General features: G+C 47.3%; 7 protein-coding genes across 25 annotated transcripts in view; 6 read left to right on the top strand and 1 right to left on the bottom strand.

The window, feature by feature from the left end:
• The window catches only part of LOC124462865 (deleted in malignant brain tumors 1 protein-like), a 67420-nt gene extending 64066 nt beyond the window's left edge, over positions 1–3354 (top strand). For all 17 annotated transcript variants that reach the window (XM_047014543.1, XM_047014555.1, XM_047014547.1 and 14 more), the window contains 7 exons: positions 1380–1427; positions 1672–1862; positions 1963–2111; positions 2210–2455; positions 2531–2690; positions 2810–2885; positions 2980–3354. In XM_047014543.1, the coding sequence (XP_046870499.1) occupies positions 1380–1427; positions 1672–1862; positions 1963–2111; positions 2210–2455; positions 2531–2690; positions 2810–2885; positions 2980–2999 (890 nt within the window). In that variant the 3' untranslated portion in view covers positions 3000–3354. The remainder of the gene's footprint in view (positions 1–1379; positions 1428–1671; positions 1863–1962; positions 2112–2209; positions 2456–2530; positions 2691–2809; positions 2886–2979) is intronic.
• Positions 3355–16358: 13004 nt separating this feature from the next.
• LOC124462876 (pancreatic secretory granule membrane major glycoprotein GP2-like) lies at positions 16359–18026 on the top strand. The gene is made up of 3 exons (XM_047014574.1): positions 16359–16416; positions 16521–17042; positions 17488–18026. The coding sequence occupies exons 1-3, from the start codon at positions 16359–16361 to the stop codon at positions 18024–18026; spliced, it is 1119 nt and encodes a 372-aa protein (XP_046870530.1).
• A 2632-nt stretch (positions 18027–20658) lies between these two features.
• LOC124462873 lies at positions 20659–23698 on the top strand. Its single transcript, XM_047014569.1, has 6 exons — positions 20659–21102; positions 21302–21850; positions 22234–22719; positions 22929–23015; positions 23256–23446; positions 23546–23698. Exons 1-6 carry the CDS (start codon positions 20772–20774, stop codon positions 23696–23698), a joined length of 1797 nt encoding a protein of 598 aa, XP_046870525.1. The 5' UTR covers positions 20659–20771.
• An 81-nt stretch (positions 23699–23779) lies between these two features.
• Positions 23780–24729, top strand: LOC124462872 (pancreatic secretory granule membrane major glycoprotein GP2-like). The gene is made up of 4 exons (XM_047014567.1): positions 23780–24038; positions 24108–24267; positions 24492–24567; positions 24662–24729. Exons 1-4 carry the CDS (start codon positions 23839–23841, stop codon positions 24679–24681), a joined length of 456 nt encoding a protein of 151 aa, XP_046870523.1. The 5' UTR covers positions 23780–23838; the 3' UTR covers positions 24682–24729.
• Positions 24730–38438: 13709 nt separating this feature from the next.
• On the top strand, positions 38439–53029 carry LOC124462868 (lysyl oxidase homolog 4-like). The gene is given in 15 exon segments (XM_047014563.1): positions 38439–38659; positions 40420–40733; positions 40939–41513; positions 42626–42837; positions 46020–46254; positions 46257–46274; positions 46922–47102; positions 47900–48054; positions 48164–48331; positions 48905–49067; positions 49280–49523; positions 49787–49902; positions 50289–50425; positions 51615–51726; positions 52213–53029. Coding segments are annotated over 14 exon segments (2694 nt in total). The 5' UTR covers positions 38439–38659; positions 40420–40426; the 3' UTR covers positions 52284–53029.
• A 3989-nt stretch (positions 53030–57018) lies between these two features.
• r3hcc1l (R3H domain and coiled-coil containing 1-like) lies at positions 57019–62152 on the bottom strand. Of its 3 annotated transcripts, none has more exons than XM_047014573.1 (7): positions 62086–62152; positions 61218–61715; positions 60168–60352; positions 59990–60060; positions 59745–59840; positions 59107–59247; positions 57019–58149 (listed from the first exon to the last, which is right to left on the bottom strand). In XM_047014573.1, the coding sequence occupies exons 2-7, from the start codon at positions 61695–61697 to the stop codon at positions 58097–58099; spliced, it is 1026 nt and encodes a 341-aa protein (XP_046870529.1). In that variant the 5' UTR covers positions 61698–61715; positions 62086–62152; the 3' UTR covers positions 57019–58096. The 3 variants fall into 3 exon arrangements, with proteins under 3 accessions (XP_046870529.1, XP_046870527.1, XP_046870528.1); XM_047014571.1 differs by having other exon boundaries at positions 62036–62141; XM_047014572.1 differs by having other exon boundaries at positions 61218–61712; positions 62036–62130.
• Positions 62153–62241: 89 nt separating this feature from the next.
• On the top strand, positions 62242–67719 carry LOC124462874 (cartilage acidic protein 1-like). The gene is given in 15 exon segments (XM_047014570.1): positions 62242–62446; positions 62821–63027; positions 63180–63300; positions 63302–63377; positions 63451–63581; positions 64293–64449; positions 64656–64790; positions 64885–65021; positions 65171–65307; positions 65385–65467; positions 65901–66001; positions 66089–66257; positions 66349–66494; positions 66716–66755; positions 67127–67719. Coding segments are annotated over 14 exon segments (1638 nt in total). The 5' UTR covers positions 62242–62446; positions 62821–62830; the 3' UTR covers positions 67135–67719.
• The last annotated feature ends 1449 nt before the right edge of the window (positions 67720–69168 follow it).

Below are 69168 nucleotides of genomic sequence, written 5' to 3'. Positions count from 1 at the left end.
TGTTTCAATTTCAGTACCATATTTTACGGTAAAAAAAGCCGCTGTTTGTACTGCTATTTTACAGTTTTCGTGTGCTTGTGCGTCTTATATTTCGAAGCGGCTTATAGCCCGGTTTTAGAACAAAAAAGTGTCTTTGTCTCAAGATCTCTACAGACCTTGCAGCTAATGTTATGCTCAACACTTGACTTATTAAATGAAAGAGGAATTATTTACTGTGTCATCTCAGTTACACTACCAGGGCTTGGAAATACAGTGACTTGCTAAAGTAGGCAAATGGCTAGTAGAACGCAACATTTCATAATCATTTCAGTTAATCAAACGGCTGCAAGACCCACGGAAATGTTATAGGCTAGGCTAGCTAGCAAAATAACGTTAGCATTGCTAACAGCAATACTAATTCAACTTTGGTAGTGTAACCAAGCTCTTTGTAAGTTTGTTTTAGATATGATCGTGTGAACAATAAGACACGGACGCTGTCTCTTTTCATAACTTGTATTTTACCACTGCTCTTCTTGACATGCCATTGGAACAGCCCTCACTGTGACTACTGTCACATAGAACGGTCTGCCTAGGCCAGCTCCAGCACACCTGATTCAAATGAACGATCATTCTCAGGCTTGGATAACGACCATTCATTTGAATCAGGTGTGCTGGAGCAGGGAAACATCTAAAACATGCAGGACTGAGGCTCTCGAGGACCAGGGTTGGCCACCCCTGGCCTAGGCTATGCTTGGGATTTGCAAGCTAGCTAAACTTATAAAATATCTAAAATTATTTTGTAGACATAAGAATGGATTCTGCCACTAAATGAGCGACTTGGCTTTATTTCTGGACATAGCATCCACAACCGAAGTGTGTAACATTTACACAATGTTACGTACTCGTGCATTGCTCTTGGTACCCAGATGCCCCGCGGGAAGCTGAAAAGCGACTAAATTAACTTTATTATTATTAGCATTAGCTTAGTTAAATAAGCATTGTTTGGAGTTCTATTGTTGTGTTCGTTCTGTTTTGATATGTGTAATGCTATGGTCTATAGTTTAGATAACATGAGTGTTCACCCTGATTGGGAATGTTGTCTAGTTAGATGGCTGTCCAAGCTGTGTGTATCTTTGTTAAAGAATGTATTGATCCACGCAATAACATCAACGTGCGTGCAAAATTACGACTGAATTTTCTGGTGCGGATTGTATTTAAATTTACCAACACAATTTGCTTGTTCTGGGGGTGTGTGGGTTGTACATGTTGTGAAGTGTTTTCTGTTGAACACGCCTTAACATTACATTTGTCATTCTCTTAAAATGTATCTTTCAGAATTAATTTACAGATCAATTTCTAGACAGCTTCTTAGCGTTGTTGTTGTTTACCTCTCTTCCAAGTTTTTCGAGTGATCACCACCACCACCCTTCCTCCAACCACCACCACCAGTAAGTGTAAACACGGCGATTAATGTCACCTGGACTTATGAGTGGACAGAATTAAGTGTTCTAAACTAGACAAAAGGAGCACAGTGCAACTGCCAAATGAACTTTGACATGTATGCAGGAGAAATCATATTTGTGTACTGTATGTCTCGACAGTATCTGTGAAAGGAGGATTTAACTTTTTTTTGAGTGTGATGTTAATTATTTTACTTGACTTTCTTTCTCACGTCCCCTCTTTTTTTTTAAGTCACCCCAGAGTTGGTTTGTGGGAGGAGCTACCTGGATGTGGGTCTCCTCAAGTCTCAGCTAGCAGCCAAACGTTTGGACTCCTCCTCTGCTCACCTGGCCAACGCCCGCTGCTCCGCCCATCAGGAGATTAACGGGACGGTGTGGTTCCAGATGGAGCGCTGGGAGGGCAGCTGTGGAACCACTCTGACGGTGAGGACACGGTGACTCTACCAGTCTGCCTGTTTCTGCCTGATTGATCAACCCTGCACAGGCTGGGTAAATCCTATTGTCCTCTTCCTTCTCTCTCCAGACCAACGGCAGCCACGCCATCTACTCCAACAGTCTGTTTGTCTACCCGGTCAGTGAGACCATGGTTCAACCCCTGAGGATCCCTTTCTCCTGCTCCTATCCTCTGGAGACAGAGGCCAGCCTGGATGTGGCCATCAAACCATACCTGGAGTAGGTGGACCCTCACAAACTCAAACATTGACACACTTAGTTTCCACTTTAACTTGTGTGTTCTGACTTTGTTGCTTACTTGTTCCATATCTTGTCAGTCTTGAAGGTGCGGAGAAAGATGAGGGTTCCCAGGCCAGGGCCTCCATGTCTCTGTTCCGTGATGCCAACTACACAGCTCCTTACTCTGCAGGCCCAGTCACTCTGCCCCTGGGCTCCATCCTGCATGTGGGCGTGTCTGTTGAAGAGACGGACGCTGAGGCTTTTGTGGTCGTTCTGGAGGACTGCTACGCCACCCACTCCCCTGATCCTGATGACCTCCTGAAATACTTCCTCATCCAGCACAAGTACGTGACCCTGGAGAGGGGAACAGAAGTGTGTGTGTGTGTGTGTGTGTTTGTCTAACTCCCCTGTTCCTCCAGGTGTTCTACCGACCGTCACCAGGTGACCGTGGAGGAGAGTGGCTTGTCCCTCCAGGCTCGCTTCTCTGCGCTGCTGTTCCTGTTCCAGGGGGACTACAGGGACGTCTACCTGCACTGCAGCCTCAACCTGTGTGACCAGAGGACCTCCTCCTGCTCTCCTGTGAGTCCTCCCACCCTCCTTCCTGGTCTCTCTGACTCTCTGGTCTCTCTGACTGTCTCTCTGGTCTCTCTGACTCTCAGACTCTCTGAATCTCTACTCTCTCTGGTGTCTCTCCACAGATGTGTTCAGGAAGGTCTGTCCGCTCTGTTGACGAACTCATACCCCTCAAGCCCGTCACCATCGGACCAATCACCTGTGAGTATAAACCACAACCATGATGAGTCATAATGTCATCATAGTAACGGTCTCCCTGGTAACACTATGTTTGTCCCTGACCTCTGACCTCCAGGGGTCCAGAGTCTGGAGTGAGCTGATGAAGTCACACCTCCCTCAGAACGGCTTCATGACCATCCCTATGGCAACCAGCTCAGGCTCTCTCCTGTCTCCTGTCTTTTTAAAATGTTAACCCTAGAAAGTATGACAGAACACCCTGCAAATTATTAACTTTAAACATTAAATTGTGGGTTACGGTTTATAGAGGTTTGCATTCTATAGTCATTTTTACTATAGGGAATAGTGGGAACACTGGGTAATAAGTATACTCAATTAACGTACTACTTTTCTTTAACTTAATCATGTATCTGGAACCGAAGCAGGGATTGTTTATGTAATAATCAAGGCTTTATGAATTCTGTCTCTAATAAAGAAATAACCATTATTATCAGATTTTTACTGTCATTCATCATCAGATTCATTTTGTGCATGTCTGTAAACATTTTAATGTACAACAGTAGAACATGCTGAGTACTGTTAGCATTAGTTGTGTGCATTGTGTTGCTGAATTGCCCTGTGCTTCCATGGCATCTAGGAAACTCTGGTGAAAAGATTCAAGCTATATAGTGTGACTGGCAGGTCCTCAGGCTGTTTTGATGGGAAGCTGTTGGATAACTTGGTTATCTGGTTATCCAAGCTAGTTACAGTTATAAGAAACAATAGCATTGCTTATCTTGTTGGATTTGATTGATGTGCTGTTTCATCGTTCAAGTGTGTGGAATGTTGGACTGGAGCTCATGGGTGCAGGAGCCTGACACACATGTCTCCAACTGAGAGACATGACAGAAATGCAGCGTACATTTCGCACAGAAACCTGCTTGACTAGCTTTGTTGTACTGTTTGCTGTGGCACGGGATTAGAGTCTAACCTTCATTTCTCATCAAAGTTAGGGGTTGATTCACTGCTGTCTACTTTGTTGAACTGGAAATGGACACACATGTTCTATTAATGCTAATTGGCCACCTGCAATAAAGTAGCACGGCGCTCTATTTTCTTGTTTTTATCTTCCCTCCTGTTTTCCTCGTCAGGGATCCCTGTGCACATGTTGACTTGTGACGGGTTAGTGCTCCAAATTCAATGTGCCGCTTTACAACATTTACATTTACATTTATTCATTTAGCAGACGCTTTTATCCAAAGCGACTTCCAAGAGAGAGCTTCACAAAGTGCATAGGTCACTGATAATAACAACAAGATAGCCCCACAGCATTGCGGGTAGTCAAAAACAAGAAGTACATATTGTGAACAACCAAAAAATAGTGCTAAAGGGAAGAAACCATAAGAGCATGTAGTTAAACAAGTTAAAATTACACAACATTAATCTCTAAGTGCAGGTGTACCTGTAGGAAAGCAATAAAAATAGGATTAACTAAAAAAGAAGAATACAACAGTTTAAATCAGCTACCACTAACCAACAAGAGCAACAGTCTAAGCAAGAGTCATTGTGAACCTTGAGGAAACTAGCGTTGGATTCAGCAAACCATTCCTAAGTACCATTGTACTCCCGGAACAAGTGCGACTTACAAAAGTGCTTGCGCCAAATAACCCATCGTCTCACGGATGTCTGTAAAGCAGAACATGTTACACTGCTTAATTGTATATATGTCATACTGTCTGTCATGCCCCTGTGCTTCCATCCCCTCTAGAAAATACCCCACAGGAACGTTGTAACCTAATCTAAAAAGTTCCACTGGGTGGCTGTACATGCTCACAGTAAAATGCTAATTACTGCTAGCATTATTAGCATTAGCATTAGCTGCATTAGCATGATCTGCATTAGCATTATCTGCATTAGCATTATCTTCTATGGAACAGACTGCATGTACCCTTCGTGCCCTCTATTGAACTGGTGACAAGCTTCTGTCGTCCATAGCATGACTGGCAGGGCACTTGCTTGTTCCGGAAGTCACTTGCTTGTTCCGGAAGTCACTTGCTTGTTGCGGAAGTCACTTGCTTGTTGCGGAGGTCACTTGCTTGTTCCGGAAGTCACTTGCTTGTTCCAGTAAATAATAGATACTCATGCATTGAGAATTTGAAAGTTATGCATTGTTCATTTGGCACATATACCACCGTGGCTAGTGTCGCTGCATTTTTCTATTGTTGACCTGTCAGATGAACAATCAGATTAATCCTGGAAGCCATGAAAAGGTTAAACTGGGGGGGTGTACAGGTCCTTCTCAAAAAATTAGCATATTGTGATAAAGTTCATTATTTTCCATAATGTAATGATAAAAATTAAACTTTCATATATTTTAGATTCATTGCACACAAACTGAAATATTTCAGGTCTTTTATTGTTTTAATACTGATGATTTTGGCATACAGCTCATGAAAACCCCAAATTCCTATCTCAAAAAATTAGCATATTTCATCTGACCAATAAAAGAAGTGTTTTTAATACAAAAAAAGTCAACCTTCAAATAATTATGTTCAGTTATGCACTCAATACTTGGTCGGGAATCCTTTTGCAGAAATGACTGCTTCAATGCGGCGTGGCATGGAGGCAATCAGCCTGTGGCACTGCTGAGGTGTTATGGAGGCCCAGGATGCTTCGATAGCGGCCTTAAGCTCAGCCAGAGTGTTGGGTCTTGCGTCTCTCAACTTTCTCTTCACAATATCCCACAGATTCTCTATGGGGTTCAGGTCAGGAGAGTTGGCAGGCCAATTGAGCACAGTAATACCATGGTCAGTAAACCATTTACCAGTGGTTTTGGCACTGTGAGCAGGTGCCAGGTCGTGCTGAAAAATGAAATCTTCATCTCCATAAAGCTTTTCAGCAGATGGAAGCATGAAGTGCTCCAAAATCTCCTGATAGCTAGCTGCATTGACCCTGCCGTTGATAAAACACAGTGGACCAACACCAGCAGCTGACATGGCACCCCAGACCATCACTGACTGTGGGTACTTGACACTGGACTTCAGGCATTTTGGCATTTCCTTCTCCCCAGTCTTCCTCCAGACTCTGGCACCTTGATTTCTGAATGATATGCAACATTTGCTTTCATCCGAAAAAAGTACTTTGGACCACTGAGCAACAGTCCAGTGCTGCTTCTCTGTAGCCCAGGTCAGGCGCTTCTGCCGCTGTTTCTGGTTCAAAAGTGGCTTGACCTGGGGAATGCGGCACCTGTAGCCCATTTCCTGCACACGCCTGTGCACGGTGGCTCTGGATGTTTCTACTCCAGACTCAGTCCACTGCTTCCGCAGGTCCCCCAAGGTCTGGAATCGGTCCTTCTCCACAATCTTCCTCAGGGTCCGGTCATCTCTTCTCGTTGTGCAGCGTTTTTTGCCACACTTTTTCCTTCCCACAGACTTCCCACTGAGGTGCCTTGATACAGCACTCTGGGAACAGCCTATTTGTTCAGAAATTTCTTTCTGTGTCTTACCCTCTTGCTTGAGGGTGTCAATGATGGCCTTCTGGACAGCAGTCAGGTCGGCAGTCTTACCCATGATTGCGGTTTTGAGTAATGAAACAGGCTGGGAGTTTTTAAAAGCCTCAGGAATCTTTTGCAGGTGTTTAGAGTTAATTAGTTGATTCAGATGATTAGGTTAATAGCTCGTTTAGAGACCCTTTTCATGATATGCTAATTTTTTGAGATAGGAATTTGGGGTTTTCATAAGCTGTATGCCAAAATCATCAGTATTAAAACAATAAAAGACCTGAAATATTTCAGTTGGTGTGCAATGAATCTAAAATATATGAAAGTTTAATTTTTATCATTACATTATGGAAAATAATGAACTTTATCACAATATGCTAATTTTTTGAGAAGGACCTGTATGTGCTCACCTGTCCTCCCTGACCCACACGTAACCCCTTCCTGTCCTCCACTTCCCTCTGTTCTACACCACTCAAGATCACACTGTGGGGACACTCTTCTTTGTTCTAGGGGACATACTGGGGGGAAAAAGTGGCCCGGGAGTTATACTGTCAGACCAGCCCACTCAAAACACGGCGAGTTGTCCACTCAATGCATCGCACGTATCGACATTGGGCTACTTGAAAAAATCCCCATACACTTCGCATGATTTTGGATGATTACAAAGAAATTACATCATATTTGTTTAATTTCTTACGTTAAACTTCCGAAGTCCGTAAGAACACATTTCAGAAAACACGTCAGAAAGTTTTCAAAAAATCGGCATCATGAGTGTGAATACAGATCGCGAGGAGCAGTATAAAACTCAGTCAGTGATTCTAGACTACAAAAGGTCTTAGATCAACTTATACATATTTTAGCTGTGACGTGAAATAATAAGAGGTGCTGGCGATGTCAGAGGGCGGTTGGTAATAGAAGTGTTGGCCCACCGGGGATTCTCCCGGTATCCCCGATGGCCAGTCCGCCTCTGGTTCTACACCACTCAAGATCACACCGTGGGGACACGTTTGTTTCAATGAATGAAGATGAGTTCATCCCCCAATAAAGGCATCCCAGACAGGTTTTAAACTAAATCACACCGTTTGCTGTGAACCAGGGAAGAACGCAGCATTTTATTTTTGGAAGGTCTCATCTGAAAATGATGTGGCCTCCCCCCAAAAATGTGTGTGTGTATATATTTATATATACACACGATATATATCAACATTTCCTTGATTTTGTTTCTTGTAAGCAATCTGAAATCTGGGGGGACGCCCCCTCATAGTCACGCTACTGTTGGGAACCGATTAGCAGATCAGATAACTTGACAGTGACTGGAAGTGAGACACAATCATACAGTAGGAATGTAAGAGTTGTGTGATGTTCACTTGACACAGAAACTTGCTAGGTGAGTGTAGTTGCATTTTTTGCCTTCTTGGGAACTAAGGTAAACTGAGCCAAGGGCAATCGTCCAATCAGAACGCAAACTGAGGGGTCTACGGCGTTTCATGGTTACAAAAACAACACATTTTAATAATAGCAGGAAATTGAATCAAGTAATTAATCGAATGAGTGAGTTTTGCTTTGTCCCTGTACACACAGCAGTGTAATGGGTAATGCCCGTTGTGTCTCTATGTCATGCACTCTCTCTGGTATCACAGCAGTGTAACGTGCTCCACAACATAGAATATAAATCCTTCATAGAGAGTGACTGAGCCTCGTTCACTTCTGTCAGGATCATCTCTATGTTGGGGAGTCCTGGTGACCCAGCAGGTAAGAGTGTGCACCATTAAGGTGACCCAGCAGGTGAGAGTGTGCACCAGTAAGGTGACCCAGCAGGTGAGAGTGAGCACCATTAAGGTGACCCAGCAGGTAAGAGTGTGCACCATTAAGGTGACCCAGCAGGTAAGAGTGTGCACCATTAAGGTGACCCAGCAGGTAAGAGTGAGCACCATTAAGGTGACCCAGCAGGTGAGAGTGAGCACCATTAAGGTGACCCAGCAGGTAAGAGTGTGCACCATTAAGGTGACCCAGCAGGTAAGAGTGTGCACCATTAAGGTGACCCAGCAGGTAAGAGTGAGCACCATTAAGGTGACCCAGCAGGTGAGAGTGAGCACCATTAAGGTGACCCAGCAGGTAAGAGTGTGCACCATTAAGGTGACCCAGCAGGTAAGAGTGTGCACCATTAAGGCTGATGCCCAAAAGCCAAAGCAAGGGCCCGAGTTTGAACCTGTTGTCCTTTTTTCTCTCCCCCTCCCTGCTTCTCTCCCCTCCCTGCTTCTCTCCCCCTCCCTGCTTCTCTCCCCCTCCCTACTTCTCTCCCCTCCCTGCTTCTCTCCCCTCCCTGCTTCTCTCCCCCTCCCTACTTCTCTCCCCTCCCTGCTTCTCTCCCCTCCCTGCTTCTCTCCCCTCCCTGCTTCTCTCCCCCTCCCTACTTCTCTCCCCTCCCTGCTTCTCTCCCCCTCCCTACTTCTCTCCCCTTCCCTGCTTCTCTCCCCCTCCCTGCTTCTCTCCCCTCCCTGCTTCTCTCCCCTCCCTACTTCTCTCCCCCTCCCTACTTCTCTCCCCCTCCCTGCTTCTCTCCCCCTGCCTGCTTCTCTCCCCCTGCCTGCTTCTCTCCCCTTCCCTGCTTCTCTCCCCCTCCCTGCTTCTCTCCCCCTCCCTGCTTCTCTCCCCTCCCTGCTTCTCTCCCCCTCCCTACTTCTCTCCCCCTCCCTGCTTCTCTCCCCTCCCTGCTTCTCTCCCCTCCCTACTTCTCTCCCCTCCCTGCATCTCTCCCCCTCCCTGCTTCTCTCCCCCTCCCTACTTCTCTCCCCTCCCTGCTTCTCTCCCCCTCCCTGCTTCTCTCCCCCTCCCTGCTTCTCTCCCCCTCCCTGCTTCTCTCCCCTCCCTGCTTCTCTCCCCCTCCCTGCTTCTCTCCCCTCCCTGCTTCTCTCCCCCTCCCTGCTTCTCTCCCCCTCCCTACTTCTCTCCCCCTCCCTGCTTCTCTCCCCTCCCTGCTTCTCTCCCCTCCCTGCTTCTCTCCCCTCCCTGCTTCTCTCCCCTCCCTGCTTCTCTCCCCTCCCTACTTCTCTCCCCTCCCTGCTTCTCTCCCCTCCCTGCTTCTCTCCCCTCCCTGCTTCTCTCCCCTCCCTGCTTCTCTCCCCTCCCTGCTTCTCTCCCCTCGCTACTTCTCTCCCCCTCCCTGCTTCTCTCCCCTCCCTGCTTCTCTCCAAACATACCTGTAGCAGGTGGGTGTTCTTCCTCCTGATCAGACACCTGTACCCCCACGTGACATCACACCCTAGTGACATCACACCAGTGTACAACCACATAAAAGACGTTGACTGTCATCTCTCTAACAGAGGAGAGAGCAGAGGGATCAGATCTACGCTCTCTAGTGCATGTAAGTACTACTGTAGACCCCGACACTTTGTTGTTATTTAATAACTGTATTTTTGTGAGTTCATAGACCACAAAGTATGGGTTGCGTTAGAAAACGCACATTTAATTGATGTTCTAACTGATGTATACACAAGTGTGAGGTATGGTATGTATTACAGCACCTTTTGAGTTAAATATGACTCATCTTATTAATATGATAATAGCTTTTGTTTCATACAAACACATGTACAGTATGTAGTATGTACGATTTCTGCTAAGTTGATTCATTGAGTTCATTGAGAGTTTACAGCAGGTGATGCTGGTGCTGTTCAGTATGTACCTGTCATTGAGAGTTTATATTATATTTCAAATACCTGTGCTTTTAGGTTTTAATGAACTGTAAAACAGGGGAAGGCAACAGACTTTACAAAAGATTTCCGCACACAAATACAACGTGCAAAAGTCGAGACAGATTTGCAAATTATGCATATGTTACTTTTAATTTCAAATAAAGCATGCAGGCAAAACCTTGTTATGCAGCTGAAAGGTATCTCTGGGAAGACATGCAGTTAGAGTTTTTTTTACAATCGCTATGACAATTTTTTCAATACTTCTAACAAGTTTCCTAAACTCTTAACCAGTGTTGGGTAAGTTACTTCAAAAAAGTTATTTATTACTAATTACTTCATCAATATTGTAGTTAAATTACTTTTGTAATTACTCTGTCTGAAAAGTAATTTAATTACTCAATAAGTAATGTAATGCATTACTTCTTACAATCCCTAAAAACCTTGACTGGATAGACAACAGAAAGCAAAGTCTTTCAATAATTAAAAACAAGTCAAACTTGGAACCGTTTAGCCTTTTAGCTTTTTAAAACATAGCCTACTAATACTTAACATTTTAGTAACACGTGTAACTTGTAACCAAATGTAATCTTCTTTCATCTTTAGTTACCAAACAATATGTGCATAACACAAAAGCTTAAACATGACATCACAGGATTCTACAGTACGCAGCAGTAGCATCTCTTTCTGCAATCTAGTTTGCAATATTTTTTAAAGCTCACCTTCAGACAGTTTCTGCACTGGCGACGTAAAATCAAGTTTTGCCTGCTTAACAGGTGTTGCTGAGGTGTTATCTGTCGATGCCAAAGTAAATTCCTAGTCTGTGCAAACTTTCATGATGAACATGGATCACTCAAAACTGTTCGTCGATGCTGCCTTGTGAGGTGCTTCAGTAGGGTACTTGTGCTAGCCGCAGCCGCATATAGTTTTTTCTCCCCAGGACATAGCTTGCACTTTACATCAATGTTCTTGTTAACCTGTGACAAAAAGGTAAAGTACTTGGAATATTTCAATTTGGTAAAACAGCTAGAGCTACTTGCTGCAGCCGAGTCCGAAATCTTCCACTTCAAACAGCTAGAGCCCGCGCTTATGCAGCAAAAACTCGCGTCTCTCGTGCAACTGCACGACAGCTAACGATTTTAAAGAGGCAGTGTTCACTTTTACCCTAAAACGATACATTTAGATTTTAATTTAATATTGATTTATACAGAACTGTTTGACTAATTTACAGTATGTAACGCAAGTACATTACAAGTAACTGTAATTAAATTACCTAAAAAGGAACAGTAATCCCTTACTTTACTTTTTCAGTGGATAAGTAATTTAATCACAGTAACGCGTTACTTAGTAACAACACTACACTGTTCTTAACGCACCACCACACCTACCACAAACAATTGGCAAAACAGTCAATTTCATGCTCATAATCATACAATGTAAACTAAACTCAAACACTCATCTTCATAACACAAAAATATACTGAACATTACACCATGTCTACCAAAACACTAACACATGTTCTATTTCCACAGGAACATTTAGTCAATCATAGCACAATGTCATGAAAAACACTAACATCAGAACGAATTACAGAAACTGCATTCATTTATATGTGTCAGGTCTCACAGTTTATACATTATAGATTGTGTTTGCAATGCAGTTTCTTTTGAAGCCTCTAAATTTTTTGTTTTGTTGGGTCTAGTAAATGCATCCATTTTGTTTCTTTTGCTGCAGAAATTCCAAACAAAAAATGAATGACCCATCTTAGTATAGCTTTGTAGAATGTACGGTAACTATATTGAAAAGAAGAAAACAGAAACATAATTGCTGCAGTAAAGGCTTCATTTGCAACAGGACATTACTGCAAGACATATGCAATATAGCTGCCATTTACAGTATTACCCCAGCTCCGGCCCTTTTCTGAGCGGCACCACACATTCTAACTCCTCTCCATATCCCTTGCCCTTGTTCCACTCCTCTCCCTTGTCCTGGTACTTGTCTCCCTCTCCCTCGTGCAGGCAATACTGTATTCTTACTTTCTTCGTGCTGCTCTATATTGTTATTTTTCCACACAAGATCAGCCCAAAGTGGTCCTCTTTACTCTATATACCATACGGTCATGTGATTGAAAAAACCTCAACACATGAGTGTTTCCTAGTTGGGAATCAGCTGTGATTTACAGTATTTGCACAACTTCAACCAGATGTTTCTCAGTAGGAATAGAATAAAATAAAGGGGATATATTTGTGTTTCAATTCACAATATGAACAGCTGTTCACTTTGACTTTAGCCAATAAGTTAGGTTTTGAACATGATGTTATCTGTTCTGACATACAGTGTGAAAGCAATGGTAAATTGTCCTGTAAAAATCGATTGTTTTGGTTTTGGTTGAGCTTGTGTGTAAAAAAAGGTAAAGCATTTTACATTCGTGTTTATTCTATGGATTTTGTGTCAAAGCAACAAGAAATGTGTTAACTGTATAGCCAACACCTACGGATTGAGTTTAGGAATCTTGTTAAAAATATTGAAAAATGTGTCATAGCAATTGTTAAAAATGTACATACTGTTTCAAATACCTGTGCTTTTAGGTTTTCATCAACTGTAAAGCAGGGGAAGGCAACAGGCTTTCAAAATGATGTACCCACAACTCTATACTTTTTTTGCATAAATTCAATGTGCAAAAGTCCCCCTATGTGACTTGCAAATGTTACTTTTAATTTCTAATAAAGCATGCAGGCAGATCACTATGTGCAGCTGAAAGGTATTTGTGGGCAGGCAGGCAATTAGTAGCAGGTGATGCTGTTCAGTATGTACCTGTCATGACCCCCAGGTGGAGCTGTTCAGTATATACCTGTCATGACCCCCAGGTGGTACTGTTCAGTATGTACCTGTCATGACCCTCAGGTGGTGCTGTTCAGTATGTACCTGTCATGACCCCCAGGTGGAGCTGTTCAGTATGTACCTGTCATGACCCTCAGGTGGTGCTGTTCAGTATGTACCTGTCATGACCCTCAGGTGGAGCTGTTCAGTATGTACCTGTCATGACCCTCAGGTGGTGCTGTTCAGTATGTACCTGTCATGACCCCCAGGTGGAGCTGTTCAGTATGTACCTGTCATGACCCCCAGGTGGTGCTGACGCTGTTCACTATGTACCTGTTCCAGGTCTTCCCATAGTTTGTGTTCCATTACATTACATTTACACATTTAACATTCTCCCAAGGCAAGTAGGGTGAAGTGCCTCGCCCAAGGACACAACTTTATTTGACATGGCCAGGAATCGAACCAACAACCTTTTGATTAATAGCCAGACTCCCTAACCGCTCAGCCACCTGACCCCCTTGTTCCATGTTCTTCCCTCTAGTGCTCAAACTATGGTACGTACACGTGCACCCTTCTGGTGGTTCTCTAAGGAATCTCAGAAATATTTAAATACCTTAACCATGATATCATAGCCTTGCTGCCAGCCCAATTTAGCTTCGCCCACGAAAACATTTTGTCTGGGATCGCTAGTTTTGAGAAAAGTCTGTTCGGACCAATCAAATTGTCAGGGCGGGCTTTATACGATGATGGACAGATGATCAACAGTAACAAAATCAACCACGTCACTAAAGAGCGCTTGGGCCAGGGCCGGATTAACCATTAGGGCAAATGGGCCCTTGCCCAGGGGCACATGACATTTAAAGGTCCCTGGACAATGTCAGCTAAAATGTTATATCACGTTATGAAAGCAGTCCTAACTTTCCTTAGTTTGAGTACGTAATTGCAAATCGTTCGATCAAAATGTTATGTTAAATCAGGGGCCCTAAGAAGCCCTTAGTTCGCTTATACCTTGGGCTGGCCCTGCTAGTAGCCAGTGCCGCCGCTCCCATAACGCGCACTACACGCTGTGCGTAGGGCACCAACTCCTGTAGGGGCACCAAAAAATAGCCAACTGAAAAATCATCATAGTTATAATACTTATAATACAGATATAATTTTTGTGTAGAAATATTAGACACGTATATCACAAAACAGGCAGGACAAGAGATGTATTTAATGCTCAAAAAAAGTTACGATGGTGCCCACCCCCCTCCCCAAACAAAACAAAACAAATACACAATCAACTTCCCAAGCTCGCTGTGGGTGCCCTTCCTTCAGTGGGCTGATGAACTTTGACAGAAGGCTAGGTCAACTTTTCTCAAATGGGCTTAAAACAATAACAGGAGTCAGGGGAAGGAAAAAAGAAAGAAAGAGACTGCGAGATGGTGCCCGTGCATCACTTTCAGGGAAGTCCATGTTTAATCATTGTTAAATACAGGAAATGTGCTGCTAATTTAATGGTTGGCCTATGCATACACCTCAAACTTGCTGACGTTATTGCTGATGTTAGCACACTCAAATATGTTTTAACTTAGGTGCAAGCTAAATTGAGATTTTACTGTTAAACATTATCTATGCATTTTACAAGTAACTGACGGCAGCTAGCTGTTACTTTCTTACCTACTGTCTGACAAGATTTTACCAATTGAAAAACGGCTTGTAAAATGTATTTTACATAGCGTTAAAGCTCCAAAAACTATTTTGAGCTCAAATAAAGGCCCCAAAAAATTTGTGCCCTCGCATTAACTTTCTTAAAAAGCAAACATAAACATTGTATTGTTGCTTTTGTAAAATGTAGCCTATTTTACGGTGGCCCTGAAGTGCAAAACATTCCCCCTAATATGAGTACATCCCCCAAATGAAAACACTCCCCCCCAATAGAGTCAACTCCTTCACCTCCCCCCAATACAAAAACCTGCTCCCCAAATAGAAAACAACATTACATTAACTCAAAAACACATTACATTAACTCAAAAACACATTACATTAACTCAAAAACGACATTACATTAACTCAAAAACACATTATATTAACTCCAAAACACATTACATTAACTCAAAAACACATTACATTAACTCAAAAACACATTACATTAACTCTGAACGGAAAGGGTAGGTACAACAGTTCAGGCTGATTTTTGTTAATTTTGGAAGGATGTATTGTTTGGGCTATTTGACGGTTCCAGGAAAAACATCTGTGTATATATAATTAATCTTATTATTTTCATGGCTAAGTATTATATTCATAGATGCAAATTCATGGGAAGAAAACCTTGGTTTATTGCCTTGAATGGAGAGCTCAGACAGGATATTTTTCAATTAGAAATGCCCTTAAACAAAAGGCAATTAAGACAGTAAGAATCGGTAGTAATTTAAATATATTTATGTAAAGTTGATATCCCCTAGCGTTATTGTTAATTTAATTTTATTGATACATGTTTACTTTGAATATAAATTCTGTATTTTTTTATGTTATGTATCTTGTAAACTCAAATACATTTGACATTGTTAAAAGTGCTAATAAAAAAAATAATACAAAAATATAAACAATGTCAGAGTAGGCTACATTTCGTAGCTATGCCAGGACCTGTTCAGAAATTGGGATATCAGAAAAGAAAAGAGAAAAAAAGGAGAGGCTAGCAAGGGCATTCGAAATAAAATAAATAAATATTTTTTTCCAGTCAACTCCGAAAGATGCTCCCAGCCAGGCTGCAGAGACGAGCAGCAGTAGCCACGATGCTAGCCAAGAGGAAGCTAGTTTGACCAAAGCTGACACTGACAAAGCGCATGTTCTGCATTCCTCTGAGGACATTCTGCACTTTATCTGTAATTTGGCAGGAGAAGAAAGGTCCTTCAGTAAACTCAAAATCATGAAATTACTTGTGCTCCACAATGAGCCAAGAGAGGCTCAATCGAAATACTTTCCATTGAGTGTAAAATGGCTAAACAAATTGACTTCAAAGACATTGTAAAAGACTTTGCATCCAGAAAGACAAGGAAGATGGCTGTATAATAGGCAAAGATTAAGGCAGATAAATTGCATTGTATACCAGCAAATGTGTTGAGTGTAGCAGATCTCAGTGTGTCAAATTATTATGTGTGTGTGTGTGTGTGTCTGGCCCGGCGCCACACAAGTTGTTAAGGCCTCTCAGTTATATTTATTAAACTTTATGGTTAAGTTTTATGTATAAAGATGTATTTGTTTTGCTGTAATGTAGCTCCCATCACTGAGTAAGTCTCTTAGTTTACATGTTTTATGTAGGAGAGAGAGAGCACACACATGCATGGTTAGTAAGTAAAGACCTATTGGGGGGGGCCCATTCACTGGACCTTTTCAGGGGCCCAGCCATTTCTATGGGTGGCCCTGTAGGGTACAGTATGTTACAATAAACTCCCTGTATAAAGTCCCTGTGATGTAAACATGTAATGTACATGTTCTCAATTCCTTCAAGGTTTTTGTCTGACCTGCATGATGCGTCCTATAATGATGATGACAAGGGGCTTGCTGTTGTTCCTGTGCCTACAATCAGGTAGGATGTGAACCTCATTGTTAAAGTTTCACTACACGCCCTGAACACTCCAAATTGAGTCTCAGTTATGTTGTTTATATCTCTTCCTAACTTCAAAATCACAGCTTTTGCCACGACCACTCCAGCTGTTCCCACAACAACCTCCATCTCTGTGGTGTTCCTGTGTGGGGGCACACCTTGCCCAGCAGGCCAGGACTGTCTCAGTGTTAATGGAGCTCTTCGCTGTGCTGACCCCTGTGAGCAGTACTTAGTCCTGGACGATGCCTGGCGCTCAACAGGATACGGGCGTTCCAATAAGTGTGATAATGGGTTTAGTGGGCAGGGATGGTATCGTATGTTCCTGGATGGGAACAGCACCCAGATGTCAGACACGTGTGTGGATGTAAATAGGTGTGGGACCCAGTTTCCTCTGTGGCTCAGTTCCCCTCACCCCCTGCTGGGAGACGGGGTGGTGGAAGGTGATGTCTGTGGACACAGGAAATACAGCTACTGGAACGGTCAGAGAAGTACTTGGTATGACAACTGCTGCTACCACAGACACAATATCCACGTGAAAGCCTGTCCCGACAACTACTACGTCTACAAGTTTGTCCGACCAAATGTTTGTTACTCGGCTTATTGTGCAGGTATGTAGCCATTGTGATCTTGTATTAAGTCACTATAAGTAACTGCTGTTACTGCAATAACTGGTATGAGCTGTTGAATCCACCACTGTAGTCATAGTAACAGGACAAACAACTTGGGGAGTTCTCATCTATTACCATTCAAATTACAAAGAATGTGAGATCAGTACTTAAGCTCATGCACTCAATGTTTCAGTCACTCCTTTAGTTATTCATTCATTATTTCATTCATACATGCCTCCTCTCATCAAGCTGTTTAACGTCTTCACTCCTTTGTTTACCGTGCAATTATTTATTTGAGTCTGTACCTTCATTTGTACATTGGTTGATGTTTACAGTTGTATTTCATGGATACAATTATTCAGTATTTATTCAGTTAATGTAGCTGACACACCCAACTTCATCCCAGTTTTGTTGTTTACGTCTCTTCCCAACTTCTCAACTCCAGCTGTTCCCACGACAACTCCAGCTGTTCCCACGACAACTCCAGCTGTTCCCACAACAAACTCTAGCTCTGTGAGGTTTTGGTGTGGGGCCACACCTTGCCCAGCAGGCCAGGACTGTCTCAGTGTCAACGGAGCTCTTCGCTGTGCTGACCCCTGTGAGCAGTACTCAGTCCTGGACAATGCCTGGCGCTCAACAGGTTACGGCCGTTCCAATAAGTGTGATCGGTTTAGTGGGCAGGGATGGTATCGTATGTTCCTGGATGGGAACAGCACCCAGATACCAGAGACGTGTGTGGAGGCAAACAGGTGTGGAACCAGGTATCCTCTGTGGCTCAGTTCCCCTCACCCCCTGCTGGGAGACGGGCTGGTGGAACGTGATGTCTGTGGACACAGGAAATACTACAGCTATGGGAGTGGGTGGATGGACACCTGCTGCTACTACAGACAGAATATCCATGTGAAATCCTGTCCTGGCAACTACTACGTCTACAAGTTGGTCCGGCTGACTAATTGTTACTCTGCTTATTGTGCAGGTATGTAGCCAACTTGTACACAGTGCCCATGATGCAGTTGGTGATTAAGATGTCAGTGAAACACAAATACAAATTACTTGAAATATAGATAGTGCACAATGCTTGTGATGAAATTGATGGCACACACACAGATTCCTGAATTTATTCTAGTCACTTATGAACGTCATAAAAGTAATTTATCATTGGTGGCCAAGCTGCGAAGCCACCTTAAGTGTTTCTACCTATTCTTCTTCTTCTTCTTCTTATACATCTTCTTCTGCCATGGGAGTCTATGGCAGCCCCAGAACCGTATTGTCAGAAGTTGTGAAATTTGGCACACTCTTTGGGGCCAGTCCGCTCATCAATTTCACCAAGTTTCATGTCTCCATTTCAAACCCTCTAGCGCCACCAATGGGTCAAATTTGAAAGTGTGTTTACACACGTTACCTTTGAACCACATGCCTGATTTTCAAAAAGTAGGTATCGTTGTATTCCCTGGATCAAGACGAGTCCAACGCACTCTATGACGTCATACCCAATTATATAGATTCTCCGCCATTTTGAATGTTAAGGAAAAGCGTTTTTTCATGACTCCTACATTTAGATTTACATTTAGTAATTTAGAAGACGCTCTTATCCAGAGCGACTTACAGTAAGTACAGGGACATTCCCCCGAGGCAAGTAGGGTGAAGTGCCTTGCCCAAGGACACAACGTAATTTGGCACGGACGGGAATCGATCTGTCAACCTTCTGATTACTAGCCCGATTCCCTAACCGCTCAGCCACCTGACTCCCTCCTCCTACAATTCTTGTCGAATCTTCTACAAAATTGCCACAGATGATCTTCAGACCAAGCCTCACAAGTGAGGAGTGGATTTTTCAAAAAACGAAAAACAATCGATTTTCGAAATCGTTTGTCGGTTAAAGCCAATCAAATTGATGTGGCCGAATTGATGTGGCCGCCATTTTGATTGAATTAATATATATGTTTTTTCGCTACCTCTCCTATAAAGTTGTCCAATCTTTACCAAATTTGGCACAGATCATCTTCAGACCAAGCCTCACAAAAGACATCACATGTTTTTTTGATTTTCTAAACCTTTTGACTGGAACAGCCAATCCAAGTCATCAACCAAGCCACCATAAATCAAGTGAGGTCATATCTCAGCACCTCTTTACTGCATTGACATCAAATTTGGTATAAGGACTAGGGACCCTGTTGTAAAGAGGTCCAAAACGTCATGCCATTTCACCTCTAGGTCCCGCTGCAATAAGCACCAACTTGGCACCAATTATCTTCAGATGAAGCCTCACAAACGTTTTCACATGGTTTTTTGATTTTCAAAACAGTTTTTCTCGTAAAAGCTGATCAAAGTCGGCGATGAAGCCGCCAAAACAGGAAGTTAGATCTCAGGAAATATTTGCTGAATTGACATCAAACTTGGTACAGGTGCTCGGGACCCTGTTCCAAAGAGGTCCACAGAAGGTTGTGTCATCTAACCGCTAGGGGGCGATCCCGTGTCTGACACATGTTAACTTGTGATACCAGATGAATTGATGCGGCCGCCATTTTACGTTTTGTAAAAGGTTTTTTCCCTATTTCTCCAAATAAATGTATCCAATATTCACCAAATTGGGCACAGATTATCTTCAGACCACAATCACCTTGACATGTAAAAATAGGACTGAATTACAGCTGTTTAAACTTGTGCCAAATCTGACAACCGCTTGAAAACTGCTTATACACAGTAACTGAACACAGTAATTTCCAGCACTGAGAATAGCTCACTAGGATAAATTGGTGTCCTGGCAAGGGCAACGTAAGAGGTTCAAAGCCAACGAGCCTGACCCGTCACTGGTTTTCTGTTTAGCGAGACAGTGAGCCACTGCAAAGGAAGCCAGGTACAACGCAGTCGATAGCATCCTGTTGTCTAGCTGTATATAGTCATGGCAATCCTCACACAAACTATCAAAAGTATTTTAGATTTTCGAAACGTTTTGATCGGTACAGCCAATCAAAATCTGTGGCAAAGCCGGCAAACAGGAAGTTGGGTCGTATCTTAGCAAATCTTTGATGGATTCAAAGCTGCATTTATTCAGAACCCAGTTTTGAGGATGTCCAAAATGTTTTTTGTTTCTTTTGCCTGCTTTACCAGCTTGGCCACCTCATTGCTGCTTGCAGCTATATGTATATATATTTTTTGCATATGCTCTGCTACATTCATGCAAATGATTATGTCGCCTAAGGGGTGTTTGCTATGTTTATATAAATGTTTGTATTTTTTCCTTTGACCATTCACATCCCAAAACATTACTTAATCTCATGCATTCAATTATTCAATCATTGCTTCAGTTATTCATTTATTAGGTAATTCACACAAGCCTCTTCTCACATTTGGCTGTTACTCTGTTCCAGGATTTGGTACCAAAGTGATGATTTATTCATGAGTCTCCACCTTCATTTGTACATGCATTAATTATTTACAGTTGAATGTCATTGATAAAAGTATTCAGTACTTATTCAGATAATGTAGATGAACCACCCAGCTTCATCCCAGTTGTGTTGTTTTCATCTCTTCCCAACTTCTTAACTCCAGCTGTTCCCACAACAACTCTACCTGTTCCCACGACAACTCCAGATGTGCCCACGACAAACTCCAGCTCTGTGAGGTTTTGGTGTGGGGCCACACCTTGCCCAGCAGGCCAGGACTGTATCAGTGTCAACGGAGCTCTTCGCTGTGCTGACCCCTGTGAGCAGTACTCAGTTCTGGACGATGCCTGGCGCTCAACAGGATACGGCCGTTCCAATAAGTGTGATCGGTTTGGTGGGCAGGGATGGTATCGTATGTTCCTGGATGGGAACAGCACCCAGATACCAGAGACGTGTGTGGAGGCAAACAGGTGTGGAACCAGGTATCCTCTGTGGCTCAGTTCCCCTCACCCCCTGCTGGGAGACGGGCTGGTGGAAATACTACTACTACTGGAGTGGGTGGATGGACACCTGCTGCTACTACAGACAGAATATCCATGTGAAATCCTGTCCTGGCAACTACTACGTCTACAAGTTGGTCCAGCTGGATAATTGTTACTCTGCTTATTGTGCAGGTATGTAGCCAACTAGTACACAGTGCCCATGATGCAGTTGGTGATTAAGATGCCAGTGAAACACAAATACAAATTACTTGAATTATAGATAGGTCATAGAGGATAAAAGTATTCAGTATTTATTCAGTTAATGTAGATGACCCACCCAACTTCATCCCAGTTGTGTTGTTCACGACTCTTCCCAACTTCAAACCCACAGCTGTTCCCACGACAACTCCAGCTGTTCCCACGACAACTCCAGCTGTTCCCACAACAAACTCTAGCTCTGTGAGGTTTTGGTGTGGGGCCACACCTTGCCCAGCAGGCCAGGACTGTCTCAGTGTCAACGGAGCTCTTCGCTGTGCTGACCCCTGTGAGCAGTACTCAGTTCTGGATGATGCCTGGCGCTCAACAGGATACGGGCGTGCCGAAAACTATGATTATCATAGGTTTAGTGGGCACAGATGGTATCGTATGTTCCTGGATGGGAACAGCACCCAGATGCCAGAGACGTGTGTGGAGGTAAACAGGTGTGGAACCAGGGTTCCTCTGTGGCTCAGTTCCCCTCACCCCCTGCTGGGAGACGGGGTGGTGGAAGGTGATGTCTGTGGACACTACATAAAATACTACGACTGGAGCACACATGGGAACAGACGGGAGGACGACTGCTGCAACTACAGACAGAATATCCATGTCAAGTCTTGTCCTGGCAACTACTACGTCTACAAGTTGGTCCCATCGGATTACTATTACTCTGCTTTTTGTGCAGGTATGTAGCCATTGTGATTTTGTATTAAGTCACTATAAGTAACTGCTGTTACTGCAATAACTGGTATGACCTGTTGAATCCACCACTGTAGTCATAGTTACAGGAGAAACAACTTGGGGAGTTCTCATCTAGTATCATTCACATCACAAAGCATGTGAGATCATTACTTAAGCTCATGCTTTTAATGTTTCAGTCACTCCTTCAGTTATTCATTCATTCATACATGCCTCCTCTCATATCTAGCTGTTTAGATCATTAGATCTTTGTTTACACTTGAATGTAATGGATAAAAGTATTCAGAATTTATTCAGTCAATGTAGATGAACCACCCAGCTTCATCCCAGTTGTGTTGTTTACATCTCTTCCCAACGTCTCAACTACAGCTGTTCCCAAGACAACTCCCGCTGTTCCCATGACACCCTCCAGCTCTGTGAGGTTTTGGTGTGGGGCCACACCTTGCCCAGCAGGCCAGGACTGTCTCAGTGTCAACGGAGCTCTTCGCTGTGCTGACCCCTGTGAGCAGTACTCAGTTCTGGATGACGCCTGGCGCTCAACAGACAACGGCTTTTCCTCTAACTGTGATGCTTGGAGAGGCTGGCAGGGATGGTATCGTATGTTCCTGGGGGGCACCAGTGTCCAGATGCCAGAGACGTGTATGGATAGGAACAGGTGTGGAACCAGGTATCCTCTGTGGCTCAGTTCCCCTCACCCCCTGCTGGGAGACAATGTGGTGGAACGTGATGTCTGTGGACGCTGGAGTTCCGACTGCTGCTACTACGGAAAAAAGATCCATGTGAAAGCCTGTCCTGGCAATTACTACGTGTACAAGTTGGTCCAATTGGAGTTTTGTTACTCTGCTTATTGTGCAGGTATGTACCCAATTTGAGTTTCTTGTTTTATTAGTAAAAAAACTACAGATTATAGGATTTGTATATTGTAAAGGTAGTTTAAGGATTACCAGAAGATCTAGGGTTCTGTCTTGGGTTTACATAATGCTTAGCAAAGTGGCATCAATAGTGAAAATGTATTAAACTTAATGAAGTTTAACTGCAGATGGATTTATTCCGCTCTCTTCCAGACCCCAAGACTAAAGTCTGTGCAACATGTGAAGAGTACGAGGACTGTGTGAGTCACAATAACGTCACCTGGGCTTGTGAGATAAGAGGTGGGTTTGTTAGCCGAGTGGTTTTTACTGAAACTAGATACAAGGAAAACTGTCCAACTGTTATATCAATTGTGAAATGTAAACGTGAGATTCAAGTGAGCTATTATTCAAAATAGCTGCCTGATGCGATTTTATATGCTGTTTTTTCTCTCTCTAGTTCTTTCTCTTTATTTTGTTCGTAACTTTATTTTCACCCTATTTTCACTTCACTCTTAATTTTTCTCTCTCGTGTTCCGTCAGTCATCCCAGAGCTGGTGTGTGGGAGGAGCTTCCTGGATGTGGGTCTCCTCAAGTCTCAGCTGGCAGCCAAACATCTGCACTCCTCCTCTGTTCACCTGGTCAACGCCCGCTGCTCCTCCTCCCAGGAGATTAATGGGACGGTGTGGTTCCAGATGGAGCGCTGGGAGGGCAGCTGTGGAACCACTCTGACGGTCAGGACACGGTTACTCTACCAGTCTGTCTGTTTCTGCCTGATTGATCAACCCTGCACAGCTGGGCAACTCATATTGTCCTCTTCCATCTCTCTCCAGACCAACGGCAGCCACCACATCTACTCCAACAGTCTGTTTGTCTACCCGGTCAGTGAGACCTTGGTTCGACCCCTGAGGATCCCTTTCTCCTGCTCCTATCCTCTGGAGACAGTGGCAAGCCTGGATGTGGCCATTAAACCATACCTGGAGTAGGTGGACCCTCACAAACTCAAACATTGACACACTTAGTTTCCACTTTAACTTGTGTGTTCTGACTTTGTTGTGTACTTGTTCCATATCTTGTCAGCCTCGAAGGTGCGGTGAAAGAAGAGGGTGCCAAGGCCAAGGCTTCCATGTCTCTGTTCCGTGATGCCAACTACACAGCTCCTTACTCTGCAGGCCCAGTCACTCTGCCCCTGGGCTCCATCCTGCATGTCGGCGTGTCTGTTGAAGAGACGGACGCTGAGGACTCTGTGGTTGTTCTGGAGGACTGCTACGCCACCCACTCCCCTGATCCTGATGACCTCCTGAAATACTTCCTCATCCAGCACAAGTATGTGAGCCTGGAGAGGGGAAGAGAAGTATGTGTGTGTGTGTTTGTCTAACCCCCCTGTTCCTCCAGGTGTCCTACCAACCGTCGCCAGGTGTCCGTGGAGGAGAGTGGCTTGTCCCTCCAGGCTCGTTTCTCTGCGCTGCTGTTCCTGTTCCAGGGGGACTACAGGGACGTCTACCTGCACTGCAGCCTCAACCTGTGTGACCAGAGGAACTCCTCCTGCTCTCCTGTGAGTCCTCCCACCCTCCTTCCTGGTCTCTCTGACTCTCTGGTCTCTCTGACTCTCTGGTGTCTCTGACTCTCTGGTCTGTCTCACTCTCTGACTCTCTGGTCTCTCCGACTGTCTCTTTGACTCTCTGGTCTCTCTGACTGTCTCTCTGACTCTCTGGTCTCTCTGACTCTCTGGTCTCTCTGACTCTCTGGTCTCTCTGACTCCCTGGTGTCTCTCCACAGATGTGTTCAGGAAGGTCTGTCCGCTCTGTTGACGAACTCGTACCCCTCAAGCCCGTCACCATCGGACCAATCACCTGTGAGTATAAACCACAGCCATGATGACTCATGATGTTGTCATAGTAACGGTCTCCCTGGTAACACTGTGTTTGTCCCTGACCTCTGACCTCCAGGGGGCCAGAGTGTGGAGTGAGCTGATGAAGTCACACCTCCCTCAGAACGGCTTCATGACCATCCCTATGGCAACCAGCTCAGGCTCTCTCCTGTCTTCTGTCATTTTTTAATTTACACCCTGCAAATTATTAACTATGAACATTAAATTGTGGGTTACCGTTTATGAAGGTTTGCATTCTATAATTAGTCATTTTATACTAGTATAATAGACGGAATATACTAGTGAGGAACACTGGGAAGAAGTATAGCCTAGTAAATCAATGTGGTACCTTTCCTTTAACTTAATCATGTATCTGGAACCAAAGCAGGGATTGTCTGTGTTATAATCAAGGCTTGCTGAAATCTGTCTCTAATAAAGAATTGAAGATTATAATCAGATTTTTACTGTCATCAGATTCATTCTGTTTAGGCCTCAACCTCAGTTTGTAAAGTTAATAACTAATCATTGACAGATTGTGTTTTTAAACTAAGTTTAAAAACGTTGAAATATAAATTCAACGTTTAATTTTACAATTAAATGATTAAATAAACAATAAAGGGTCTTCTGCTGAGCTTGATAAGAACCGATTCATTAGAATCAGGTGTGCTGGAGCAGGGAAACATCTAGAACATGCAGGACAGCGGGCCCTGAGGACCGGGATTGAACACCCCGATGTATACAGTACTCTATGTATACTGCACTCTCCTACCCACAGACAGTTTGATCAGATCTGAACGTGTATCAGATGAACAGTGCGTCATTAGAATCAGGTGTGCTGGAGCAGGGAAACATCTAGAACATGCAGGACAGCGGGCCCTGAGGACCGGGATCGAATACCCCTGATGTAAGGTCACTAAGATCCCAAGATACCAGCTATCTGGTGGTAAAAAAAAAAAGGGTGTTCTCATATAGAGCACCTCTTCTCTAGAACAAATTACCTGTCCCAATTAAGGAGGCTGATACCGTTTGGACATTCAAAATTAGGTTGAAAAAACGTTTTACAACGTCAAACTGCTAAAGTTTGTGTGTATATACTTTCAATGTAAACCTGAAGTGTGTGTTGGTTGTGTACATTTATCATATTTAACTTTTAAATTACAAATAAAGCTTCTATATGTTCATGTTCATCTTTATGTTCCTGTATGTTGTTCCTGTTGTTGTTGTTGTTGTTGTTTCTGTTCAGAATCAGAATTATTATTCGCCATGAAAGTTTGCACAGACAAGGAATTTGCTTTGGCAAGAAGGTGCATACAATAAACATATAGGAATCTTAAATTTAATCTAACTATACTAAGGATACATAAACTAGCAATACTAAGTGGAATACAATTAAAATAAAATATATGTTGCCATAAGATAAAATATAAATTGTCAATTTACAATATAAAATACAATATATAATACAAATATTACACGAAATACGAAGTAGTGCAAATGCAATTGTTTTAAGACATGAAGTCATTAAAGTCAGTGTGAACTCTTGGCCTTGTTGAGGAGGCCAACAGCGGAAGGGAAGAAACTGTTTGTGTGGCGTGAGGTTTTGGTCCTGATGGACCGCAGCCTTCTGCCGGAGGGGAGTGACTGAAACAGGGAGTGTCCAGGGTGGGAGGAGTCGGCCACAATCTTCTTCGCTCGTCTCAGGGTCCTCGAGGTGTGCAGGTCCTCGAGGGAAGGCAGATTGCAGCCAATCACCTTCTGTGCAGTGCGGATGATACGCTGCAGCCTGCTCTTGTCCTTGGCAGTGGCAGCAGCGTACCAGATGGTGATGGAGGAGGTGAGGATGGATCCAATGATGGCTGTGTAGAAGTGCACCATCATTGGCCGCAGGAAGTACATCCTCTGTTGTGCTTTCTTGGTGAGGGAGCTGATGTTCAGTTCCCACTTGAGGTCCTGGGAGAGGATGGTGCCCAGGAAGCGGAAGGACTCCACAGTGTTGACTGGGGACTCACTCAGGGTGATGGGGTTGAGTGGGGCTGTGTTCTTCCTGAAGTCCACAACCATCTCCACTGTCTTAAGAGCATTGAGCTCTAAGTTGTTCTGGCTACACCAGGTCACCAGGTTGTCAGCTTCCCACCTGTAGTCAGACTAGTCCCCGTCAGAGATGAGCCCAATGAGGGTGGTGTCATCCGCAAACTTCAAGAGTTTGACAGACGGATGACTCGAGGTGCAGCAGTTGGTGTGCAGGGAGAAGAGCAGAGGAGAAACGACGCGGCCCTGCGGAGAGCCGGTGCTGATGGACCGGGAGTCAGAGACTTGTGTTCCAAGCTTAACGCACTGCTTCCTGTCAGACAGGAAGTCTGTGATCCACCTGCAGGTGGAGTCGGGCACGTTCAGCTGGAAGAGCTTGTCCTGGAGCAGGGTGGGGATGATGGTGTTGAAGGCAGAGCTGAAGTCCACAAACAGGATCCTGGCGTAGGATGCTGGGGAGTCCAGATGCTGTAGGGTGAAGTGGAGGGCCCTGTTAACGGCATCATCCACCGACCTGTTGGCTCTGTAGGCAAACTGCAGTGGGTCCAGGAAGGGGTCTGTGATGGATTTGAGGTGTGCCAGCACAAGGCGCTCAAAAGACTTCATTACCACAGAGGTCAGGGCGACGGGTCTGTAGTCATTAAGTCCTGTTGGCCTGGGCTTTTTGGGCACAGGGATGATGGTGGAGACTTGAGACAGGCTGGCACATGGCATGTCTCCAGGGAAGTGTTAAAGATGTTTGTAAACACAGGAGACAGCTGGTCAGCGCAGTGCTTGAGGGTGGCTGGAGAGACAGAGTCTGGCCCAGCTGCTTTGCAGGGGTTCTGCCTCTTGAAAAGTCTGTTAACTTCACCCTCCTGAATGGAGAGAGTCGTCACAGTGGAGGGGGGGGGGGGGAGAGGGGAGGCCTCCTGAATGGGAAGGGGTAGTTCAGGACTGTCCAATTGTCTTTCAAATCTGCAGTAGAACTTGTTCAGGTCGTTGGCCAGGCGGGAGTCGTTAGTGGAGTGGGGGGCTCTGGGCTTGTAGTGGGTGATCTGCCTTAGCCCTCTCCAGACAGAAGCAGAGTCGTTAGCAGAGAATTGACGCTTCAGTTTCTCATTTCTCAGTACAGTCGTTTAGCCACTCTCACCTCCTTGCTAAACCTGTTCTTTTACTCCTTGAATCTGTCTCTATCCCCACTCCTAAAAGCTTCCTCCTTCTCTGACCTCAACCTTCTCAGCTCTGCTGAGAACCAGGGCTTGTCGTTGTTGAAGCTCACCCTGGTGCGTGTTGGTATACAGCAGTCCTCACAGAAGCTAATGTTTGATGTCACAGCCTCAGTGAGTTCATCCAGACTGTTGGTAGCAGACGTGAACATATCCCAGTCAGTACAGTCCCTCATCAGAGTCCTCAGAGTTAAAGGCGACAGTGCGGGCTCTCAGCTTGGCCCGGACCGCGGCATCAACCCAGGGCTTCTGATTTGGGAAAGACCGGACAACCTTCTTGGGGACAACGTCATTAATGCAGTGCTGGATGTAGCTGGAGACAGTGTCTGAGTACCTGATTGGGTGCCCTTTGTGGTGTCAGGAATGAAGCATGATGGAATTTAGAACACACCCAGTGTGATTGTTCATGTGCCTGACAGACAGTGTCTGAGTATTCGTTAATGTCCCCATCTGCTGCCTCCTTAAACATCAGCCAGTCAGTGGTGTCAAAGCAGTCCTGGAGGGTCGCCACACACTCGTCACTCCAAAGGTGAACTGACCTCTCAACCGGTCTGACCTGTTTAAGCTTTTGTTCAGAAGAATGGAGGTGTGATCAGCCTTCTCAAAATCAGGGCGGGGGAGGCGTTTTTAATTGTCCTTGAAGGCCTAATCACTCACACAGCTAATCACACAACCTGATTGGGTGCCCTTTGTGGTGTCAGGAATGAAATGAATGGGGTGCGAGGTTGATACGGCATGACCGAACGGTCGAGGTTAGTAAGTAGTTTATTATATGGCATTTTTAGCTTCTTTTCATTTTGTAAACGAAAATAAATGGTACGTCTAGGCTAATTGTAGCTAGCTCTCAAGTCTTCTCATGGTTTGTTTCATGTGTTGCCTAGCAACTCATTACTTTTGATAGAAAGCGGACAACATGGTTCTGCTAAAATGGCTTTAATTTCAACACAAAATAACGACACAAGTCTAGTCTTCACCCTCACTTTCGATGACAAATCTTTTCAGCATCATCTGGATAGTGTTGTGGTAGTTTTTGCAGACAATCAATTGTTCAAGCTGAAGTTGGGTGAAGTATAGAGTTAATGTTTATTTGACGTAGGTTTAAGCATAATAACGTTAACAACATAACATCATCAGCACACAAACATAAGACAATAACACAAAGACAATTCCATACAGCTCCATCTAGCATTTTAGAATGGAACCGGGAGAATCCAGCCCACCAGCACTACACAGCTGATGGCCCTGAACCCCCCAGAACATCTTTCAACAGACCATTTTATAGATACAACAGTTCTCAAAAGCCATTGGTCCATCCTACAGACCTGAAGCTATGCCAATTCTCTTCTGTCATTGGTTAAATCCTTAGAACAATACAGTTGAATCCACATTTTCTTCAGACCAACTGTCTCTTCCCCCCAGGTGACAAGAACCCTATCAGGTCACCCAGACTTCATGTCTCTTAGACTTCATGTCTCCTAGTTAGGTGTTATAAAACTACAGGTGGTATCTCTACCAAATGGAGTTGAATTAACATACATTGTATCAAGCTTCTTCCTGAAACACATTCATTGTACATATAGGCCCAAAACTTCTTTCACAATAGTAAAACTCAGCAGCTGACTCGTCGATATTGCTTATTTTGAAGCTGACGTCAGAGGGCAATATGGATCCATAGTGACCGGCAAGGAGAGCAATACGCGGCTGGCATTACTACCCATTAGCCAATCAGAACGCTCGTACCGTCGTTGCCATATAATAAAAGATGAATAAAGTTTTTCTTATTGATGGAACTATATAACCTTAAAAAAACAAGAAAGCAAAGAAAACATAAACAGAGAGAAGAGGTACTTTGTGTACTAGTTGTTAGTGAGTGTGTGTGTGTGTATCAGATGGTTAGTGTGTGTGTCGACAGGGTTGTGAATGTGTGTGTGTGTATCCGCTGGTTTGCACACGTGACTCAAGGTATCTGCAAACGTTTTAATGTACAACAGCAGAAAATGCTTAGGTACTGTTAGCATTAGTTGCGTGCATTGTGTTGCTGAATTGCCCTGTGTTTCCATGACCTCTAGTAAACTCTGGTGAAAAGCTTCAAGCTACAGAGCGTGACTCAGGCTGGCAGGCCCTTTTGATGTCAACCTGTCACAACAGTAATTGATCCACACCATTAAGAATAGAAAGTTATATAGTGTTCACTTGGCACAGAAACCTGCTTGGCTGGTGTCATCGTAGGGTTTGGTGGCTAGGAATTGTGAGCTGGTCAAGGGAAGCGACTGCCTCTAATGTGTTTTTTTATTGAGGGGCTTTTAGCCTTTTGGCCTCCAGTCTTTAGTTTATCTGATTTTGAAAGAAACCCAGTGGAATCTTTTAAAGGTTGTGACTATAGAACAGTGACCCTGCCCTCAAAGGTGAAAGGTTTAAATCGAGTATGGCGTGACTACCAGGCCCTAGAGCTGTTCGATTGTGTGAACCTGTCAGTCAACAATCTATTTACACAGTCACAACTTGACAGTTACTAAAATGCGATAAGATTTCAAAAGTTATGTGGTGTGTGTTGGGAAGAGCAACTTCCTAGTGTGTAGAATTTTCCTCCTCCTAGTAAACTCAGGTGATCTGAGGCGAGGGCAGTCGTCCAATCAGAGCGCAGACTGAGGGGGCTACTACCTTTCATGGTCATTTAAGAAAAATAGCACATTTTGATAACAGCAGGAAATCAAATCAAGTTATTAATCGAATTGTTGTCATTCGAATTATTTTGCAGATACCACCACCATACCGCCTACCACCACCACCACCATCCCTCCTACCACCACCACCACCACCCCTCCTACCACCACCACCACCCCTCCCACCACCACCACCATACCGCCTACCACCACCACCACCACCACCCCTCCCACCACCACCACCCCTCCTACCACCACCATCCCTCCTACCACCACCACCACCACCACCACCACCACCCCTCCCACCACCACCACCCCTCCTACCACCACCATCCCTCCTACCACCACCACCCCTCCTCCCACCACCACCACCCCTCCTACCACCACCATCCCTCCTACCACCACCACCATCCCTCCTACCACCACCATCCCTCCTACCACCACCACCCCTCCTACCACCACCACCACCACCCCTCCTACCACCACCATCCCTCCTACCACCACCCCTCCCACCACCACCATCCCTCCTACCACCACGACCCCTCCTACCACCACCACCCCTCCTACCACCACCACCCCTCCCACCACCACCACCCCTCATACCACCACCACCATCCCTCCTACCACCATCCCTCCTACCACCACCACCCCTTTTACCACCACCATACCGCCTACCCCCATCACCAGTAAGTGTAAACACAGCGTGAGTCAACATCACCTGGACTTATGAGAAGACAGAATTAAGTGTCTTAAACTCGACAAAAGTGCAACTGGCACATGAACGTTGACATGTAAGCAGGAGAAATTATATTTCTGTACTGCATGTCTAGACAGTATCTGTAAAAGGAGGGGATTAAACATCTGATATTTTGTCAATTAATTATTTACTTTTCTCAATTTTATTCTCAATTTTATTTTTCATCATCTTTAACTTCTCTCTGTCTATATCTCTCTCATTCCCTCTTTTTTTTTAAGTTACCCCAGAGCTGGTGTGTGGGAGGAGCTACCTGGATGTGGGTCTCCTCAAGTCTCAGCTGGCAGCCAAACATCTGCACTCCTCCTCTGTTCACCTGGCCAACGCCCGCTGCTCCTCCTCCCAGGAGATTAATGGGACGGTGTGGTTCCAGATGGAGCGCTGGGAGGGCAGCTGTGGAACCACTCTGACGGTCAGGACACGGTTACTCTACCAGTCTGCCTGTTTCTGCCTGATTGATCAACCCTGCACAGCTGGGCAACTCATATTGTCCTCTTCCTTCTCTCTCCAGACCAACGACAGCCACGCCATCTACTCCAACAGTCTGTTTGTCTACCCGGTCAGTGAGACCTTGGTTCAACCCCTGAGGATCCCTTTCTCCTGCACCTATCCTCTGGAGACAGTGGCCAGCCTGGATGTGGTCATCAAACCATACCTGGAGTACGTGGACCCTCACAAACTCAAACATTGACACACTTAGTTTCCAATTTAACGTGTGTTCAAATTTTTTTTCTAATTTTTTTTTTACTTGTTCCATATCTTGTCAGTCTTGAAGGTGCGGTGAAAGATGAGGGTGCCCAGGCCAGTGCCTCCATGTCTCTGTTCCGTGATGCCAACTACACAGATCCTTACACTGCAGGCCCAGTCACTCTGCCCCTGGGATCCATCCTGCATGTGGGCGTGTCTGTTGAAGAGACGGACGCTGAGGCCTTTGTGGTCGTTCTGGAGGACTGCTACGCCACCCACTCCCCTGATCCTGATGACCTCCTGAAATACTTCCTCATCCAGGACAAGTATGTGACCCTGGAGAGGAGAAGAGAAGTATAAGTGTATGTGTGTTTGTCTAACCCCCCTGTTCCTCCAGGTGTCCTACCAACCATCGCCAGGTGACCGTGGAGGAGAGTGGCTTGTCCCTCCAGGCTCGCTTCTCTGCGCTGCTGTTCCTGTTCCAGGGGGACTACAGGGACGTCTACCTGCACTGCAGCCTCAACCTGTGTGACCAGAGGACCTCCTCCTGCTCTCCTGTGAGTCCTCCCACCCCCCTTCCTGGTCTCTCTGACTGTCTGGTCTCTCTGACTCTCTGGTGTCTCTGGTCTCTCTGACTCTCTGGTCTGTCTCACTCTCTGGTCTCTCTGACTCTTTGGTCTCTCTGACTCTCTGATGTCTCTCCACAGGTGTGTTCAGGAAGGTCTGTCCGCTCTGTCGACGAATTCGTACCCCTCAAGCCCGTGACCATTGGACAAATCACCTGTGAGTATAAACCACAGCCATGATGACTCATGATGTTGTCATACTCCCAGGTCTCCCTGGTAACACTGTGTTTGTCCCTGACCTCTGACCTCCAGGGGTCCAGAGTCTGCAGTGAGCTGATGAAGTCACACCTCCCTTAGAACGGCTTCATGACCATCCCTATGGCAACCAGCTCTCTCCTGTCTTCTGTCTTTTTAAAATGTACACCCTGCAAATAATAAACTATAAACATTAAATTGTGGGTTAAGGTTTATGAAGGTTTGCATTCTATAATTAGTCATTATATACTCGGGAATAGTGGGAACACTGGGTAAGAAGTATAGCCTAGTAAATCAACGTACTACTTTTCCTTTAACTTAATCATGTATCTGGAACCAAAGCAGGGATTGTTTGTGTAATAATCAAGGCTTGATGAAATCTGTCTCTATTACGTAATCAGAAGGTCGCTGGTTCGATTCCCAGACTTGCCAAATGAGGTTGTGTCCTTGGGCAAGGCACTTCACCCTACTTGCTTCGGGGGAATGTCCCTGTACTTACTGTAAGTCGTTCTGGATAAGAGTTTCTGCCAAATGTCAATGCATAAACATTCTATACTTCCCTGCTATATAATTTCCTATTTTATGATATATTGAGACAAAATATTAAACAACTCAAAGATAAAACCCAGATAGACAACTCAAAGGAAAAACTGTAAAACAATTATATTACTTTTATTTTTAAAGTGAAAGTATTCAGCTTTTCTCAGTGTGTAGGCGAAGGGATAAAGGTCATGCTTTAGTGTCATGCCACCAAACAATGCAACAGCTCTGCCCCCTCCTCCCCCAGTTATTAAGCATTAAAAATCATAAATATTTTTTTTCGACTAGTACACATGTTATACATCGTTGGAAAGCTACGATTCTTGTGCTTCCATTGAAATAAACCAATTCAAGCTCAACTTGCAACAGAAAGTAGCGTCAACGTCTTTGTCCGGTGACCGTTCCTTCAACAATGCCAGAGAAAAAAGTTGTACTTACCTTCGATTACTTAGGAATGTCCAGGTATGCACACAACTCATCAAAACCTCATCTGCTTACATTCCCAAGGGTCCAAAGTATCAAACCATGTCGAGTAGTTGTCCAAACAAAGAATTATATCCACACATAGCCACAATCTTGTTGCTTTATTGTTACTTCGTAAAAAAAAAGAATTCTGTCTCTCAACGCACTTTAGCTCATAGCATGAGATCTGGGTCAAGTAGAAACACGGGGATAGTCTTAAAATGGCCGCTACACTCTGACCTGTTGATAGACACCTTGGTTTAGCCAATAGGAGCTTCCATGCCCCGGTGACAGTCCTCTAAAGCCAACTAGGTCTGTGCGTCCAGCCCGCCCCCCGCCCACCCCCGTACACGATTTTTTCTAACTGGCTTGGAATGACTCTGAAAAGAGATAGTTATCCTTGTAGCTTAGCGCTAGCTGTAAATGGCGATACCCCATATGCCAGGTTTTGTGGAGCCTTCAAAATAAAAGTCGATTGCGCAATATGTCAGTGTTCTTTGTGTGCTAATCCTGGGAATCAGATAAATCACTCCATTGTGTTCATGCTTCAGTTTTTGTGTTTCAGTAATACTAATGAGGGATTTAGCTGTTATATATGATAGTTCTAAGGACCACCTTTCATTAGAGGTAACAATTATACCTTTTTATCCTAAGAATTTGACCTTGGTTAGAAGGGTCATTCTGGAGTCTCCAAAAGGCCCTTTTAGAAAACGCCTGGAAGTACTCTTATAAAAACATGTGTCAAATATGAATATATTGTGGTATTATGTTTGACTTTTGATCTGAATTGGGTAAGGCTTCAACCTGTGGTCCAATTCTGTCTTCCAGCTAATACCTACCACCTCTAGGCCTCTTCAGGCCTCTGTTTTCAAAACAAAATCTAGGAGGAAATAAAAACTTTCACTTTCCTTGTGTTCAAGCTTCTATTACTCAACACCAGAAGGACTGACAGGGGTCCTGACAACAAGGAACATAACTTCAGAGTGTCATCTTTCAAAAGAGTCCATTTACATGCATGTACTCCAAATGGTTCAAGAACAGCTTTCAATTTACTTTGGGCATGCTGTTTAGGCGTTTTTAGGCACATTTAACAGTCTCCAGAACATTTACATTTACATTTAGTCATTTAGCAGACGCTCTTATCCAGAGCGACTTACAGTAAGTACAGGGACATTCCCCCCAAGGCAAGTAGGGTGAAGTGCCTTGCCCAAGGACGCAACGTCATTTGGCGGGGCACGGCAACCTTCCGATTACTAGCCCGTCTCCCTCACCGCTCAGCCATCTGACTCCCTGAACAGGATAAACAGTATTTTCATAAACTTTCTCAATGTGTATTGCAACCAACATTTTGTTGCATTAAGGGGTAAGTGACTACATGCTAACTGGCATATTCATTTGGAATTTTGCTAGCAGTTGCTAGTTAATGAGCTAAGAAAAGCAGGTGGACCCCAACATCCTAATACCTAATGCAACAACACTACAAATATCTTAGTCGTTGCATAGCACACCCATTAGGCATTAAGGACATTAAGGAAGACAAACACGGCAATTATTGGGTGTGCTATGCAACGAGTAAGATATTTGTAGTGTTGTTGCACTGGCTATATATATGTGCGCCCCTATTTTAATCGCGTTTTTTTTGTATAACGTAGAATAAATGGACATCATTTTTTATATAGGCTATAGCGGGTATACCCGCCACTGTAAAATCCTTAAAGAACTAGGTAATTTGACAGGGAGTAGGAACACGTTCAAGGTAGGCCCTACATCTTTACTTCTTAACTCCACTAAAGTGCCCAGGGCAATTCACGCATTAATGAAAGTTTTCTTATCTGGAATTCATCATAAGATAAGACCAGAATTTAAGGATTTAGCCTACCTTTCGCCTTTGCACATTTCTCTTATTCTTCTTAAATTTCGCCCCGGATAGCTTTTGCCTCTTCATTATTTCGTTCTTCAAAGTTCTTGAACACACAAACTCTAACCAAACGCCTCACTGTGCTAAGTTCTGATAACACCAAGGAGGTACGTACCCCTTCCTTTTTTAAGGGGTAGTATACCCGGCTCGATTTACGCTAATGTTAGTTTTATTTTTTGAATGTCAAAATACTGGTTGAAGATAAAGAAAGGGGCGCAAAAAAAAACTGCCCAGCAAAAAAAAAAAGAATTTTTTTTCTTTCTTTCCTAGGCGCATTTTTTGGCGCCCCCCTCTGAGTGGCGCCCTAGGCGACCGCCTATACCGCCCGTAGGAAAGACCGCCCCTGGCTCTCCGTCGAGTTTCGACGACTCGTCTAACTGAGTGTGGGCGAGTTGGCTCGGTCCTCCCTCATGCAGTAGCCTATAATTGGTTGACACCGCGTGTATGATTGACAGGAACAGAATGTGAGGATGATCGTGTGCGCCTTTAAGCCTATAAGTATTTTTGTTGTTAATCTTTGAATTATCCAATTATTTAAATACAATTACAAATCATTATTTCATAATCATAATTTATAGGCTATATTAATCTATTAAAAATTGAGTCGGCTCTTTAGATATGCGAGCCAGCTCCCGACGTTCACCTACAAGTGACACATACAACAACATTCGCGAACGACCCATCACTAATGCGTATGCTTCAGGCGTTTCACATAGCCTTTAAGTAATTGCCAGTTTGTTAGCCTTTACCAGGGGCAAATCTAGGTTCCCACTTTTGGGGGGGCCAAGCCCCTAGATAAAACCTATTATTTTTCCTGTAATCCAGCAAAGCTAGGGGAGTCTGGGGGCATGTTCCCCCAGAAGAATTTTAAAAAAATATCCTTTTTAATAGTGTCCTCAGCCCCACCTTTTGTTCTGGGACTTATTGTGCAGGTTTGTCACCATTTTGTACTACCAGTAATGGGATGTTTTTATTCACAGTTGTCATTCATTGATTCAATCTTTCTTACAATATACACATGACATTCTGTTGCTAGGGACTAGCCCCTCGTATCTACCGGTCCTCATTCTCTCAGTAATAATTTAGAATTACACTAAACTCAGCTTTTTATTTTTTTTTGTGTTATTTACTTTTCTTCCACAGTGAGTCGAGGGGGCCTCGTCCCTCATCCCAATGACTACTTTTCTTTAACTTAATCATGTATCTGGAACCAAAGCAGGGATTGTTTATGTAATTATCAAGGCTTGATGAAATCTGACTCTAATAAAGAAGTACAAATTATAATGAGATTTGTATTGACTCACCACCATCAGATGTATTTGCTGCAAACCAGCCTCCTCACAGTCCTCAACCACTGTTTGTTAGTAAAGGTTATTATTAACAATCGACAGATAATATCTGTCAGATATGGAAATAAAACAGCAACTAATACTGTTTTTATGTTATGCCAGTATAAACATTCAAGATCGGTTCAAACAAGAATAGGTTTATCTTCCTAGTTCAAAACTGTAGATCTCAATATTTCCACTAGATGGCAGTCTTTAACCAATGCACCGTATCAAACAGTGCCAGCTATGGCCAAGTCATATGGCTTATCTAGCGGCACGATGTCTTTTCATCTTTAACAGCCATCATGTCATGATGATGCAGATCTGAGATGTAAGGATCTGTGAAATATTAAAATCAGATCTGAGTCATCCATCCAGCATCATCTCAAATCTGCATGGCCTCAACAACAGGCTTCAACAACAGGCTTCAACAACAGTAATTAAGTAAATCAATCATAATGAAGTTCAATATTTTTATTATTATTAATCATTGACAGATTAACGCACAGTTAAGAACACACATTTAAAATTCTGAAATCTAATAGTTTGATCATTATCTCCACTTGATGGTGCCAGATCACTCTCGCTAACTGTAACGCCGATCCAGGACAGCAGATGGTTAATACTCTGTTGCTTATATTGGATCCTTTTATAACGTTCTTTTCCCGGCTCATGCAATGATTTGGTTTTAACTTGATTTAAAGACTTGACATCATCTATATGAAAGCCCATGAACGTGTGCGGGCGCAAGCTATAACGTGTTTTACATCAGTATAATCTTGACGATAAAACTGTTGAGATTTCAACTCTCACTGTAGCTGTTCTTTTAAAAGCCTTTACTAGTGATGTCATCGGTCCTTACAGGTGATGTCATCAGTCCTTAAAAGTCATGACATCGGCCTTTACATGTGATGTCATGGGTTTTTGCAAGCGAAATAGACCTATAGTGTCACATTGAAAACATGAAGGCTGGTGAGATTTTAAATGTGTTCTCTTTCACTCTCTCTCACTCCATATCTCTCTATCTCTTTCACTCTCTCTCACTCCATATCTCTCTATCTCTTTCACTCTCTCTCACTCCATATCTCTCTATCTCTTTCACTCTCTCTCACTCCATATCTCTCTATCTCTTTCACTCTCTCTCACTCCATATCTCTGTATCTCTTTCTTTCTGCTCTCTCGGTCTCTTTCACTCTATCATCATATGTCTCCCAGTAAGTGGATGCCACGCAGATGAAGTTACGAAACCTTTATGTCAAATAAAGAGAGAGAGACAGAGAGAGAAGAAGAGAGTTTGAAAGAGGCAGTAGCATTATTGCTGAAGAGCACGTATTTATTTCACAACACCACTAATTGTGGGTGTGGTTAGCATCAGAGCTATCCCCATAGCCTACAATTAGTGTGTGTGTGTGTGTGTGTGTGTGTGTAAGGTAAGTGCATGGATGACAGTTTGAATGGGGGCTTGGAAGGGCAATTGAAGGCAAACTCATAAGAACTAAACGAAGGAATAAAAAAAAAACATTTTACATAAAGAAGAGAAAGTGGGAGGGATGGAGAAAGTGACAAAAGGGAGGGAGGGAATTAGACTCAGTCTCACTCCAGTTCCTTTCCTTCTGGTTCATTCTCTCCATCTCTCAGTGCTGATGAGGAGCTGATTTCAGCTGACAGGTGAGTGTCGACGCTTTGCTTTTCATCATTCTATTACTTCTTCTCGTTCTCATTTCCCTAACCCTCACCCTAACCCTGCTCTTCTACCCTTATCTCCCCCCCACCCTTCAGTTTTTTATATCTTGTAACCTGTGACTTTCAGTCGGGCGCTGTCTTCCCCTCCTCCTCCACCACCTCTCCTCTCCTCCTCCACCTCCTCTGCTCTGCTCCTCCACCACCTCTTCTTCTCCTCCACCTCCTCTGCTCTGCTCCTTCACCACCTCTCCTCTGCTCCTCCACCACCTCTTCTCCTCCTCCACCACCTCTTCTCTCCTCCTCCACCTCCTCTCCTCTGCTCCTCCACCTCCTCTCCTCTGCTCCTCCACCACCTCTTCTCCTCCTCCACCACCTCTTCTCTCCTCCTCCACCTCCTCTGCTCTGCTCCTTCACCACCTCTTCTTCTCCTCCACCTCCTCTCCTCTCCTCCTCTATCTCCTCTCCTCCTCCACCTCCTCTCCTCCTCTATCTCCTCTCCTCCTCCACCTCCTCTCCTCTGCTCCTCCACCACCTCTTCTCCTCCTCCAACTCCTCTCCTCCTCTCAGCCCTCTCCTGTTCACTCATTTCTTAGTGTCAAAAACAGCTTCAACTGAACTAACTTTATTAACTTCACATATACAAACCTCAGGTGAAGGACACCGCTTTAGAGCATAAAAACACACCCCATCTCACAACAGCAGCCCTGTGCCCCCTTGCATGTGGTCCTGATTCTTCTGCATATTTGCCTGTGTGTGTGTGTGTGTGTTTGTGTTTTGCGTGTATGGGATGTTTAACTGTGGTGTTTATTTGCTCATGTGTCTCGTCGCGCTAACGAGACGTAGCTCCGCTATACTGGGAGCTTGTGGACACAGTGTCTGAGGCTTTGGCTGAGCCGGTCTGTTTATGCTCCCTGCCTCCATGCCTCTGCCTCTCTCTCTGCCTCTCTCTCTGCCTCTCTCTCTCTCTCTCTCTCTGCCTCTCTCTCTGCCTCTCTCTCTGCCTCTCTCTCTCTGTCTTTATGTTTCTCTCTCTCTGTGACTCTCTTTCTCTGTCTCTCTCTGTCTCTGTCTCTCTCTGTCTCTCTGTCTCTCTGTCTCTGTCTGTCTCTCTGTCTCTCTCTCTCTTTTCTTCTCACTCTTAAGACTATGTTTGGGATTGTGCTGCGTTTTATCTCTTTGTAGATTGAGAGAGAAGCGCTCCATGTTGTCAGCAGTGTGTAATTACATGTCCTGAAGGAGGAATGTGAGATTTGTGTGATTCAATGTTTTTTTTTGTATTTTTTTGTTTTAACGCCTTTCTGAGCATTGTGCTGAGTGGTGCTGGAACGTGTTCAGATGAAGAACTCGAGCTTCTTTGTGTATTGTGGTGGAATTAGAACACAGTAGTCAGTCTGAAACACGTTTGCATTGTGTTATAAATCATCTTATACATTGTTAAGTAGCTCACGGACGTTCACGTACTTCAAATCTTTTATAATGACAGAATAAACTCTTACTGTCACTCTCTCCTCCCTCTCCTCCTCCTCCTCCCCCTCCTCCCCCATCCCTTCTTCCCCCTCCTCCCCCTCCTCCCCCATCCCTTCCTCCCCCTCCTCCCCCATCCCTTCCTCCCCCTCCTCCCCTTCCTCCCCCTCCTCCCCCTCCTCCCCCATCCCTTCCTCCCCCTCCTCCCCCATCCCTTCCTCCCCCTCCTCCCCTTCCTCCCCCTCCTCCCCCTCCTCCCCTTTCTCCCCCTCCTCCCCCAGGTCCAAGATGTTGAGCCTCCTGCTATGCGTGAGCCCCCCCCTCTCGCTCTTCTCCCCCCTCCTCCTCCTCCTCCTCTTCCTCCCCCCCATGGTGCCGGCTGCCCCCCCCCAGGACCCCTCCCCCCGTGTGCGCCTGGCCGGCGAGGGGCGAAGGGGGCCCCACGAGGGCCGCGTGGAAGTGTACCACGAGGGAGCCTGGGGGACGGTGTGTGACGACGAGGTGGACCTGAGTCTGGCCAGCGTGGTGTGCAGGGAGCTGGGGTACACTCACAGCCTCACCTGGGCACACAGCGCCAGGTTCGGAGAAGGGCAAGGTGGGCGCCCGGCTGGCTCTGCGTCTTCAGACCAGAGCTGAGCTCGCTTTGGACGGTTGTTGGGGACAGTGTGTGTGTGTGTGTGTTTGCTGTCGTTTGGGTTGTTGTGTTTCGCATCTAGTCTCGTGAAAGTTCGATAACCTTTTTTTGAGTGAACTATTCCTTTAAAGGGACCCTGACTGACTCCTCCCCCGAACGCCTGCAGGTCTGATTTGGTTGGACAACGTTCGCTGCATGGGGACCGAAGCCTCCATCACTTCCTGTCGCTCTAACGGCTGGGGGGTGAACGACTGCTCGCACTCCGAGGACCTGGGGGTCATCTGTAGCCAGAACCGACAACCAGGCTCCGCCCCCGCCGCCCCCCCGGCCCCCCCGGCCCCCGCTCCGGCAGCCAGCCAATCAGAGCCGGCCTCTTCCCCGAGAGCGCGGGGTCACGAGATCGTCCTCTTCCGGAACCCTCCCGGCGGCCCCAGAGGTCAAAGTTCACCGGCGCAGAGGCGAGGTCACGAGATCCAGATCCTTCGGCGGCAGCAGGGAGGGGTGGCGAGGGCGGGACAGGAGAGCAATGCCACGCCCCAGGGGCACCAGATTCCCCCCCGCCTCGCGAATGGGGCGGCCTACAGGCAGGGGCAGGAGATTGGCCGGGCCATACCACCAGCAGCCAGGCAGGGGGAGGAAGTGGGCCGGGCCGAGACACAGGCCGTCAGGAGGGAGGCAGAGAGGGAGGCCGTGGGGAACCATGTGGAGCCAGAGCCTGAGCCCAGACTGGACCAATACCAGGTGAGACTGGAATACCAGGTGAGACTGGGACACCAGGTGAGACTGGAACACCAGGTGACAGTACCAGGTGACAGTACCAGGTGACAGTACCAGGTGAGACTGGAATACCAGGTGACAGTACCAGGTGACAGTACCAGGTGACAGTACCAGCTGACAGTACCAGGTGACAGTACCAGGTGAGACTGGAATACCAGGTGACAGTACCATGTGACAGTACCAGGTGACAGTACCAGGTGATAGCACCAGGTACTATAAGCATCTATAAGACTAGGAGGTGAGACAGGTGAAGAACTAGGAGAGACCTTCCTTCACTCCAGTTTGATTGTGTCTTACACAGGAAATGTTTTTCGCCTGCAGTTTTTCACACATCATCTGCAAGGGATGCATGCACACACACACACACTCTTTCACTCAAAGGCACACACACACACTTTCACTCAAAGGCACACTCGCACAATCTTACAGATCTACATTCCTAGTAACTCTAAAGGCGTAATTACAGACCGCCCTAAAAACAGTTCTCCACCAATCGGATTCAATCCCTCATTTTCTGCCGCCTCTACATTGGTTGTCAACCACCTGTGATTACTCAGCCCAACTTGCTGCTATTCTCAGATCAGGAAATAACATCAACATCTATCACCAGCCTAATGTGCTTTCTGCTGTGTAATCTAGCTATTCCTCCTCGGCTGTAATCTTGGTGGCACAGGCTGCCCACAACACACACCTAAACACACACACACACACACCTAAACACACACACGCCTTGGTCTGTTTCCTGTCCGTGCTGGTGATCACAGAAGGTCTTGATTAGAGCGAGACAGTGTTTACACACTTAGAAGACGTCGGTCCTTCCTTCTCCTCCCCCGATCTCGCCCTCCCCTGTTCTTCGTTGACTCCCCTGTCTCCCCCATCTCCCTCCCAGCCCCTCCCCTTCAGGGCTAACTCAAGCTACCCTCACCCTCCTCCTCACTGACCCCCCGTCTCCCCTTCAGGGCTAACCCAAGCTACCCTCACCCTCCTCCTCACTGACCCCCTGTCTCCCCTTCAGGGCTAACCCAAGCTACCCTCACCCTCCTCCTCACTGACCCCCTGTCTCCCCCTCGCCCCAGGGCTCGTCCAGGGTGCATCTGGCAGACGTGCGTCTGCGGCCGGTCCTGTCCGGAAGACATGGCGCCCTGCTGACCGAGGGCGTGCTGGAAGTGAAGCATGCTGGGAGATGGCGCCACGTGTGCGACCAGGGCTGGGATCTGAGCGGGAGTCGCGTGGTCTGTGGCATGCTGGGATACCCCGCCGCCGAACCCCACGACCAGACTGCCTACAGGTGAGCGGAGGGGGGTGTGTGTGTGTGTGTGTGTGAGAAAGAGAAAGAGAGAGAGGAGTGTGTGTGCATGTGTGTCCGTGTGTGCAAGTGTGTGTGTGTGTGTTTGTGTGAGAAAGAGAAAGAGAGAGAGGAGTGTGTGTGCATGTGTGTCCGTGTGTGCAAGTGTATGTGCGTGAGAAAGAGAAAGGGGAGTGTGTGTGCATGTGTGTCCGTGTGTGCAAGTGTGTGTGTGTGTGGGATTTGATTGAAAATCCCTTTCCACACATTATTCTAATCTCATGTCATTATGAGACCCTCAGTGGAAACTGTGTAAGGAGCAGTGTCCTTCCAGAACTCTCTCCTCGCTCGACCGCTCTGTCTCTCTCCGATTCTGGCTTCCTGTTTCTCACTCACCGCGCCCACTATCTAGCGTTGGTTTGTGGTCTAGCTTGGAAACAGTCTGAAAGGTCAGTAGTGATAGTCCTAGTCCCAGTCCTGTAATACTATCACCAGTCATTTTCCAAGAATATTCAGCCGCCAGTCACTCATATAGAATACACATACGAACCCCTGTGATTGGTTCCCTTGAGTTCCCCCGGCCAATCAGATGTTGCAGGTCGAGTGCAACCCTTTCTCCAACTGCTATTGTTTAGAGGTGGTTGTTATGCTCGCTGAGGAACAGAGATATTGAGAAAAAACAACAACAGAAGTGTTAGAGGTCATTTTGCGACCAGTCTGTGTTTTGATTTGAGTTAGTTTCCCCCTGCTCTCTGGGTTTAACCCAGTGGACAGGACCCCAGGCCAGTGTTGACCTGACGCCGAGCCAATGTTGACACAGCGTTCTGAGGTGTTTAGTGGAACCTTCAGGGCCGCTGCCAGCTGGATCCACAGAAGGAACGTTTATTTTCAGATCGGAGGACTCCCGCCTAAACCATGGGGAGATGAATGGAGGGGAGGGAGGGAGGGAGGGAGGGGGGGGAGGGAGGGAGGGGGGAGGGAGGGAGGGTGAGAGAGATGGAGGGATGGAGAGATGGAGGGATGGAGAGATGGAGGGATGGAGAGATGGAGAGATGGAGGGATGGAGGGATGGAGAGATGGAGGGATGCCATTTCGGTCCCTCTGTAAACACACTGGATAATGATGGCGTGTTGTTCTGTGAAAACATAGCTTAGAGAGGCGGGTGTTTTGTTGATGTTTTGTTAAAGTTGTTGAGGTGAGCCTCACTTAAGCTGGGTGAGGCAAGGTGAGGCAGGGTGAGGCAGAGTGAGGCAGAGTGAAGCTGGATGGATAGATGAAGATCCATAAGAAGCCTGAAAGGTCCTGACCCATACCAAGGGTTAGGGTTATATATGCCAAGGTTTACCATGGATGTTTGTGCCTTAGATTAGCTGTCTTTCTTAAACGTCCCTCCCTCCCTCGTCCTCCCCTCCTCCTCCTACATGTCTGGAGAGACTACTGCTGGTGTGGTGTGTAGTTTGTGATCCTCGTTCCACTACTGGAAGTTCTAGAAGCTTGTTGACCTTCCGTCGCCTCCTCAGCCTCCCTGTCATTAAACCACCCGCTCCAGCGCGGCCGTGGCTGTCACTTAGGTTTTTTCTCTAAAAGGAAGGAAGAAGAGAGAGAGAGAGAGAGAGAGAGAGAGAGAGAGAGAGAGAGAGAGAAGGGGGGTGGAGGGAGGGAGGGAGAGAAGGTGAAGGAGCGACAGAGATACGTGCGTTCCTCCTCGTCTGGTGTGTGCTGTGACATGCTACAGCCTAACCACACAGCAGACAGTGCCAGCTACGCTCCTTTAAACTCACCACAGAGTTATGACATATCACACACACACACACACAGAGTTATGACATATCACACACACACACACACACACACAAAGTTATGACATATCACACACACACACACACAGAGTTAAGACATATCTCTCACACACACATGGCATGCATGCTTGTGCAAACACGTAAAAACACCCTGTTTGTGAATGCTCATCCAGACACACGTTCCATGAAACTTTACACACTCACACATACACACACTCACACACACACACCACCATCAGTGTGAAACCGTTTAGTGGGGTCCATCTTAGTTTTCTGCTGAGTTTGAGTGTGTGTGTCTGTGTGTCTGTGTGTGTGTGTGTGTGTCTGTGTGTATGTTCGTGTGTTCTCAGGCTGGTACAGATTCTTACAGCCTGTTTTGTAAATCATGTTTTTTATTGAAGTGTCATATTTCCCTGTGAAGAACACTTCAAGTCTTTGAGTTCTTCTGTACTCAGCTGTGAGGGTGTATGTGTGGTCAGTGTGTGTATATGTGTGTGTGTGGTCAGTGTGTGTATGTGTGTGTGTGTGGGTGTGTGTGTGTGTTGCTTTGACCAGGAGACAGGTTGGATTCCTGTCTGAATAGTGCAGTTGTTAGCTTAGGTAATGTCCTTTTCTTTAAATAAAATATGTACATTTATTTTTATATTTGTTGGTTTATATATATCATGTTTTCCACTGTTCCAGACTAGACTTAACACAGAAATACCTATGAATACAGGATAGGGAATCCAGAAGATTTGAGAGAGTGTGGAGAAAGCGAGAGAGACAGCAAGGGAGAGAGAGAGAGAGAGGGGGGGGGGAAAGAGAGAGATGAGGGCTACATAGAACATTTGGATTAGTTTAATATGTATCTGAGAAGGAATATAAGGAGAGGAAAACTGAGAGTGGGAGGTGGAGGAGGAGGTGGAGGAGGAGGAGGAGAGTAAAGGGGTGGAAAGCGCTGATCTGGCTTTACAATAGGAACATTCAGATCTTTCTGCGGGGGACAGTGGCTAACCACAGCGTAAGAGTCTGGGAGAGAGGGGGAGGAGGGGGTTGGGAGGAAGAGAAAAGGGGGTAGGGTTGAGAGAGGGAGAGAGAAGAGGAAGAGAAAACGTTTTTTGTGTTTTGTTGTTTATATCATGTTTGGGCCACATTTATTCACACCGTCTCCATCTGTCTGTCCGTCTGTCCGTCTGTCCGTCTGTCCGTCTGTCTCCCTGTTTGTCTGTCTGCCTGTCTGCCTGTCTGTCTGTCTGTCTGTCCGTCTTTCCGTCTGCCCGTCTGTCTGTCTGTCTGTCTGTCTGTCTGTCTGTCTGTCTGTCTGACTGTCTGTCCGTCTGTCCGTCTGTCTGTCCGTCTGTTTGTTTGTCCGTCTGTCCGTCTGTCTACCTGTCTCTCCTCCAGGAAGCTGTGGGACGCCAAGCTGTTGGACCCCTCCTCCAGCCTGAGTGTATCCTCCAGTAAGAAGGCGTACTGGGTGGAGAAGGTGCAGTGTGTGGGAGTGGAGGTGTCTCTGGAGCAGTGCCCCGCGCTGCTGTCCCTGCCCAGGAGCGAGGTGCCGTGTCTGGGGGGGATGCACGCCGTGGTCCGCTGCGTCCCTGGAGCTCAGTTCACACGCCTGGCCTCTGGACGCCCCCCGCCCCTCCGCCCTCCGTGCAGGTGGGAACGCACCTGCACACACTCATACACACACACTCACTATACACACTCATACACACACACTCACTATACACACTCATACACACACACACACTCACTATACACACTCATACACACACACTCACTATACACACTCATACACACACACTCACTATACACGCTCATACACACACACTTTGTTTACCTGCCTGTTTACCTCTGCTTCCTTTTGTTTCAAACCCACATCTCTCTCTTTCTGTCTCTCCTTCCCCATCTCTCTCTGTGTCTCTTATCTCTCTCTTCCTTATCTGTCTCTCCTCATCACTACCTCCCCCCTCCCTCCCCTCTCCCTCCCCCCTCCCTCCCTCCCCCTCCTCCTTCCCCTCTCCTTCCCCTCATCCCCCCTCTCTCCCTCCCCCCTCCTTCCCATCTCCCTCTCCCCTCTCCCTCCCCCTCTCCCCCCTCTCTCCCTCCCCCCTCCCTCCCCTCTCCCCCCCCCCTCCCTCCCCCTCTCCCTCCCCTCCCCTCTCCCTCCCCTCTCCCCCCTCCCCCCTCCCTCCCCCCCCCCTCCCTCCCCTCTCCCCTCCCCTCCCCTCTCCCTCCCCTCTCCCTCCTCCCCCTCCCCCCCCCCCTCCCTCCCCCCTCCTTCCCTTCCCCTCCCCCCCCAGCCGGTGGTGCGTCTGAAGGCAGGCCCTCGGCTGGGGGAGGGCCGTGTGGAGGTGCTGCGGGAGGGGAAGTGGGGCACGGTGTGTGACCACCTGTGGGACCTGGCTGCTGCCAGCGTGGTGTGCAGGGAGCTGGGCTACGGCTCAGCCAAGGAGGCCCTGAACAGAGCCCAGCTGGGCCAGGGTGAGGACACACACAGCATACACACACAGTATACACACACACACACACAGTATATACACACTCACACAGTATACACACACACACACAGTATACACACACACACACAGTATATACACACTCACACAGTATATACACACTCACACACGTGTGTATGTAGGCTGTGGTTGTCCTTCTTTATAGCTATTAATATTCCTCTTTGGTAGTTGGCATGTGTGTGTGTGTATGATGTGTGTGTGTGCTAGGTGTGTGTGTGTGTGTGTGTGTGTGTGTGTGTGTGTGTGTGTGTGTGTGTGTGTGTGTGTGTGTGTGTAGGGTCTACGTGAAGCGCTCACCATCTCTCTTCCTGACGACATCAGCAGCTGGACTAAATGACAGGGCCTGAAAGAGGCTGGGTGTTCTCAAACACTCACTTCCCCCTGTCGTATTTCTGTCTGTTAAAACACTGTAGTAAAGACGTTGGTCTGTAGGCTCATGTTGAGTCTGAACCACATCACTCACCGTGTGGTCAGATCTGGGGTTCTAATATAGATCTCCCAGTCCTGTTTCTCCTGGTCCTGGTTGTCCCAGTCCTGGTTCTCCCAGGTCTGGTTCTCCTTGTCCTGTTTCTCCTAGTCCTAATTCTCCTAGTCCTGGTTCTCCTTCATATGGGGAGAGCTGTCACGGAGATTCCGACCCAGAAACAGCCCTCCATCCTTGCCCTCATCCCTCCCCTCATCCCTCCCCTCATCCCTGCCCTCATCCCTCCCCTCATCCCTCCCCTCATCCCTCCCCTTATCCCTGCCCTCATCCCTGCCCAGGTACGGGACCCATCCACATGAACAGTGTTCAGTGTTCGGGGCGGGAGCGCTCCATCATGGAGTGTGGCTTCCGGGAGGTTCCTCTCTACACCTGTAAACACACCCAGGACGTGGCCCTACGCTGCAACGTCCCCAACACAGGCCTGGAGGCCACGGTGAGACTCACACACACTCACAGACACACATCCATACTCACACACACACATCCTCAACACACCTGGACACACACACGCTACCACTGAGTTCTGTGTCTCCTGTATCCAGGTGCGTCTGGCGGGGGGCCGTGACCCCCAGGAGGGCCGTGTGGAGGTGCTGGTGGAGGCCGGGGGGGCCCAGCGCTGGGGGGCTGTGTGCAGTGAGAATTGGGGCATCAACGAGGCCATGGTGGTGTGCAGACAGCTGGGATATGGCTTTGCCTCCAGGGCTCACCAGGTCTGCACCTCCTTCTCCTCTATCATGTCCCCCTCTTCACTCTCTCTCTCTCTGTCCCTCTCTGTCCCTCCCTCTTTCCTTCCCTCCCTCCCTCCCTCCCTCCCTCCCTCCCTCCCTCCCACTATCTCTCTCGTCTGTTTGTGTGTCTATGCTGTGTTCATTCCCATGCCCAAGTTAATGACAGCTTTCAGTAAAGTCCACTTCCACTCATACCAAAATAAAATACAGAGAGAGAGAGAGAGAGAGAGAGAGAGAGAGAGAGAGAGAAGGAGAGAAAAGGAGAGGAAGGGAAACGCAGAAAGAAAACAAACTCAAAAATAGACTTCTGCTGCGTGGACTATAGGATGTGTGTGTGTGTGTCTGTAGATAGAGAGAAAAAGTTAACGAGCCGGTGCAAAACTTCTAAAAAAAGAAAAAGAGTGGAAAATATGTGATAATGTTTGTTATGGTAACATATTCTAATGGTCACTGGTCCAGGACCAGCACTCATGATGGTGTGTGTGTGTGTGTGTATACTGTGTGTGTGTGTATACTGTGTGTGCGTGTATACTGTGTGTGTGTGTGTGTGTGTAGGAGACCTGGTACTGGCCAGGTTCCCCTGAAGCGGAGGAGGTGGTTCTGAGTGGAACCCACTGCATTGGGACGGAGCTGTCTGTCCAGCGCTGCCGCAGGAACACCCAGCTGTACTGCCCCAGAGGAGGGCAGGGCCGGGCCGCGGGGGTCACCTGTGTGGACAGTGAGTCACACACACACACACACATACACACACAGATACACAGACACACACACACAGACACACAAATACACACATACACACACAGACACACACATACACATACACACGCACACACACATACACACACACACACACACACACAGACTGATCCCCTTTCCCCCCTTTCTCCCCTCTTTCCCCCCTCCCCCGCTTCTGCCTCACCCCCCCCTCAGCGGCCCCTGACCTGGTCGTGGATGCCCAGCTGGTCCAGGAGTCGGCCTACCTGGAGGACCGGCCGCTGCACCTGCTCACCTGCGCCCATGAGGAGAACTGCCTGTCGTCGTCGGCCTCCAGGATGACATGGCCCTACGGCCACCGCCGCCTGCTGCGCTTCTCCTCACGCATCATGAACCTGGGCAGAGCAGACTTCAGACCCCGCGCCACCCGAGAGAGCTGGACCTGGCACGCCTGCCACCGGTAGGGACGGGGGGAGGGGGTGTGTGTGTGTGTGGGGGGGGGTGTGGGTGTGTGTGGGTGTGTGTGTGTGTGTGTGGGGGTGTGTGTGTGGGTGTGTGTGTGTGGGTGATCAGAATAACTGTCAGAGAAAATTCCAGAAACAGGTGAAACGTGAAACTTTCTTCAAACAAAATGCAAACCCTTTTGTTCTCTCATCCTGTTTCCTCCTCCTCCACCTCCTCCTCCTCTTCCTCCTCCTCTTCTTCCTCTCCTGCCCCCCACAGGCACTACCACAGCATAGAGGTGTTCACTCACTATGACCTCTTGACCTTGAATGGAACCAAGGTCGCAGAAGGTCACAAGGCCAGCTTCTGTCTAGAGGACACATATTGCCCTGAAGGTACAAGTAACCCCTCTACCTAACTCCTCAACCTAACCCCTCTACCCAACCTTAACCTATAGCTAACCCCTTTACCTAACCCCTCTACCTAACCTTAACCTATACCTAACCCCTCTACCTAATCTTAACCCTTAATCCTAACCCTAACCTAACCTTAACCTAATCTAAACCTCTACCTAACCCCAACCTAACTTTAACCTTAATCTTTACCTAAACTAAACCTCTACCTAACCCCAACTTAACCCTAAGTCTGAAGGTATGTTACCCCCTAAATGACCCTAACCTCAGCCCAAAACAACCCTGAACCCCAACCCTGTTGCCACGTCATGTGACCTCAACACCACCACAATGAAAAACAACACGGTTGTGCGTTCCCGCGGCGACAGGTCTTCAGAAGCGTTACTCCTGCTACAACATGGGAGATCAGGGCATCACCGTTGGTTGCTGGGATACCTATCGCCATGACATCGACTGCCAGTGGATCGACATCACTGACATACGACCTGGGGAGTACATCTTCCAGGTCAGAGGTCATCCATCCATACACACACACACTCACCCCCCCACACACACACTCGCACATACACAAGAACACAGGAACACACTGACATATAAAGTGCCAAACACAAATACACACACATGCAAAATTACTGACACACCACTTAAGGGAAATTCCTGACGTTGCATCTTCCTATTCCAAAACTTTAATAGGAAAGAAACTATTTTAATCTTGCTGAGAAAATGACCTGTGTCATTATCTGAGCAGTGAAAGCATTTGAAAACTCTTGGATGTGCAGAGGAAAGTGGAAACAGGAGCGTGCGAACAGGAGCGTGCGACACACTCGCTGTTTCCATATCTGGAACTGTGTTTTGTTGGCTCAGGTAACCGTAGCGACTAGGAGATAAGGGGTTAGGATACAGACCATAATTTTAGCTAAATGGAAGTTGGCTCAGTTTGTAAGCTTTCGTGTGTGTGTGTGTGTATGTGTCTAGGTAGTTTGAGGTACTTTGTGCCGCTGGTGTGTGTGTGCTTTTATGTGTGTGTGTGTGCTTTTGTGTGTGTGTGTGTGTGTGTGTGCTTTTATGTGTGTGTGTGTGCTTTTATGTGTGTTTGTGTGTGTGTGTGTGGCTGCTTGCTCTCTGCCATCATGCTTCTGTGAATGTAATCAAATACGTGTCATAAAGTAGAGATCAAACATCGCCACGACGACAGTCACTCCCGCATCGTTGAGGGGTTGCCATGGAAATTGTGGCACAACAGTAGTTAAGTTGGTAATAAAGAGTACATTAGTTTGTGCGTGTGTGAATGCTTTTTTGTATATGTGTCTATATATGAGTGTGTATATGTGTCTATATATGAGTGTGTGTGTGTGTACAGGCTGCGGTTGAGTTGACACAGTCCCCTCCGTTTCACGTACATTGTCATGGCGACCTCAGGTTGACGACACTAGAACCCTCCCTGATCCCCATGACCCAGAGTCCCCCACACCCCGTTAACCCTCCACAACAACCTCACACAAACAAAACCCAAACTTTATTGAAACGACAACAAAAACAACCATCCATAACGACGACTACTTTCACGACTGCGTTTTCCTGTAAATAACACACCATAACACACCATAGCACACCGTACTATCAGAGATGGCGAAAGTACTTCCTGACTGTACTGTGTGGTGCCCTGTGCCCCCCCTGTGCCCCGCTGCGTGCAGGTGGAGGTGAACCCCTCTCTGGACATGGCTGAGTCCGACTTCCAGAACAACGTAATGCGCTGTCGCTGCAAATACGACGGAGGGAGGGTCTTCCTGTTCGGGTGCCACGCAGGTAAGGAGGGGAGGAGAGGGGGGCGGGGGGCCTGAGGTGATGAGGGAGGAGAGGGGGGCGGGGGGCCTGAGGTGATGGGGGAGGAGAGGGGGGCGGGGGGCCTGAGGTGATGGGGGAGGAGAGGGGGGCGGGGGGCCTGAGGTGATGTCAGGGGGGCGGGGGGCCTGAGGTGATGTCAGGGGGGCGGGGGGCCTGAGGTGATGTCAGGGGGGCGGGGGGCCTGAGGTGATGAGAGGGGGGCGGGGGGCCTGAGGTGATGTCAGGGGGGCGGGGGGCCTGAGGTGATGAGAGGGGGGCGGGGGGCCTGAGGTGATGTCAGGGGGCGGGGGGCCTGAGGTGATGAGGGAGCTGACAGGTGGAGCAGGTTGGGGAGGAGGGGCGCAGGTGGTGACGGGGGGGGGGCACAGATGTTAGGTATTACAGTGAAAGTATACTTTTGTCTTTCTTTCATTGTCTTTCCTCTCTCTCTCTCTTTCTCCCTCCCAGGTGATGCCTACAGTCCGGAGGTGGAGGACCTGTTTGAGCACCAGGGTCAAATCACCAACAACTTCCTCTAACCACCCAACAATCAGAGCTCAGGGCGGAGCTTAGAAACCACGCATCATTGCCCCGCCTCGGCCAATCGTGAGAGACGAACCCTGAAGAACAGGAAGAAGACGACGTCCAGATGGAGGGAGGGAAGGAGGGAGGGGAGGGGAGGGAGAGAAGGAGTCAGGGAGGGATGGGGTGTGTTAGTCAAAAGGGAAAAAGATTGAATAAGCAGTATAATGCCACTATCCGCGACAGAGAGAGAGAGAGAGAGAGAGGGGGGGGGGGGGGGGCAGAGAGCGATGGGGAGAGAGAGGAGAAAGATGAACAGAGGAGGGAGATGGAGGAGGGAGAGGAGTGATGGAAAGTGAGACAGAGACAGAAGGAGACAGAGATGTATGAGGCGCTTGTACAGTGAGCAGACCTCATGAACATTCCTAACTAGGAACAAGTGGCAGGTGTCACAGCAGCAAGAATTTAAAGCAGTCAAACTGAAAAAACGTCTTAAAATTCACTCACACACAAACTCACACTCACAGGTGTGTGATGAATGGCAATCTACGTAGTTTACCAACTAATCAGGCTATCATCCACCAGCGCAGACACGCGTCACGCCAACTGTCACAGCGTCACAGTGATGTGATTTAAAAGTACTTCAGATGTCTGGTATCACAATGTTAACAGGCTTCTCTCTGTGTGCGTCCAGTCCTTGCCTATGGTGCTCATGTCGTTCTGTGTCTTGGATTGTTGAATAAATATTGTAACGTATTGCAAATGTATCGTCATGTACAGGTCTGTGTGGTCGTTCTGGCCAGGGTCTCTTCCTTTATTTATGTTGTGTTTTTAGGTTTTATTGTAATTTGATTTTTCGTGTGTGTCTCTTTCAGCTATATTTCATATTTCAGCGCCAGAGAAAGTGGAAGATGTTCAGGATATGGCCTGGGGCGGGAATAGAACCCGGGTCCCTGCCCTTCGGCTTTAGTGCCACAAGCGCCACTCACTGAGACCCCCCCCTCTCCACCCCTCTCTCTCCACCCCTCTCTCTCCACCTCTCTCTCCACCCCTCTCTCTCCACCCCCCTCTCCACCCCTCTCTCCACCCCTCTCTCTCCACCTCTCTCTCTCCACCCCTCTCCACCCTTCTCTCTCCACCCCTCTCTCCACCCCTCTCTCCACCCCTCTCTCCACCCTTCTCTCTCCACCCCTCTCTCCACCCCTGTCTCTCCAGCCCTCTCTCCACTGCTGTCCCAGTGTGTCCATGCTTTTATCGGTATTGTGATTTTTTTTTGTTGGTATTTATTCCTCTCATTTTATTTCTGTTCTATAGAGAGTATAGGTGGAATACCTTGCTAATAACTGGTAATACCTGGAAATACTTGGTTTGTGCATGGTAGCACATAGTTTTACTATGTGTACTTTGTACACATAGTTATACTTTGTAATACTTGGTTTATACTTTGTAGCACATGGCTGGCTGTACCTGGCTACTACTACATGGTAGTACTTCGTTATTTTGGCAATACTTGGTTTATAAGTGGTACATACTTGGTTAAACATGATAATACTTGACATACATATTGAAAATACTAATTTAATAAATGGCAGATTTCCAAACAGCTTGGTTACTAATATATGATTATTACTGCAGAGCCATAGATAACAGACCTATTAAAAACTAACCCTCACATTAATCAATGTTGCTTATAACCGAGTTATTACAAGGTTATTACATATGCGGTTGTTTTGACATGTAAATAAAGCCTTGTTGTAATGTGGAATGGTGTAGTGTATGTAGGAGCAGGATCTCCATCCATGCATGCGGAGCCAGGGCTACCCTGCTCTGGCAGCTTCTAACACACACACACACAGGCACACACACACAGGCACACAGGCACACACACACACAGGCACACACACACAGGCACACACACACACAGGCACACACACACACACACACAGGCAAACACACACACAGGCAAACAACACACACACACAGGCATACACAGGCAAATACACACACACACACACACCAGCATATCTCCTCTCACCACTTTTAGTGAGTGAATCCGGACAACCATCACATGCCAGACACATAACATGCTACTTATTTTAGGTTATTTTCCCTCTGGTGTGGGATTCAGAATAGGATGTGTGTGGTGTGTGTGCTGTGTGTGTGTGTGTGTGTGGTGTGTGTGTGTGTGAGAGTGTGTGTGTGGTGTGTGTGTGGTGTGTGTGCTGTGTGTGTGCTGTGTGTGTGTGTGTGTGTGCCAGTACATATGGTGTGTTTGTGTGAGTGGTTGTTTTAGTCACGGTCTATGTTTAGCAGTAATAGCAGGCAGGATGTCCAGCGAAGGTTTTAAATAAGCCCTCAATTAACCAGCAGGAGAGCACACATGACCAGAGGCAGTGTGTGTGTGTGTGTGTGTGTGTGTGTGTGTGTGTGTGTGTGTGTGTGTGTGAATGAGTGTGTGAATGAGTGTGTGAATGAGTGTGTGAATGAGTGTGTGAATGAGTGTGTGATGAACAGAAAGGACCAGAGCAGAGAACAGAGTCTTCAGTAATCGAAATCTCTTCAGCTTGAAGGACCTTGAACATCTTTCCCTCCCTTCTCCCCTTCTGAACCCTGGCATCTCACTACCAGCCCTTCCCGAGTACAGCCCGTCACCGGGCCTGTCACCACGGTTACAGAGGCGTTGCCAAGGAAACGACTGTTTGTGTGTGTGTGCCAGCCTCCACCCAAAGCCAAGCAGCACCAGATACGTCAAACACCACCTCGTCTGGCAGGGCCGCCTGTGTTTCTGTGTGTTGGTGTGTGTGTGTGCCCGCCTGTGTGTGTGTGCCCGTATGTGTGTGTGTGCCCGTCTGTGTGTGTGTACCCGTCTGTGTGTGTGTGTACCCGCCTGTGTGTGTGTGCCCGTATGTGTGTGTGTGCCCGTATGTGTGTGTGTACCCGTCTGTGTGTGTGTGTGCCCGTCTGTGTGTGTGTGTGCCCGTCTGTGTGTGTGTGTGCCCGTCTGTGTGTGTGTGTGCCCGTCTGTGTGTGTGTGTGCCCGTCTGTGTGTGTGTGCCCGTCTGTGTGTGTGTGCCCGTCTGTGTGTGTGTGTGCCCGTCTGTGTGTGTGTACCCGTCTGTGTGTGTGTGTGCCCGTCTGTGTGTGTGTGTGCCCGTCTGTGTGTGTGTGTGCCCGTCTGTGTGTGTGTACCCGTCTGTGTGTGTGTGTGCCCGTCTGTGTGTGTGTGCCCGTCTGTGTGTGTGTGCCCGTCTGTGTGTGTGTGCCCGTCTGTGTGTGTGTGTGCCCGTCTGTGTGTGTGTGCCCGTCTGTGTGTGTGTGTGCCCGTCTGTGTGTGTGTGCCCGTCTGTGTGTGTGTGTGCCCGTCTGTGTGTGTGTGTGCCCGTCTGTGTGTGTGTGTGCCCGCCTGTGTGTGTGTGCCCGTATGTGTGTGTGTGCCCGCCTGTGTGTGTGTGCCCGTATGTGTGTGTGTGTGCCCGTCTGTGTGTGTGTGTGCCCGTCTGTGTGTGTGTGTGCCCGTCTGTGTGTGTGTGCCCGTCTGTGTGTGTGTGCCCGTCTGTGTGTGTGTGTGCCCGTCTGTGTGTGTGTGTACCCGTCTGTGTGTGTGTACCCGTCTGTGTGTGTGTACCCGTCTGTGTGTGTGTGTGCCCGTCTGTGTGTGTGTGTGCCCGTCTGTGTGTGTGTACCCGTCTGTGTGTGTGTACCCGTCTGTGTGTGTGTACCCGTCTGTGTGTGTGTGTGCCCGTCTGTGTGTGTGTACCCGTCTGTGTGTGTGTGCCCGTCTGTGTGTGTGTGTACCCGTCTGTGTGTGTGTGTACCCGTCTGTGTGTGTGTGTACCCGTCTGTGTGTGTGTGTGCCCGTCTGTGTGTGTGTGTGTGGCATGATGTGTAGCACACATAACCACCTCATAAATGATCACTACAGTGATTGTTATGGGCAGAGCAGGACACACACGACGATAGGAGCTGTGGGCGGGGCCTTTGGGTGAGCCTGTGGGCGGGGCCTGTGGGTGGGGGCTGTGGGAGGGGCCTAGACTGGGCTGGTATAGAAGTATACAAATAATATATTTATAGTATACTATTTCTGGATTTAGCAGACGCTTTCATCAAGAGCGACACAAACACAGCATGTGGTTCAGTAGACGATCAACAGGAAAAGGATAGTTCTTACAGACTTGTAGAGAACTAAAAACGATTATATAATGTATTTATAATAATATAAATTGTTTAATAAAAACAAACTGTTGTATGCGTTCTATCTGTGGGATGTTTTACACAGGAAACACGTGAAAGACATGGATCAAAGTGCAACAGGTTTGCCCCTTGTCGAGCCAGTACCTTGTAGTTTGTCATTCCAGGAGCTTTGGATGAAAGAGTCATGACTACATGGAACGGGAGGTTTCCCACATGGGGTGTGCACTGAGTCAGGATGTTCAGCATGTCCAGAGGCAGACACACGTCAGACAGACCCCGGTCGGCTTCTGAGTCAGCCTGCCTGTCTCAACACTCCTGCTGTGACACACCGGAACCCCGGCAGAGTTCCGTGTTCCGTGAAGAGAGGATTCTAGAAGCGGAACGTTAAGGAAGTGTTCCATAAATACAGACTTTTTTGTTTACCTCTGTGTCAAGGGATGTTCAACTGCCAAGGAACACCTCTATGGTCCAGCGTTTTGAGAAGCGCTTTAGAAGCAGAGTCATCTCCATTCTTACATTTCTGTATTTACAAACACACACCACAGAGGAAGCCATTTGAGCTGAGGGAATTTAAAAACTTTATTAGGTAATAAAACATAAAAGGATAACAGAAATCCAGAGATTGTTATTAAAACACAATTACAATGAATGTTACAAAAAAACTAGAAAAAGAAGGTGACTAATATTAACTTAACAGCTTGTTTAGGGTTCCTTATTTGGTGTGTGGTGTAAGCCCATAGTTGGATCCTTCATCCAGACAACTAAGGACAAAAATTGAAGTGGGCAAAACCAGGGGAACTGCCATAAACCAGGGGGAACTGCCGTAAAACTCCTACTAGAAGGGAAAGCACATTTCAGCTGCAGGTTAGAGACAGCAGGTTTAGCACCATTACTCTGTTCATAGAACCCTGCTTCAGCTATGACGACAGAGGCATGGAAACCAGGAAGTGGGGGTTTTCAGGGGATCGTTAAATCAGATTATTCAGAGTATTATGGTAAAAGGTTTGGCTGAGGCAAATCTGGGCCAATTAGAACGACACTCTGCAGAAACAGACACGGCCAGCTGCATAAGATTACTTTTTTAATTAATCATCATGACATCATAATTAACCCTGCTTGGTTACAGGCCAGGTAAGAAAGAGAGAATGTCAATGTTATTAACATTCCAATGTGCTCAAATAAAAATGTCAAGGTTGTGGACCAGCCTGTTTCCCCACCATGTCCAACACTAGTCTAGTGGCCCGGGGCTGTCAAACTGAGATAAAGAGTCACATGGAGAGACACACACACACACTCTTTGGACACACACCTCTGTCCGGGCTAATGCACGGTCCCTTCCCCACTAAGAACCCTGTGTAGAAGTGACACCGGCGCTGCTGACGCGGTGTCTTGCCGGGGTGAGGGGGTGGAGGGTGACCCTCTGAAGGGGTGAGGGTGACCCTCAGAAGGGGTGAGGGGTTGAGGGTGACCCTCTGAAGGGGTGAGGGGGTGGAGGGTGACCCTCTGAAGGGGTGAGGGGGTGGAGGGGGACCCTCTGAAGGGGTGAGGGTAAGAGGGAGGCTCTAGCCCCTGGTGCAGGAGGAGGGGTGAGAGGAGGAGGGGTGAGAGGAGGAGGGGTGAGGGGAGGAGGATGAGATCTTCAGTTGCCCTCCCAGGCGTCATCCCTCTGTTTGGCTGCCAGACGCTTCTGTTCTGAAAGAAAAAGAAGAAGATAGTTAGAATGTAGTTTGAGTGTAAATGAGAGGAGGGGGGAGAAGAGAAAGAGAGGGAGGCCAGGAAGGAGGATAGGAGGGAGGACAAACAGGCCGGGGGCGGAGGGGGATGGGGGAGAGAAAAGAGGAGAAAGACAGAAAGAGAGGGCTTAGAAGGAGAAAGAGAAGGAGGGGGAGAGGGGGGACTGGGAAAGAGAGAGGAAAGAGAGAGAAAAGATAGTCGGAGAGAGGGAGAAGGAGAGAGAGATGGTATAGTTGGAGAGAGACCTCGGTTTCCCTGACTAACTGCCCAGGGAGTGGACTGGCACTTATGGCTTTTTGTCTGTCTGTGTGTGTGTGTGTGTGTGTGTGTGTGTGTGTGTGTGTGTGTCTGTCTGTCTGTCTGTCTGTCTGTCTGTCTGTCTGTCTGTCTGTCTGTCTGTCTGTCTGTGTCTATACTGTATATACTTATACATCCTTAGAGGGGAAATAACTGTCCTGATTATAGACTGGAGCCATTCTGCCCGGCAACACAGGGAGAGGGAGGGAGGTTAGGGTAGGGAGGGAGAGGGAGGTTAGGGGAATGAGGGAGAGAGGTGGGGGGAGGGAGGAGGAATAGGAGAAGAGAAAAGCAGGGAGAGAGAGAGAAAGAAAGGAGGGCAACTTTCTGCCAACTTTTCTTCTTCCTGCTGGGAAGCAGCAGTGGACCTGTTCTTGCAGACTGACCCCCTCTAGTGGTGAAAACACAGAACGCTTCTTTAACAGAGCAGGCTCGTCCATGTGGGACCTACCCCTGGCCTTCTCCTGATTGGAGGAGAGGCTGTGGGACCTAACGCTAGCCTCCACCTGATTGGAGGAGAGGCTATGGGACCGAATGCTAGCTTCCACCTGATTGGAGGAGAGGTGTGGGACCTAACGCTAGCCTCCTCCTGATTGGAGGAGAGGGTTTGGGACCTACCCCTGGCCTCCTGCAGCTTCTTCTTCTCCGCCTCGCGACCCTCCTGGGTCTGGTTGCTCTTGACGCCCAGAGCACCAATCACCAGGCGGCGTGCCAGGGCGGCGCTAGTCGGGGGGCGTTCCTTACTGGGGAGCAGGTAGTCTGACACACACACAACGCAAGGACACACACACACACACATCACAGAGACACACACACACACATCACAGAGACACACACACACACATCACAGAGACACACACACACACATCACAGAGACACACACACACACACACACATCACAGAGACACACACACATCACAGAGACACACACACACACACATCACAGAGACACACACACACACATCACAGAGACACACACACACACACATCACAGAGACACACACACACACACATCACAGAGACACACACACACACATCACAGAGACACACACACACATCACAGGGACACACACACACACACATCACAGAGACACACACACACACATCACAGAGACACACACAAAGGAAACAAAGAAATGAATGAACAATAAACAAAACACAAAGAAATGGATGACGCAGGTGTGTGTGTGTGTATGTATGCATGTGTGTGTGTGTATGCATGTTTGTGTGTGTGTGTGTGCGCGCGTGTGTGGTACCTGAGCAGCTGCGGGCCTTGGCTCTGGTGGTAACAGATGCCTTGGCGAGAGACCTGACCTTCAAAAGAGGGTGTGTAGTCCTGAGGGCCTCACGAGCTGGAAACACACACACACACACACAGAAATACACACACAGAAACACACACACAGAAATACACACAAACACGCAGCTCATTTGTACATTGTTCATTCCTAATGATGACAGTAACATGTCAATACTAATAGTGTGAGTCAGTCACACTCACCTGTTACAGGGTGGGAGAACAAGGCCAGGGCATGAGAGTCATCGATCCACTGGATATCAAACCCTCTCTGTCTGCGCGCGCGCACACACACACACACACACACACACACACACACACACAGTGTAAGTCGATTGGAAACCCTGAATGACTGTTAGGACTGGGAGTAGAAGAATCTTACTGGTAGGCCTGGAAGGACTTGAGCAGATCCTCGGTCTTGAAGCCATCGGGGAAGTCGTAGATCTCCACGATGTGAGCCAGCTCGTCCTCACTCAGGTCCACGTCTCCGTCCTGGTCGCCCTCTCCGCCTCGGTCACCCCTGGCCTCCTGGGTGGACGCCTTCTTCCTGCCAGCGCGCCCGGACAGCTGGGAGGGAGGAGGGGACGGAGGGGTTACTGAGGGATGATGGGGGATCGGATGGAGGAGGGATGGAGACAGGTGAGAGTAGGGCTGGGCGATAGATTGTTTTTATCGATTTATCGCAGTAATGACTTCCCTCAATAAAGATATCGTAACATTAATTCATTTTCAATAATATCGATAATGTCGATCGAGAATAATTAGGAACAGCAGTCCATTTAATTTCTGTGATGCAGCAGAAATCTCGAAGGGAGTAGCCAATGCTAACCGCGGAAAATGAATCTTATTACCGAAAACAGTGGCAGCGATAACCATGGCGAGGGAGCAACTTCCAATGAAGAAATTATTGATAAAAAGTGTTTGTCTTCTTCAGTTATTTGGAAGTGGTTTGGCTTTTTGAAATCCCTCAAAGAGCAGAGCAATGTTCGGTGCAAGGTATTGATAAGTAGGCTATTGATAAAAATCAAGGTTTTAAAAAGCTTAAGTTACTTGACCCCAGGTACGTGCTCCCTGGCCGCAAACATTTCTCTTACATCGCTCTGCCTAAACTTTATGCCGAGTGTATGGAAAAAGTTGAGGAGGAGACTTATTCAGCTACTACTACAGATCTGTGGTCTATCGTCTTAATTATCTTTATCGAATGGAAATATAAATATCTATCGTGATAATTTTTTACTCATATCGCCCAGCCCTAGGTGAGAGTAGGAGGGATGGAGACAAGTGAGAGTAGGAGGGATGGAGACAAGTGAGAGTAGGAGGGATGGAGGGTTTGGGGAGGGATGGAGGAGACGGGACAGATGACAGACTTACGGAAAGAGGAAGACAACAAAAAGAGGGGAGAGATGGAGAAAGGTAAGGTGAACAGACTAACCTCTTCAACCACATGTGGTTCCAAACACTCTCCTTCATCGTTAAACAGGGTGTCCCAACTGTCCTCCTCCTCTTCCTCCTCCTCCTCTTCCTCTCCCTCCGCCAGGGCACCGTTACCTTGGTTACCCACCTCCAGATTGGAGCCCGCCTCTACATCTGCTCCATCATTGGTTGTGGGAGGCTGACCGTCACCCTGAGGCCCCTCCCCTTCTGGTAACCTCTCCTCTGATTGGCTTTCACTTTCAGGGATCTTGCCCTCTTCTCCTCCTTTCCCAGCCTTGTCCTTCTTGTTCTTGGCGTTCTTACGGGCCTTGTCCGTGTACCGGGGCCTGGGCTTGGGTTTGGCTTCTCCCTGGGCTTGGGGCTTGTCTTTGGGGCCACTCTGACCCGAGGCACCCTGGCGGTTCTTCTCTGGCTTCTTGGAACGAGACGTGGGGGTCTGGCTCTGAACGCTGTCTCCCTCCGGCTGCTCACCCTCCATCTTACTGCGTGACTCCTACTGGAGGAGAGAAGAGGCAGGGAGGGGAGAACTGTGAGTTTTGTACAGTGTATAAAATCGAGTCAAAATAACTTTCAGCAATGTGCATGGACGTTTAACCAAGTAGCTGGTTAGCATCAAGTTAAAACATGTGTTTTGAAATCTCCTTTTTGCCAAACAGATCTTCTCACAATGACTGCTGCGGTTGCAAAGCTGTTAGCTGACGTTACCAGCTAGCTCGCTTGCTGCATCTAAATTGTTTGCAGCCTCGTCTCAATACATTTACACATGCATAGAGCGTATTGTACTACAATTGTACTACAGTAAATGAAATTACTTACAATTGGTTTATTAAATGTTGATTTCACGTTTTTTTCAGGCTATTTAGTACCTCGTTTCAGTTGTCGGCGAACTGCAGCGGAACGGATGTTTAGTTCTATCGTATTTTCGTCGCAGTCGCTGTGACGCAATGTGTAACAGGAGGTTCTGGGTATTGTAGTGCAAGTAGCCTACATGGGAACATCCGCAAAACAAGGATATGCACACATTGTTGGTCATTGGTTGAGTTCCTAAATATTCAGTTAGCTCTCCGGTGATTGGAGAATTGCTTACACAAGACCTTGCGTAAAGCAAAATATAGAAGTTGTGTAAGGTAAATACGATATAAATGCAGCCGGATACAACACAGAGCGCGTCTTCATCACAGCAGTGACATTTCATTGCAGAAGCTGTTTTCCGGACACTGCGTACAGGTATGTTGCATGGATGAAGACGGGAATTTAGAATGTACGCTACCACAACACATTATTGCCTTTCGATCCTGCACCATCATCCCTGTTGCCTCAAAATAAAGATTGTGTGCAGTTCGTGCATGTTATAGGCTACGTAACGTTGAATCATTTTAAAGTACCGCAGAGTGCTGATGTTGGATTTCAGCCAACTGATTGATAACTGAAAATGATGTTTTCATTGCTCCATTGAAAACCAATGTTTTATTTTGGCTGCATAGACTTAATGTGCAGACTTTGAAATGTAAATGTTTAATTTTTTTACTTCGAAGTTTATAAAGAAAACAAAAGGAGTCTATCAGTAGAGTTCCTCCATCTATCCTCTGTTTGTTCTGCAGGCCGCGAAGGATGTTAGGTTCCTTCTCCTGGCTCCTCCTCCTGGCCCTAAATGGGCGGGGCTTGGCCCAGGGTTCCGAGCCCATGTTCCAATCGGTGACGGGCACGGTCCTGCCCCCTGACAACCAGCACAACCCCACGCAGCTGAATTATGGGATGGCCGTAACTGACGTGGATGGAGACGGAGACCTTGAGGTGGTGGTGGCAGGGTGAGAGAGGAGGAAGGGAGAGGGAGAGAGAGGGAGGGAGGGAGAGGGGGAGAGGGGGAGAGGGGGAGAGAAGGAAGTAGGAATAGATGTTGTTGCTTATGTTATGTGTTCGTACCCCTGCTATAAGAGTCCTCTCATCCCACCTGCTCCAGCTACAACGGCCCTAACCTGGTCCTGAAGTACGACCGCGAGCTCAACCGGCTGGTGAACATCGCCGTGGACGACCGCACCTCGCCGTTCTACGCGCTGCGGGACACCGGGGGCAACGCCATCGGGGGTGACGGCGTGCGACGTGGACGGGGATGGGAGAGAGGAGATCTACTTCCTCAACACCAACAACGCCTACTCTGGTAAACAACAACAACACCGTATTTGTTTCATGTTTTTATATGTAGACGTTAACCTTTGACCTGTGACCGGAAGGCCAGGCCACCTACTCTGACAAACTGTTCAAGTTCCGGAACGGACGCTTCGAGGACCTGCTGAGTGATGACATCAACCGAGCTGTGGCCAGTCGGCTGGCAGGGCGCTCAGTGGCTTGTGTAGACAGGAAGGTCAGTTCATTCTCTCTCTCTCTCTCTCTCTCTCTCTCTCTCTCTCTCTCTCTGTCTCTCTCTCTTTCTCTCTCTGTCTCTCTCCCTCTCTCTTTCTCTCTCTGTCTCTCTCCCTCTCTCTCCCTTTCTCCCTCTCTCTTGCTCTCTCTCTCTCTCTTTCTCTCTCTCTGTATCTCTGTCTCTCTCTCTGTCTCTCTCCCTCTCTCTCTCTGTCTCTTTCCCTCTCTCCGTCTCTCTCCCTCTCTCTCCCTCTCTCTCTCTCTCTCTCTCTCTCTCTCTCTCTCTCTCTCTCTCTCTGTCTCTCTCTCTCTCTTTCTGTCTCACTCTCTCTCTCTGTCTCACTCTCTCTCTGTCTTACTCTCTCTCTCCCTCTCTCCGTCTCTCTCCCTCTCTCTCTCTCTCTGTCTCTCTCTCTCTCTTTCTGTCTCACTCTCTCTCTCCCTCTCTCTGTCTCTCTGTCTCTCTCCCTCTCTCTGTCTCTCTCGCTCCGATCCCTCTTTCCGTGAAGTCATTCTTAATTTACATTGATGCATTGATGCATTTAGCAGACGCTTTTAACCAAAGCGACTTCCTAAAACTTAAACAAATAAAAACAAACAAAAAAAACGTACAACTTAAACTTACCTCCCTGTCGTCCCCACATTCTCTATCTCCTTCCTTCTGTCCCCTTCCTCCTCCCCCCCCCCCCCTCTCTCCCTCCTCGCCCTGCAGGGCACAGGGCACTATGCAGTCTACGTAGCTAACTATGCCAGGGGCAGTGTGGGCGCTCACGCCCTGATAGAGATGGACGTGGACGCCAGCGACCCGGGCAAGGGCATTGTCGCCCTGTCTGACGTAGCCCCTGCCGCCGGGGTCAACAAGCTCACAGGTCAGAGGTCAACCACAGACTACAGACAGAGGGAACGAGTAGAGAAGAGGATAGGAGGGGAGGGGTGAGGAGGGGAGAGGGGGGGAGGGGAAAGGAGAAGAGAGAAGAGGAGGGGAGGGAAGAGGATGGGTGAGGAGGGGAGAGGGGACAGGAGATATGCGCGTGTGTGTTCATGTTTACAACTTAATTCGGTCTTCCGATGCCAGGTGGGCGAGGCGTGGTGGTTGGACCAATCGTGAGCCAGACGAGGTTGGACGTGTTCTGCGACAACGAGAACGGACCCAACTTCCTGTTCCGGAACATCGGAGATGGAACCTTCTCCAACGTGGCCCAACAGGCCGGTGTGTGTTTCTGTCTGACTGTGTGTGTGTCTGTGTGTGTGTCTGTGTGTGTCTGTGTGTGTGTATAGTAAACACGGTGTGTCGCCCCCTGCAGGGGTGGAGGACAGTTTCCAGCATGGTCGTGGCGTAGCGCTGGCCGACTTTAACGGAGACGGGAAGACCGACATCGTCTACGGCAACTGGAACGGACCACACCGCCTCTACCTGCAGGACGGCAACCAGAAGTTCAGGGTGACAGATGGAGGGATGGGGGGGGTGGAGGGGTGGGGGGGTGGGGGAAAGATAGATAGGGAGAGATGGACAGGAAGTAAATTGTAGAAAAATATAGTGGACTAGAATATTGTTGACATTGCAACCTCCGTGTGTGTGTGTGTGTTTAGAACATTGCTTCCAGTGCGTTCGCTTCCCCGTCTCCAGTCCGCACTGTGATCGCTGCTGACTTTGACAACGACAAGGAGCTGGAAGTCTTCTTCAACAACATCGCATATAGAGGAGATTCTCCCAACCGCCTCTTCAGGTGTGTGTGTGTGTGGGTGTGGGGTCTAAAGTCTGTGTGTGTGTGGGGGAGGGTCTAACGTGTGTATTCCTCTCCAGGGTGTCCAGGAGAGCAGATGCTGATCCTCTGATCCAGGAGCTGGATGTGGGGGAGGCTGCTGAACCCCAGGGAAGAGGCACAGGTGAGCTCACCTGTCTGTCTGTCTGCATCACATGTCTGTATGTCTGTCTGCATCACCTGTCTGTCTGTCTACATCACCTGTCCGTCTGTCTACATCACCTGTCTGTCTGTCTACATCACCTGTCCGTCTGTCTGTTTACATCACCTGTCTGTCTGTCTACATCGTCTGTCTGTCTGTCTGTCTGCATCACCTGTCTGTCTGTCTACATCACCTGTCTGTCTGTCTGCCTCACCTGTCTGTCTGTCTACATCACTTGTCTGTCTGTCTACATCACCTGTCTGTCCTATAGATCCTACAGTACCCCTGTTAAAGTGTTGAAACCTTCCATGTGATGCCACAGGACACTGTTACGTAATGGACAGGTGTAATGGACAGAAGTCACCATGGTGACAGAAATACCGTGACCTAAACAGGCAGCTTGTTTGATTGACAGGTGCCACGGTAACAGACTTTGATGGAGACGGCCTGCTGGACTTGCTGGTGTCTCATGGGGAGTCTTCAGCTCAGCCCATCTCTGTGTTCAAGACCTCACAGGTGAGGAGATGAGGGGAGGGGAGGGAATCTCCCTCTGTGCCTTCTCTGGTCAGTCTACTTCACTTTAACCCTGCTTCCCCTTCCCAGGGTTCGACCAATCACTGGCTCCGTGTGATCCCTCGTACCCAACATGGGGCCTTCGCACGCGGTGCCAAGGTTACAGTTTTCACCAATCAGAGTGGAGCCCTCACACGCATCATCGATGGCGGCTCCGGATACCTCTGTGAGATGGAGCCAGTTGCTCACTTCGGACTGGGTAACTTCCTGTCTACTTCCTACTTCCTGTTTGGGGCTGGACAGCGGTTCTTGATTTCTCATTTATATCCTCCGCTCCCATTGGCTCACAGGTCAGGATGAGGTCAGCGTGGTGGAAGTCTACTGGCCAGACGGCAGTTCCATGACCCGTGCCCTGCAGCCTGGAGAGATGAACTCATTGGTCGAGGTCACCTATCCTAAGGAAGGGGAGGAAACAGTGCTGGCCAATGACACAAAGGTACACTCTGAGGACCAACATCATGAACTTTGACCCCAGAACATCTTAACAATAGCTATGGAACAAGCACATGCACGCAATTTCTGCTGACGGGCAGAGCGAGCTGTCACAGCTAAAAACGACATGAGAACGTTACTATAGTTACTTGATTAAACCATCACTATTGTTCAGTTGTTCAAAATGGCAGCTGTGTGTTGACTTGGCCTCTCGTGTGTCTTCAGTGTGGAGATGGATTCACAGTCAAGAACGGCCACTGTGCAGGTACTGGACCACCCTATTGATACACAGTATTATCAATATAAAGTACTGATAAGTTTACGTCGTATATTTAAGCAATAAGCCCCAAGAGTCCGTGGTTTACGCAGATTTTAGAACAAGTAAGGGGAGTTGTTAGGCACGACGCGAAGCGGAGTGCCGAAAACCCCCTTACCTGTTCTAAAATCTGCGCAAAACACGGACTCGCGGGGCTTATTACTTTTCTTAAACTGTTACTACAAATATTTGAAATGGTTTCATAAATAAAAATAATTAGAAACAAAATAGTTTACTAATAAACTCCATAGCCAATCACAATCAAGGATGGGAACAACCAGTTTTATAAATTTATTTTTTCTCTCTCCCTCCTCTCCCAGGTGTCTGAGTACAAGTTGACTTATCCAGGACGAGTTATTTTGGTGGACTACTCTATACCCCCAGGGCCTAGCTATGGAAAAGACAGGCTAGCAAGTTAGCTGAACTAACATCACATCGCTTATTTATAGTTGGCTTCAGAGATGGCAAAAGTACAAACATCCTTCACTCAAGTAAAAGTACAGATACTCATGTTTAAAAAGACTTTGGTAAAAGTTGTGCTGACTACACTTTTTTTTACTCAAGTTAAAGTAAAGAAGTGTGGGCTCTGATATATAATTGAGTCAAAAGGAGCCATGAGCTGTTTTAGTGTCACGCTGGTAACTGCACCTCACACCATATTAATACAAAAACACACTACAGACACGCAGCGCATTCGCCAGGAATCCTAATTGACATACAGTAACAAAGTGTTTGTTTGGTTTTTATTAGACAGTAACCAAGCAGTTTTTATTTCTACTGTGCGAGTACTTTATCGTGTCTTTTATTGCCTTTATTTTGAGTTTTCCCCTTAGGTTTTGGTACTGAATGTTTACTTTTGTTGTTGTTGGGTTAAACACTTCTCTAAATAAACTACATGAATCATGACACACAACATCAGCTGAGGTGATGGAAGCTGTGTTTATTTGATGTTCTCTACAGACACAAACACACACACACACCCCACCCACACACACACACACACCTCCAGTCCACAGTAATAAATAACATGGAGCAATATGAAAAAACCCTCTTCTCTCGGTAAGCACAGGTGTCTGTGGTCAGCTACAGGAGAGACTTCACATAGGGTGGAAAAGACCGACAGACGGCTTGGCAGTTAAAAACGGTTCTTTAGAACTTCTCTTCGGGTTCTATAGAAGTTCTTTTCATGTTCTACAGAGGTTTTCTTCGGGTTCTATCAAGTTCCTTTTTAGGTTCTAAAGAGGTTCTTTCTAGGGATCTAAAAAGGTTCTCGCGATGTTCTACTGAGGTTCCCTCCAGATTCTACACAGGTTATCTTCATCTTCTACAGAGGTTCTCTTCGTGTTTGTTGAACACAGGAAGAGAGGGCGTGACCAGAACGTTTCAGACAGGAACAGGAAGACGGTGGAACAGGCTACATCTCAGAGAGGTTCTGAATCAGAGAGGCTGACAGACAGCTGACGTGCACGAGGCTCAGACACCTGTGACAGCTGACGTGCACGAGGCTCAGACACCTGTGACAGCTTCCTTCTTCACGCTCCCCTTCCCGTCAGTCTGTGTGTCGCTGGGTTTTTGCATAATAGTTTGGATCGAGGCTCACAGGAAGAGGAGTTGGTCTGGGAGGGGTACGGAACTGGAGGAGAATGTAAACAACAGGTTGTTTGGAGAGCAAGAGAGAGAAGGAACGGAAGAAAGGAAGGAAGAAAGAAAGAAAAGGGGAAATCATAGATGTGCTACAACAACAAGCATTGGGCCTGATGAGCTACATTCAGCAGTGAACAGCTACAGTGCCAGGCGGCCATGGGAGTGGAGATCTATGTGTGGTCATGTTTGGTCGGTTCCTGCTAAAGGTCAACCCTGCGGGGTCCAGTGGCGGGCCTGGGACCAGTCAGGGTTCGGTAGGGCAGCAGTCAGTGGTGGAGCAGGGTGGAGGGGGATGGAGTTATGTGCCCCACTGGGAGTTCCAGGATGGGGGTGGAGATGGAGGAAAGCTCCAGGGCGAAGGTGGAGGAGACAGCCCGGTCATCGAGCGCTGCTGCCGGACGTGGAGCTGCCGCCTGAGCTGCTGCCGCTGGAGCCTCGGTCCTCGTAGATGGAGATCTCAATCTGACCACGCCGGGTTAGGGAGCACACACAGGTGAGGTGAGACACACACACACGGGTGAGACACACACACACAGGTGAGGTGAGATACACACACAGTCGTGATGAGACACACACACACACACACACAGGTGAGCTGTGACACGTGGAGGTGTGTAAGGATACGACCCTCATGCCCCTCTCGATGGGGTCAGTGATGAGGAGACCACGGGGGGCGTAGATCTTCTCATTCTGCTCCTGGATGTACCTGGCTATCTTC

Source organism: Hypomesus transpacificus, unplaced genomic scaffold, assembly GCF_021917145.1.
Source record: "Hypomesus transpacificus isolate Combined female unplaced genomic scaffold, fHypTra1 scaffold_257, whole genome shotgun sequence".
In the NCBI taxonomy this organism is placed as follows: domain Eukaryota; kingdom Metazoa; phylum Chordata; class Actinopteri; order Osmeriformes; family Osmeridae; genus Hypomesus; species Hypomesus transpacificus.
The sequence above is the reverse complement of the archived record's forward strand: the minus strand, read 5'-3'. Positions and strand labels throughout refer to the sequence as shown.

Coding starts and splice junctions, on each gene's coding strand:
- LOC124462876 (XM_047014574.1), top strand. CDS start 16,359: ATGCGTCCTATAATGATGATGACAAGGGGCTTGCTGTTGTTCCTGTGC. Junction 16,417..16,520: donor GTTCCTGTGCCTACAATCAG/GTAGGATGTGAA, acceptor TCAAAATCACAG/CTTTTGCCACGACCACTCCA. Junction 17,043..17,487: donor TTACTCGGCTTATTGTGCAG/GTATGTAGCCAT, acceptor TCTCAACTCCAG/CTGTTCCCACGACAACTCCA.
- LOC124462873 (XM_047014569.1), top strand. CDS start 20,772: ATGCCTGGCGCTCAACAGGATACGGCCGTTCCAATAAGTGTGATCGGT. Junction 22,720..22,928: donor TTACTCTGCTTATTGTGCAG/GTATGTACCCAA, acceptor GCTCTCTTCCAG/ACCCCAAGACTAAAGTCTGT. Junction 23,447..23,545: donor GCTGTGGAACCACTCTGACG/GTCAGGACACGG, acceptor ATCTCTCTCCAG/ACCAACGGCAGCCACCACAT.
- LOC124462872 (XM_047014567.1), top strand. CDS start 23,839: ATGTCTCTGTTCCGTGATGCCAACTACACAGCTCCTTACTCTGCAGGC. Junction 24,039..24,107: donor TACTTCCTCATCCAGCACAA/GTATGTGAGCCT, acceptor CTGTTCCTCCAG/GTGTCCTACCAACCGTCGCC. Junction 24,268..24,491: donor GGAACTCCTCCTGCTCTCCT/GTGAGTCCTCCC, acceptor GTCTCTCCACAG/ATGTGTTCAGGAAGGTCTGT.
- r3hcc1l (XM_047014573.1), bottom strand. CDS start 61,697: ATGGAGGGTGAGCAGCCGGAGGGAGACAGCGTTCAGAGCCAGACCCCC. Junction 60,061..60,167: donor AAGTCCTTCCAGGCCTACCA/GTAAGATTCTTC, acceptor GCGCGCGCGCAG/ACAGAGAGGGTTTGATATCC. Junction 59,248..59,744: donor CAAGGCCCGCAGCTGCTCAG/GTACCACACACG, acceptor TGTGTGTGTCAG/ACTACCTGCTCCCCAGTAAG.